Raw genomic sequence first — 72,089 nt, 5'->3', positions numbered from 1 at the left:
CACGCAAAAGACTTTCCACTGAACTCCTAATCAAAGGGTAACGTGAATAAAAAATAAATTATGTATTTGTTAAGCCACTGAGATTTTTGAGTCGCTATGATATCAGCAATGGTAATTACTGTGAGTGTACAGCAAGTATAGTGTCGTATGGTCTATCTGTACCATGGTCATGGAGTCTAGCATAGGGCATGGTCAAAAGCAGGCACTTGAAGGCAAGTAATTTGTCCTGTTGTAAGATTCTTCATCTGCAAAATGGATGCAATGATATCATTTTTATCCTCTCAGCATTGCTAGGAAGGAAGAACAAATAAACACACATAATGTCCACTGCAAAAAAAAAAAAAAAAAAGCACTCAATAAACCTTAATTCCTCTGTACAAGATCTAAATCAATGACAAGAGCTGAGCACCAAAAGGGCGATGCGTTTCAGGTACCTAATCAAACACACTGATTTGAAATTAGGGACATCAGATTGGATCAAGAAGATAAAATGAACACCTGTGCACGCCTTCCTCAAGTACCTTATCTTACTTAGCTGTACTCACGGTCCTATTGGTATTGGTACTGGTAGTACCTCCTATAACCTATGGGGGAACTGGGGTTTAGGGAATTTCAGCAAACTGTCCAGGTTAAACAACTGGCAGTGATCACACTTGGATTCAAATCCTGGTATTTTCATTCCAAAGCCTGTGTTTTGTCACCATGTTTTGTGTCACCGAGGATTCTAGCCTGGTTTGATGTCTCACGATATTTTAATCTCTGGAGGCCATTTTCTCATTTCCCAAGTGACTAGTCCTGTGCCTGGTAGAGATTCAAAATATGTTGACTTAAAGATTGCTGTGTGTGAACTCTCGCAGATGTGAATCCAAGAAACCCTAGATAGAAACGTCTTTTCCCCACAAATAGGCAAATCACAAAAGGGCAAACAAACAGATGAGGTCTATATGAGGCTGTCTCCGAGTGAATAGGCAGCCATGCTTGTCCCCAGATGTAAGAAGACCATCACTCTTAGGTGACCAGCATGGCAAGGGCGTCTCAACCCTGAGAGCTGAACATCACTTGTGAAATGGCCTCTGGTCCTGGAGGACTGGTTCGCTTCCTCTGGAGCCTGCTAAAGCCATGGTTCTGTACTTCAGGTTTCTGGTTCTATATTTTATGATTGAAGCCAAGTTTACACAGTCATTCCTGTTTTGGTATTAAAAAACAATTTTTATAATAATTATTATTATTAGCATTATTATTATTATTGGTTTTGAAAGTAAGGTATTTCAGCATGGAAAAGAGTAAGGAAAAAACACTCATAGTTTCTTCACACAGAAATAATAATTATTAGCATTTTGGTTTCTTTCCTTGTAGCCTTCCCCATGTATGCATATATAATGCAGTTATTTTTATACTGAATACACAGCATTCTCCTTTCTCACACTATATCCTTTGTGTTTTCCCATGTCATTACATATTCTTATGAATAGTCTTGAAAAACATTGTAATGGAATAATAAACCATCTCAAACATATAACATAATTTATTTAAACAGTTCCTTCTTTGGGGAATTTAAGTAGCTAAATTAATGTAGTTAATGCTATGTGAAAATAAATAATGGTGTGATGAACATCATTGCATGCATGCCATTATGTCTTATTTCCTTAAGAGAGTTTCTTAAGAATATTTATACAAGGAATAAAGTATAAATATCTATGAGGTCTTTAATACACATTATCAAATGCTTTTAAAAAATGTACGAACATATGCTTCCACCAGCAATAACTATCTACCCATCTCACTATTCACTCTTTAGCATGAAGTTGTAGGATTTCTGAAGCGAGGGTCCCATGGATTTTTACATGATCCAGAGGTCTGAAGAGAGCCCAACAAGTTTATGCCAAATTTTGTGTGAATGTACATTTTTCTGAGGAGAAGAGTCTTGATGACAGAATGTTTAAGAATTAAATGATTCTTGTGCGTCTATTTTTTTCATGTCTTAGAGAATAAATGAGGTTGAACATGCCTTCATATATGTGTGGGCCGTTTGTCTTTCTCTTCCTGAGAATTGTCTCCTCCTATTCTGTTTATGTTCCATTGAAGTATTTGTCTCTGTCTTTTTGATTTCTAAGAGACTTTTATATATGAGGGATGCTAATCCTTTGTATGACATATTTGTGTACTAATTATTTCCCTAGTTTGGTGGCTTTTTTCATAAAGAGAGATTTAAAATCACTAAGGAGTCAGTGCTATTGAATATTCCCTTTGTTACCTCATCCATCATTTCTACGTTTAGAAAGGCCTTTTCCAATTAGAGATCAGCACAATATATGTCCATAATCTCTTGTAGTGTTTTATGGTTTGCCATGTATTTAATCCATCTTGAATTTAACATATTATTCATTCATTTATCCATTTCTTCTTGTAACAAATATTTACTGTGCCCTAATTATGTTTCAGGCACTTAATGTGGACTGGGAATTTAATTTGATATTTTCCTTGACTGACTTGATCATTTTTCTCCATTACCATTTGTTGTATTCTCTAGTGCTTCCTTTATTACCTTTTATTAAATTTATTAAATGCTAAATTTTACTATTAGTATTTTATATTATTAACATGTCTACTTACATATTATACATTTTTATTAAATATTAAATAAATGTGTTAATTGCTACACTAAATGGAAATATTTATTACTTTTAATAGTAAATAAATTTAATAATTATCAAGAATATATGGTATTTTTGGTGCCATTTCTTTTATTTCATTCATCTTTCTTTGACTCTTCCACTAATTCCACACTCTATAGGCAACTGTAGCTCTAGGATTTATTTTAATATTTGATAGACCTTGCTTCTCCTCAGTGCTCTTCTACAAAATTCTTTGCTATTTTAAACTATTTTTTCAGACGAGTATCAGAATCATTTTTCCAAGAAAATTGGTGTGATATTTAGCAATTTCACTATGAACACACTTTTGGTCCTTATTTATATTTTATCCTCTTTATCTCTCATAAGATGATGATATAATGTGCTCACATCTTGACAGCTCACATAAGCTTTGGATTTCTAATCATTTCTACTGGTATTCCTGACAGATTTTCATTGTTGCTGCTTTCATATGCATAGTTGGATGCTTTTGCATTTGAGATACGCCATTTCCTGTCTATTAATTCATTCTGTATTGTAAATTGTGTCTTTCGATCTCAGATTTCTGTCTCGGATGATACACAGCTACTGGGATCTGGACTAACTGTGCTGCAGCCCAGGCAACTTCCAATCCCACCCTCATGCTCCTGTGTATCCTTGAAACAGACTCTCTATAATGGAAGGCAATGCTCTGCTGCAAGAATCTTCTTTGTGATCTCAAAGAAGTCATTGAGTGACGCACAATTAAGTAGATTTTGTCACTCACATCAATTTCAGGGTCTTTTCCCTTGAACCAGATAACTCTTCTTTTCATTTTTATAGTTGTAGCTTTTTCTCATTGTTTCATCCAGTTTTATGCTCTAGGGGTTGGTACTGCTTTTCTTTTCATTTTTATATGATAGTTTTTCCTTTCTCTATTATCTAGTTTTGTGTCTTTGGGTTTGTGCTTTGCTAATTCCTTTGTTCTTTTTTGCTATATACGTTGTGTTTTATTTATTTATTTATTTTAATTGAAGTATAATTGATTTACAATGTTGTGTTAATTTCTGCTGTATAGCAAAGTGATTCAGATATATATATGTGTGTGTATATATATATATATATATATATATATATATATATAGTCTTTTTTATTAATATATTCTTTTCCATTATGGTTTATTACAGGATATTCAGATTCAGATTAATGGAGACTCAGATGCCATTTATGGTTCTTCTTTCTTCTTTAGTGAAGCTCCTAAAACAAACGTGTGCAGTACCCTTCGTACCAGAACTCTTTCATTTCTGCTCCTTTTAGACTCCCACTTAAGCAAGCAAAGCACCTTTAAGCTTCCTGTTGTGTTATGAACTGGAAACTGTGGTCTGTGAAGGATGAGAGAAAGAAGAGTCCATGGGAAGAAACAGGGTGTGGGGCTGCAGATAGAGTCTGTGCGGTTGGTGGGGGGCCCTGCTAGCATCACTGGTTCAGGGCCTACATTCTGACATCTGGCAGAAGGAGATCCAGGCTACTTAAGCCCTTTTCTACCCTCTTAGAGAATGTGTTTCTAACTCTGGTTTAGAGTGTAGGACATAAAATTATGTGACCAACAGTCCATGTCTCCATCATTCCATGTTTACAATGCAGCTAGTGGCAATTTTTCATGGCCTTTGACAGAGGGTCTTCTGTTACATTGAATTCACTGTACTGATTTCAATGTTTATGTGTGTGTATCTTTAGTTGGGAAAAGATGTTGTAGGGATATATTTCTTTCATTTATTCATTACACATTTATTTATTATACTCGCCATGGTGTTAGTCCTAAAACTCCTCTTATAACAACATGTGATGTGGCATCTTCATGCTCACCCTTTATACCAGACTAAATCCATGCTGTGGGAAAGAAAGGCAGAGCTGTCAAGTACTATTTTAAAAATATCAGCCTAAATTTGTGTCGGTACTCCCCAAACGGGGTACACCTTCATCTGGGACAACTTGTACACTCTCCTCTGCCTTTAGGGCATCTTAGTGCGAAAGTTTGGGAATCACTGTTTTCACAATTGATATGATGCTACTAAAGGCCCTGGAAGCAGAGACATATGGGAAGGAAAGAGGAACACACCTGGAACCCGGGGGATCAGTAGACCATCACCCGCAATACCTCGGATTGGGAGTTGATTAACACCGGAAATAGGCAGGTGGTGCTGGGAAGAAGAGAAAGGCTGGCATTTAAGATAGATTTAGGAACAAGAACTGATGGTTTGGTGGAAGAAATGAAGGAAACAGAGAGACATAAAGTGACTCCGAGTCTTATGGCATGAGTGGCTGGGAGAATGCTGGTACCATTATTTGCAATAGAGGGTTTGGGACAAAGATGCTGTGTGTTACAGAAGAGGAGCTACAAGGACCCAGGTCTCTAACGAGGGGGCTGATTCGGATGACTTATTCAGTGTTCCTTATATTAGTGTTTAATAAAGAAGATATAGGGAAACATATTGCTCTCATTACAGTGATTACCATGAGGGTTACTGATTACACGAAAAACTTGTCTCTGAGTAAGCCGCTTCCAGCAACATCTATTTGTTCTGAAAGCACAGAGTCCTTGTCACATTCAAAAAAAACTGTCTCTTCTGTCATCAAGTTACCTTCCCCTCCCTACACAGGAACGAACTCTTTTAGATATGATACCTTGTCATGTTTATCTGTCCCCATGACCTTTACATAACCCATGGAGACAGCAATGGGACAAAACGGGAACAACACAGCAGAAGCATTTTTGAGATGAGGGAGTCAGGCCCCTGGGCAGTGCGGGAGAGTCGGAAGCGGAGGACCCCTCGCTCCACAGGGGGGAGGTGCCCTTCACTGTCTACAGCCTCTGGGCAGGGAAGTGAGAGGAAACAGGGTTCAGGATATTCCTACTTCATGGACTTGTTTCTAGTGAGACTGTTCAGTCCAGTTCCCTAATGGACAAGGAATCAAAGACATGGGCTCCATGCCACCCACAGGGTCTCCAGTCACTCCTCTGTCTTGGGTTTCAGTTTCCTTATCTGTCGTGTAAGTGGGTTCTCACTGTTCTAAAGCGCAGGGGGTCTCCAATTCTTCCGCATGTCCTATGGCGAGCCAAAAGCAAATAACAGAGAAAAGTACTGGTGACAGATAAAGCGTCACTGTGATTCAGATGAGCCACAGAGAAATGATTTCTTTGGAGCCAGAACCAGCAAGAGAAGTTACTAGACCTTGCCTCAGCATAAAGGCGTTCTGGTGTTCGTTTGTCCAGAATCTGATCAGCTCCCCCGAACCAGCGTCACCTGAGAACAATGAGGTCCCCGTGTATATTGTCACTAAGAGGCTTCCCCTGCCTGCTCCCCCAGATAGAGACTTGGGCAGGCAGTGTCACTCCTTGTGGGCATGGTACTACCTCGATTCAAAGCATCACCTCCAGGATGAAATGAGTTGAGCATTCTCAGTCCAGTCTCCAGAGAAGGGCATCACCCACATCAGCAAAAGATGGGTCCTGGAGAAATAACTGAGATGGGATTTTCCCTCCCAGGGTTTCAGCTGCAGGCCAACAGGACAGTGGTGAACGTAGCCCAGGAAACCACATTCTTCAGCCTGGTAATGGCGTGACTGCTTCCGTTACTAAAACCGGACACAGGACTGTGCTGGGATCCTCACGCAGAGGACACTGTGATAGAACATCCTCAGCAACAACCCTACAATGGATGTGGTGATGACAGTCACAGAGAGTTTCCCTCTAATACCCGTCAAAGTTAAGCTGATGGTGTCATCCCAACGGACAATTCAGTACAAGAGTTTTATAGACACCATCATGAAATGGTCCAGAAAGGACTAGCTCTGCTGATTTGTTCTGATCCAAGGGTAGTGAGTGGTCTGCTTCAATTTTAGCCACCCACTGGCACCAGATTCATCACAAAAAGAGCCAATCCCGAGAGAGTTTTTCTCACTGAGGTTAACTCTCACTGGTAACAGTACCAATCCTGTGGTCTAGTGTATTAGTTAGGAGTGCTTTTGGCTTCAAGTAACCCGAATCCCATTTAACAGTGGCTTTATGACACAAACACATTTATTATTTACTCAATGGGGAGTTCCAAAGTTAATTTATCGTTAATTTAACGTTAATAAATTGTTAATTCAGCAGTTTAAGTTTGTCATCAAAAACATCCAGGCTCTTTCTTTCTACTCGGCTACCCTGAGAATGTGGCTTTTTGTTGTTGTGTTTGGTGCCTCGTGATTGCAATATAGCTGCTGTGGTGCCAAGCATCCCAACCATATTCAAAAGCACTTAGTATGAATCAGGCAATAAGCTTTCTTCTCACAGGTTCTATTTATTAAGAAAGTTCTGCCTTTCCTAGAGCAGACAGCCCCCAGCAGACAGCCCCTTCTATCACACTGGGCAGAACTGGGGCACTGGGCCACCCCACCCTGCAAGGGATTCTGGGAGAGGGCAAAGGAGCAGATTGTTGAGAATAACTTCTGAGCAGCCAAACAATAATATCTTCCACACCCAGTGAAGTGTCTGAGACAGAAGAAGCCTTCACCTTCCTTTCAGGAGTCTTCTTTTGTTTTCCTGGGCTACAAAGACCTTTAGAGGAGGAACAACAAACTATAGCTGCCTTGGACAAAAATCTATTCGAGCTTAAAATGCAAGAGCATTAGCTGCTCAGAGCCGTCACCAAGGAGAGATAAAATACGTCTGCTCTCTCAAGACCTGGGAGATGCTTGCAGTGTGATTATTTTTTTGGCTGGGAAAGCTGCTTAGCCAACAGAAAAAGGAACGTACCTGAACATTTATGAGTTGGCTTTTCAAAGACAGCATCTTCCTTTTCACCCCTCCCTCCTTCCCCTTCCCTGGAAGGGAACACTTAGCAAAACGAAATAAATTATCCGTGGGACCATGAAGAAATGCTCTCACTGGGTAATGCAGGCGAGCCTTGAAGCCATAAAGGCCAGCTTCAGAGCTTAGGTCATCCACAGAGGAGCCAGCTGAATGAGGAGTGGGCATGGAACTGCCCTTGTCACCTTGCTGCTCTGGGGACTGGAACAGAAGAGACCTGGGGCTGCTTTGCACTGACCCAAAGGACAGGGTGGGAAAGTTGTTATCATCTGAGGGCGCTCAGGATCATGAAATTGTGGAGCTAGAACAAAGCACTGCGGTGTCGTGAGCTGAGCCGGGGTGTGAAGGCAGGGGCCCTGGTTGCCAGGCCCTGCTTTTCCACCTTCTTGCTGGCTGGTGTCCTGTGAGTCAGTTAACCCCTCTGCACTTTGCCTTATCTGGAAAATTGGGCTAATAAGAGCAACGTTGATCTCTGCATTAGACTGAATTGTGCCCTCCTCCTCAAGTTCAGACATAGAAGCTCTAACCCCCAGTGTTTTGGGGGATAAAGCTTTCAGGAGGTACGTAAGGTTAAGTGAGGTCATAAGGGTGGGGTCCTAATCCAACAGAGCTGGTGGTCTTATAAGAAGAAGAGAGAGATCTTTTGTTCTTTCTCTGTGAGCTCAGAGGCAAGGCTATGTGAGGACATGGAGAGAAGGTGGTCGTCTGCAAGCCAGGAAGAGAGGTCTCACCAGGAACCAAATCAGCCAGCACCTTGGTCTTGGGCTTCTAGCCTCCAGAACTGGGAGAAAATACATTTCTGTTAAGTCACCTCGTCTATGGTATTTTGTTATGGCAGCTGAGCTGAGCTAATACAATCTTCTGGTGCTTGAAAGAAGCAGAGGAAGCAGATGAGAGCGCTTTGCAGAGCTCTTGTGCTCTGTACAGACCTTAAACGTCCTTATGCCTCGTGACCCAAACTTCTCATGCAGCAGATGAGGAATCTGAGGCCAGAAGGTGTTAAGGGGCTCTCCCAAGGTCGGCGAACTCTGGCTTCTGTTTTGGACGATGCACTCTTTCCCCAGAGAGGTGGCCTGTGGCCCCCCCGAGAAACGCAGACAGGCCTCTCCTGCCTCGACACCCTGCTGTTCTAGAAGCGAAGCTCAGCCCCTTCCTTCTCTGCAAAAAGCACCAGGATGGGACTCTTTCTGTTCTACTTAGCCACTCTCTCCTCCTGAGATGTGCACGTCCGTGAGTTTTAGGGGATAAACAATCAAACCAGGACTTCTACTCATCCCAAACCTGCTGACCTCTGAGACTGTCTATCGATGTGCTGAAGATAAAAACATTTCTGTAAGGCTGGAATCTTTCAGAAATGTCACTTCTATCGAGTTAATACAATGATGTTTATACTCTAGAATAGGCATATTCCGTCCCCTTTTTTTTTTCTTTTTTTTTTTTTTTTGCGGTACGTGGGCCTCTCACTGTCGTGGCCTCTCCCGTTGCGGAGCACAGGCTCCGGACGCGCAGGCTCGGCGGCCATGGCTCACGGGCCCAGCCGCTCCGCGGCATGTGGGATCTTCCCGGACCGGGGCACGAACCCGTGTCCCCTGCATCGGCAGGCGGACTCCCAACCACTGCGCCACCAGGGAAGCCCATTCTGTCCCCTTTTTGATTGGGGAAAAGATAATTTGGAATATTTTCTAACTCTACAGGGCCTACTCCCCCAAAGAACAGGACCAGGTGCTGACCCGTCAAGTTGCTCTTGGCCTTGGGGGCTGAGGTGTGACGGGGTGGCGCCCCACGGGGCCCTCGGGCTTCCTGCAGGAGCTTGGGTGACTTCACTCGGATCAGTGGGAAACTGAGGCCTCTGGAAGTGGTACTTTCTAATTGATTCGAGGTTAAGCAAGGTTGCCTGCTTGCTGGCAATAGTTGCCTGGAGGGCAAGGCTCCTCAGCTTGGAGCCCGCACTGGGCAAGGGCCTGGTTTAGGACGGGGTTAGGGGAAGATGTCTGTGCATATCTCACACCCGGTCCTCCTTGTTGCTTTGTAGGTGGTTTTTATTTTATTTTATTTTATTTACTTATTTATTTTATGTTATTTTAAATTTTTATTGGAGTACAGTTGATTTACAATGTTGTGTTAGTTTCAGGTGTACAGCAAAGTGAGTCAGTTATACATATATCCACTCTGTTTTTTTAGATTCTTTTGCCATATAGGTCATTACAGAGCATTGAAAAGAGTTCCCTGTGTTATACAGCAGGTCCTTACCAGTTATCAATTTTATATACAGTGGTGTGTATATGTCAATCCCAATCTCCCGGTTTATCCCTCCCACCCCCCTCCTTACCCCCTGGTAACCATAAGTTTGTTTTCTACATCCATGACTCTACTTCTGTTTTGTAAATAAGTTCATTTGTACCCTTTTTTTTTCATGGTGTTTATTTTAACATCAGATTTTCATTCGTCTTTGACTGTCCGGGAAACACACACACACACACACACACATACACACCCCCCAAATCTCCCTCTAAGGAAGAAACTAGGTAGCTTATAGTTTCCTTCTGGGAAAAAAAAAGCGAAAAGCCCCACAAACCCCCTCTCAGTATGATGTCATAGGCTGTGCTAATTATTTTTTAGGGCGAGCATAATAAAACCCAGGTGATTTGCCCTTAACATTTTCTCCTTCTCTTCACACAGCTCTGGATCATTTCCCCGCATGGCAAGCGATTACCACGAGTCCTGCAGTTTTTACCAGAAATTCTTTGTGGGAACCCGGCTAGAGCACGCAGAGGTTAATATGCTTTCTCACTACAAAATCTGGGCATTGTCTCGTGGATTGGAAGACATTCCTGTGACACGTTGAATTCAGACCATTTACAAGATCAGCAAAACAGAAGGGGTTCTTGTGGGGAGCTCTTTCCGCTAACGATCTCCTCCTCAGAACGGGGCTTATCCGAGTGTGATGTTCTACCTGGCCTCCCTGCCTCCGGGACAGGGCTGGGCTCTCCAGCCCCGCTTCTCCGTGGGAGCTGAGGAATCTGGGGGTGCTCACGGTGGCCAGCAAGTACAGATGCTCAGAGATGTGCCTCCCCAGGGAACAGTGGGTTTTGTCTCATAATTATTGAATAATTTAAGATGCAATAATTGCAAGTGTTATACGTGTCAGCCACCTACCAGACGACAGCACTGACCACTGGAACAGAAACACGTGTTTGGAAGGACTCTCTAGGAAGGGAGACGTGGGCCGTATACTGACTGGGATTGTTAGGTATTCTATCTGCTTCCCATCGGGATCTCAGCCCAGGTGTGACCTCCTCCAAGTACTGCTCCCTGACTGCCCATCCTATCTTGTCCTGCCACCCTGTCACCTCCCTCCCCTCTGCCACTGGGCTTTGTCCTCCTCACGCCAAGCATCATTTTCTGAAATCCTTGCATTTGTGTGTTAAACTGATTCAGTGGCCATCACTCCCGCTAGAATGTAACCCCATCTTGTTACATTCACCCTTCTGTCCTCAGAGCCAACTCAGTTCCTGGCCCAGAGTAATTCCCAATATCTGTGGAATTTTCACATATTTTGTCTCCTTTCCTATGTTGTAAGCACAGATGCTGGGTGTGAGACAGTGTCGGGTATCTTAGCATCCCCTCTGTTTAAGGATCTATCATTGATTTGCCCTTATTCATTCATTTATTTATTTGTTCATTGAAATGTTGACGCATACATCCACGCTCTCTGCTAAAGTCTCTGTTTGACGGTTACCTTGTAGCTCACAATTATGCTATTTTGAAAGTACTGTCTGGGTTAGTCAGAGAGACTTGGGATTCGGCTTTCTGGCTCCTGAGATTAAGTTACAGGCTAACTGCCATCTGTGAGCCTAACTCCTCGCTGCCCTTGGAGATGAATAAACAGACGTACTGAATAGGGGCGCTTCCCCTGCACATCCCTGCCCCTTATGGTTTCTGGTATTCTGTTCATTATCTGCTTCACCATTTTACAGATGTGGAAATCGAGGCTCCGGGAGATTTAAGCAGCTTAAATGCTCAGCTGGTCAGCATTGGAGAGACCTCAATCAAGAAACATTTCAGGCTTCCCGGGTGGTGCAGCGGTTAAGAATCCGCCTGTAAATGCAGGGAACACGGGTTCGAGCCCTGGACCGGTAAGATCCCACATGCCGCGGAGCAACTAAGCCCGTGCGCCACGACTACTGAGCCTGCGCTCTAGAGCCCTCAAGCCACAACTACTGAGCCCGTGTGTCACAACTATGGAAGCCCGTGCACCTAGAGCCCGTGCTCTGCAACAAGAGAAGCCACCGCAATGAGAAGCCCGCACCGCAACGAAGACCCAGCGCAGCCCTAAATAAAATAAATAAATTTTTTTTAAAAAGCATTTTCTCTGATTCTACATGGATGGGTTTTGTACGTAGATCTCCTTCTGGCCTTTGTTAGCACAGCCAAAGAGGGCTCTGCCCACCTCTCTCTGGTCTATTATTGAGGGACCAAGCAAGGCAGGGTGACCACAGCCGTCAGGGAGGATTGAGAGTTGGAAATGCTTTCCAGATTGTCCGGCCCCTGGGTAAGGGCCCAAGGTCAGGAGACATGAAGTAATTTGCTCAATGTCATAGAATCAATCAGCGTCAAGGTCAAGCTTCAGACCCAGGTCTTGGGGTTCCCAGGCCAGTGCGTCCAGGCTCGTGCATCTCCGTGACCTAACCGGATGGCACTACCCGGCCTCCTGGGGGAAGGGCTACAGGGCTTGCTCTGCAGGGAGCAGGGCACTGGTGGTCCCCCTTCTGCTCCTCTCCGTTGCTCCGCTGCCCTCAGCACGGCTGCCCTCTCACAGCTTTCCTCCTACACGGCCTTTCCATTCACCTTTAACCTCTACTTGGTCCAGAGGCAACTCTCGGCTGAAGCTGGTATAACCGACGCCATGGCCAGTGGCAGGACTGTCCTCGGTTGTTTATGTGGCAGGAAACCCTATTCCCTTGGCCCTGTAGGATCTGCTCAAGGTGCCCCCTTCCCCACTCCACTGACCCCATTATTTCCCCTCAGACCCTCCCTCCTCTGCATCTGACAGCATCTGTGGTTAGCCCCTGCCCACTGCTCTCCTTTCCCCCAGGAGACTTCCCCATAAGCTGCAGGACAGTCCATCCTTTAAGCACAGACTTGGGTGTCACCTATTCCACAAACACTTTTCAGCTCCCCCTGATGTCCTTTTCCAAATTCCTACAGCAATTATGATTTATGCCTCCTAACCCTCACTAAGGGATACAGCTTCTCCGGCTGTTTTCTGTCATTTAACATGGGGCTGTCTTGTTTCCCCAGCCAGATTATGAGCCCAGATCACGTGAATAACATTCTGGTCCCCAATCAGTACATATCCATGGACCGACTGAAACGCAGCTTTTCACCTATTAACTTTTCAAATAGCAGAGGACGAGATACGAACATGATCTTTAGTAGGTCATGTGAGAGAGACGGGTTGTAGGTTAGTTTCACGTTCTGCTGTCCTTTGACTTCGAATGCCTCTCACCGTTGGATTTGGGGATATCATTGCAGCCCCATCTCCATGCCCTCCCTGCCCCAACCTTTCCATGAATTTCTAGGAATTATTCATCAGCCGTACCCATTTCCAGCCTGGAGGTAGATGTCTTCCTTTAGCCTCTGCTCTCCCTGAAAGGAAGTCTCTCCCTTCCTGGCATCACGTGGATTACTCCGGTCATAGTGTTTGATGTCACAAGCCCCGATCATAATTTTTGTGGCTGGAACTGGTCATTGAGAGAAGTCACTCGGGCCCGTTGGAGAGCAGCCTTAACATTTTTTTCCAAGCGAAACCAAACCTGCTTTGACATCCAAGGCGGGTGCTGGGGAATATCAGTCTGAGAGGTTTCCGTTTTGATCAACAAGTTTTCCAAACTTCCTCCACTTTCTGCGATCTGACAGGTCCCTGCAGAACACAGCTCTGACCCTGTAGAGGCCTCAGGAAGACGATTGAACAAGAATGCCATAAAAGCTGGGTTTTAACTTCATAAGAATAACAGCTGGTGAGACTTGGATGGAAAACATCCTGGGAGTCCAGAGAAAGAACTCGTTCACGAACACGCACACACACCCTGCAAGGCTCTGGACCACGTGCATCTCCATCTAATTAGAAGTGTACAAACCTCAAACATTTTTTTAAAAAGAGAGAAAAGTTGAAGCCGCTAGTGACTAAGGCTGAAAGGGAGAGGAGACCCAGGGCTCTCCCTGCGTTGCTCGTGGCCAGGCATCTTCTGCCATCTACCCTCACCCCAACTTTTCCCCCTCCTCTTCCAGACCCCTGAAGAAGGCATGACTGTCATGGAGCATAGAGAAATAATTTCAAAAATCTTCAAAAGGCTGGCAGCATAAAAACCCCTGGCTCTGTCGTTGCTCTGTTTCTGCAAGCAGCAAAAGCTCCATAATTCTCACACTTAATGTAATTCCAAGGCATCTAAAGTGATTTACAGTCGGTTTACTGAATACGTTCAGCTTTATTTAATGTAACAGTTATGGCACATAAAAAGTTTATTGAAAATCCTTTGGGAGTGTGATTGAGTAAAAAAGAGTCGTTGCTAATACCATTACAGGAACAGGAGCAAAGGATTTCAGCCTGTTTTCTCTCTGACCTTTATGGTCCCAGGAACAAGGGTTATGGAGGGAAGGACATCTCTCTGCCATCACGCAGACTTGCACCGGGCCAGCTCCCGAGCTGTCATCTTGGCTGTTTCTGGATGGCTCTTTCTCAAGCTTGGCTGGCAAGGCGACTTGGATGGTAGCCCTCGGTTTAGATTACCCTGGAGCCTCTATTTTTATGCAAAATCCAGGTTCAGAAAGACCCGCTAAAGGAAAAAAGACAACATAATCATTTTTTCCCCTCGAATGCTGCCCTGTTCTCTATTTTTTAATCAGCTCCACTCTCCGGTTGCCCCGCCTTCCCTGGAATTAGGTTCAGCCTCCCTGAGTACCCCGCAGCCGTGGAGGGGAGGTGGAGGGACTTGAGCATATAGTCTAAGACCCTTTGCAACAGTCAGGTTTGGTTACCACTCTGGAGATGAAAACACTGCTGTTTCCTGTGGTCCCCACGCTGTCTCCATCAGAAAGGAAATAATCTATTAAAAGAGTTCCTTTCACTCTTAAAATACTTGACATGTGCCCATATAACTTCCCATTGGCTGTAAAAGAAAATTAAGATTCAGAAGATGGCTAGGAAGGCAAACCCCCAAAACCTGACTGCACAATGTCTGTGAATACAGGGAATATTGCTCCTTGTCTCTGGTTGAATCGTGTCATTTCCTGTGTCTGCTCCTGCCTGTGACTGCTTATATTTGGGAATTTGAAAAACCTCAGTGGCAATAGAGCAGATCTTAGTGTAGGTGAAGGTCAGCATTGAGTCCTTCATTCATCTCTCTACTAAATGTGCACCTAGCTTCTAGCCATAAGGCATTTCTTCATCTCTTTGGTAAAAGTAGTATTCTTGGGTCTCTCTCTCTCTCTCTCTCTCTCTCTCTCTCTCTCTCTCTCCTTTCTCTCTCACATACACACACACTTTGTAGCTTTTTGTATTTTATCTCATTGTAGATTTCATGACAACTGAAGTTTTTCTCTTTCATACACACATTTACATAACAAAACAAAACTTTTTCAATGAGTACCATTTCAAATTGAATTACCCACTTCCCTTTCTGCTTCAACCAAGTACTCTGCACTAAGAATATTTAAAGTTTTCCATGTTGTCTCAAAATCATTCAAGGGCAGTGGTGTTACCGAGTGATGATGCAATGATGCTTTCAGGATCTCTAGAAGCATCTTGTCCTGACTCCAAATGGCTTCTTTTGCCTTTGAGCTTCCATCGTGGTTTCACACACACACACGCACACACACACAGTATTTTTCAGTTTCTTACTTTTCTTGTTGCTTTTAGTTTTATTTTCCCTCTCACTTTCTAACCTCTATACTGAGTCAGATACCATGTAATCACATTTAAAGCTTGGTTTTATGGTATGTAGTTTAGTTTTTCGGAAGCATTTTTCTACTAGCCCCCTGATTCTCACCTGCGCTTCTAGTATTTATTGCCGCCAGTTAAATATTCAGCCTATATGTGATATATATGAGGTATATATTGTGTACGTGTGGGCATCTGTTTACACATACGTGCGTATACCTGAGAGTTAGTTTAAAAGTGAATTTACACAATTCCTTACAAAGATTGCATATGGTGTGTGGAGGAATACAACATTGCCCTCTTCTCTCATCTCTGTTGGACAGGAATAACGCCAGAGTGACTTTTGTTCATTCTGTGAACTCTGAATATGGACTCTATCCAGACACCCAGGCCCTAGAATCTAACTTCCCAACTGCCCCCACCTGTTAGGAATCCATTAGCGATTGAAAACATTCTCTCAATACGTTGCGACAGTCTAGCGATGCAGTGCTGTCGTGGAGCTCTCTCCTTCATGAATCACACGATCACAGTTTGCCTTCCTTTTAGAAAGCACGTGCCCAGGAGAACGGTGAGACCCACGGTCCCAGTCCCATGGACACACTTCTGGGCCTTGCTGTGAGCCTGGTAGGACACCCACCCTTCCTCAGATCGCCTCCTTCTGCCTCCGCCTTAGGAGATAACTTTGTGAATACACAAGGGTAGAGTCAAGTTCGTGGTAAGGTTTGTATCTTTCTACTGTATTATCTTCATACCAGTCTGTTCTTCAGGTACTGTAGTCACTGCTGTAAAAAAAATCCCAAACAAAAAACAACTCATTTTCCTCGCTGGAGGACCTTCCAGGATTTGAGGACACTTGGAGTGACAGGCTGGGATGTGGGGTTCTCAGCGGGTGCAGAACCCTGTGGGGTTCATCAGAAAACGCTTTACAACTGGTCTCTGATTGTAACCAGCTCCTGAAGGCCACAGCGTTTTGCAAAGAGCTTTGACGTGTGTACCTAATTGAATCTCTAGCAAACAGCATGTAGGGTGGGTATGATCACATGTCACAGCTGCAGAAACGGATCCTTAGATAAGTGATTCAATCAATACTGCATAAGAAGTGGTGGGATTGGAGAGCCAGTGACTCCAAACTTTGTGCTGTTTCATTCCCTCTGGTTTGCAAAGCAAGGAAAGCCATCCAGTCGACTTTGGGCAGCTCCTGGTGATACTGAAGTGGTGAATGTCTATAACTGATCCCTCTCTGCTGTCATGTCTCACATTCTACTCCCCGAGAGACCTTGCTCTCAATGAATACTACTAAAGAGTTATTTAATAATGGGTGTTGCCAACGGTCCCCAGTGTATTCTATTTTAATCAGAAACCTCTTAAAAACCCCGAAGACTTCAAGATTGAAGCAAGTAAAGTCCTGGTGGCAGACAGGGTAGAAGAAAAAAAAGGGGAGAGAAGGCGTTGGTCAGTGCCAGTGACACTTCAGCGTCTTGCTAGTGGCAACATCCTTGTAAGCGTAGCTTGATGTCACCAACGGGCCTGACACGTTTGTCTAAGGCCTTTCCGGTCAGGGTAGTTGGATCAGTAGCCACGAGAGGGCAGCAGAGGGCTGGAACCACTGGCTAGCATACAAAGTACATAAATTTCTCAGGAGAAGGCGAAAGCGCAGTCCAGAGAGACCCAGCAGGATTGCCTATGTAGTGAATACTGTGAAGCTTCTTCAGGCCCAAAGCATCCATGCCGCAAGGGCTGGGAACACTGGCTGCTGACAGCCTCACAGCTGCGTAGTCGCTGAGAATTGCCCTGGGCAGCAGGGAATTGCTTCGCTCAGGTTATGCCTTCTCCACGGGGACGGGTAGTGATTGTCTAGTGCAGGGATGGAAAGGTCTGGCCACCTTGCCTCCGCGTGGGACACCTGTCCAAGATCCTGGCTCCAGGACTGGGTGAGGCCTCCACTACAGGTCAGTGTTCCCCTCTGTCCTGGCTTCCTTACAGGGGCGTCTCCAGAGACCATCTCTTCATAAATACATAGTCCTCAGAGGTGGTTTCCAGGGAGCCCCATCTATGGTATTCAACATCCTAGTATCAAGAAGACCAACGGTTGGGCTTCCCTGGTGGCACAGTGGTTAAGAATCCGCCTGCCAATGCAGGGGACACGGGTTCGAGCCCTGGTCTGGGAAGATCCCACATGCCACGGAGCAACTAAGCCCGTGCGCCACAACAACGGAGCCTGCGCTCTAGAGCCCGCGAGCCACACGACTGAGCCCGCATGCCTAGAGCCCATGCTCCGCAACAAGAGAAGCCACCGCAACAAGAAGCCCGCGCACCGCAAGGAAGGGTAGCCCCGCTCACCACAACTAGAGAAAGTCCATGCGCAGCAACGAGGACCCAACGCAGCCAAAAATAAATAAATTAAATAAATAAATTTTTAAAACCCCAAAACAACAGAAGGCCAACGGTTAACCCAGCAGAGAAGGGAGTGGATTAGCATTCAGTCTGGAGCACTCATGAAACACAGCAGGGAGTCCAAGGTCAGGGCAGATGCATGAAGGAAGAGATAGGGCTCGGATCAAGCAGGAGGAACTGGGATGCAACTAGAACCCAGTCCAACATCCAGTGGAACTGGGACCACAAACGCCAGAGCCCAGAGGAGCAGAGTGGACCAAGGATGGACGTCACACTCCTTCGATAACACCTAAGCGGACCTTGTTATTTTCCACCGGAGCAGATGCAAGCCTGGTCGGCTGGCAAGGTCTTCTCGTGTGCACTCCTGCCCACGCTCAGCTCCCAGCACCGAACAGCCAGCAGCACCCACGCCTCCAGGCCCCACCCAAGCACTGTGTGTGCTTGCACTGACCGTGGTTGCACTGATTACTCTGGGGCGATCCCGGGACCCCTAAGCTAGGATCACACAGCACATTCAGACGTGCCCAGAAACACCGTTTCCTATGAAGATGTGGTCAAGGAGACTGGCGAAAAATAGAGTTTCTTAGCTTTTAAGATCCCTCTTCAATTTCCCTGAAATTCTTTTAAACCCTGGGGCATGGAGGCCATTGCCTGTTTTCAAGTTCGTGGTAGGATTACTCCACCTAAATAATAGAGGGGCCAGGCCTTTCTAGCTTCGGCAAAGCCCCCTTCATGAAGCCTCCTATTGTTAGAGAAACAGACTCCGGGGATTGAATGCAGCGAATTCAGCTTGGAGGAGCGTGTACCAGAGTCCGGGGCTTCCGCAGGGAGGTGACTGAACGGCCCAAGGATTAATGTACTATTATTATATTACTCTTTAAGCTTCAAAGGTCTGCCAGGAGTGCTAAGCTCACTATCTAGTCCATGACATTTTAAGAACAAATAATACATTAATATATTTAATTTGAGAATAAACACATCCATTACAGGCAGGGGATTTGGTCTATGCTGATAAGACTCCCAATGACCTTTCCAGAGCGATCCCGGCGCGCAGAGCCGAAAAGGGACGTGTTCCAAAAACCCCTTCATATCTAGTCGGCTGCAACATGTGGGCTTCAGTGCAGGTCTGGCCCGTGTGGTGCCGCAGCTACCACGGTCTTCAGAGATGGGAGCTTTTGCTATAATTACCCCCTTTGACACTAATCTGCAGGAACACTCAGTCTTGTTGCCTCAAATTAATCAATTAAGTGTCAAACCACAAAACGTTGGAGATTTCGGTTTGGATCTATTATCTTGGCAGACACTTCCTCCTTCAGCCCCTTGGCTTCTTTTCTCCTTCTCCCTTGCAGGGGAGCTGGCTTTGCAAAATGACCAGTCACGCATTGCTTATTTCTGGACTATTAGCAAAGCAGTTGAAGTTGCATAAGCCTGGTGCCCAGGACTGGAGCAGCCCTGTCTGAGGTTGACGGCTTGGAGAGCGTTCGGGCGAAGTTGTGTATCTGTGGGGTTTTTTAATTTATTTTGATTACTTTTTTTTATTGGGGTATAGTTGCTTTACAATGTTGTGTTTGTTAGTTTCTGCCGTACAACAAAGTGAATCAGCTATACGTATACATATATCCCCTCCCTCTTGGACCTCCCTCTCACCCTCCCCCATCCCACCCCTCTAGGTCACCACAGAGCACCGAGCTGAGCTCCCTGCGCTATACAGCAGGTTTCATGCCTTTCCTGGGCTTCACTTAGCACAGCACAGAGCTGATGAGCTAGCGTCTTCCTCTGTGCTTGCTAAGCTCAGCCATTTTAGAGCCCACGTTAATTGATGGAAAGCCTTGTTTACCGTGACGTCACTCTCCCAAGGTGAGCCAGGGACAGGCAGGTGTTTCCAGAGCGCCTTGCTCAGAACGTCTGTTTTCTCCAGGGTCCTTGGCTCCCCTCTAGCTGCGTCTGGACTTGCTGCCACTGTGGGCTCCAGGGGGACCTGGCGATGGCTGAGCAAACTGCCGAGGCGCCTGGATCAGGGCCCTGGGTCTGGCTGCCTGTGTATCCAGTGGGTTCCACTGACATCACCCCAAGAACAGATCACTTCCACTCCAGCCCACTCTCACCATCTGTCTCAGCTCAACCACATAAATGAGCTCACCCTCCAATCTCAGATAGGCACCACCGAAATCATGAGAATAATTCTACTTGGTGATGAAAAATCCAAGGTAAGTAAGACACGGTCCCAGCATTTCAGGAATGTATCGTCTCATTGAAGAAGCAGAGATTTATGTATGTAACAATCAAAAAAAGCAACACAGGGCAAGGCACATATATTCAATGGCTGAGCTGTGTGCTCTGCCTGTGTAGGGCTCATGGATCAGTGATCAGCGTGGTCAGAGCTACCTTGCTGCTTTCCTGGAGATTATAGGTCCTTTTTAGATTGATAGGTGGGGGTCCATTCCCGTGGTTCCAAAATCTGGGGATTAGAGCCTATCCACAGTGAGTTACATCCTTTTTAAACTTTGGGGAGTTAAAATGTCCTTTCTTTGTGATATAGTGGTGACAGTCGATGGTCATCTTTTTGAAGTCTAAATTTTGCGAAATAGAAAAGCTGACTGTACTATGTTAGGTGCAAAAGATTTTATTGGTTCCGTGTTTTATGTTAACGTTTTACTTCTCCATGAAATCCCGAACTCTGAATCCCCAAATCTACAGCCCCCAAATCTGTCTTAATCTCATTTTACTGCTTCCGTGTTATAGTGGAGTAGACGACACAGAGAAGGCAGAACACTTGCCCGGTGCCCACCACAAACTCTTTCATCCTAGGCCCCTGGGGTCCTCACAAAGTTGAGGACAGTTGGCGCCTCATTTCTAATGGTGCCACACTTCGGTCAGTCTGTGTATTCCAGGCTACCAGGCTGCACTGATATTCCAGTGAAAACACTAGAAGGATTGTAGAAATTTTCCACCTGGAAGAGACCTTAGGTAATGAGTCTAACGCCTTCATTTCAGAGCAGAGGAAATTGAGGCTCAGAAAGGGGAAAGGCTTCCCCAAGAGCAATGGTCACCCTCCTCTACTTGGGGTTCAATGTCCATCATCCAGTGCATTGCTCTTGCCAGCAGCCCTCCTGAGTCCTAGATGCCAGGCCCTTGGGACTGCTTTCCTTCCCCTTGGACCGTGAGCGTCCTCTCTCACTAACTAATCCTGTGATCAGATGTGGGTGATTCCCAAAAAGCCCCTTTGGGGTCCCGCCGGTCCAAGTCAGAAGACTCGGATTACGGTTGGGTATTGCAAAGGCCTGGGTTTGGAGTCAGAGAGATCTGTATGCAAATTTCACAGCTTGGGCAAGTAGCTGAATCTCCGTAGAGCCATTGACCCATCCTTGAAATACGGACGCGAAACTTACCTGGCAAGCAGTTTTCAGCATCCACGTGATCATGTATGAGAAACAAGTGGAGCAGGTACGAGAAGTCGAAATTCTCCTCCCCAGCTTCCCTGAGCCTGTGTTGTTCTTCCTTAGGCTGACAAACTGGTGGCAGAGGGAGGGCACAAGTCACACCTTACAGGTCTCAGTGTTGACCTTGCAAGTTTCCCCGCAAGATTAACCAGCCACGGTACCTGGAAGCCCTCAAATATCCTCCTCGTTTAAAGAGGAATGGAAAAACCAAAGCAAGGTGGACCGTATCCTTTAATCTTCACCCAGTGTTGGGTTGCCTAAATCTCATTATCTTACCTGTGTTTTAATGAAGCCTTGAGGAAGTCTTTATTTATTTATTTATTATTTAATTGAAGTATAATTGATTTACAAGGTTGTGTTAGTTTCAGGTGTACAGCACAGTGATTCAATTATACATATATATGTATATATATATATTCTTTTTCAGATGCTTTTCCATTATAGGTTATTATAAAATATTGAATATAGTCCCCTGTGCTATACAGTAGGTCCTTGTTGTTTGTCTATTTTATCTACAGTAGTGTGTATATGTTAATTCCAAGCTCCTAATTTATCCCTCCCCCCACAACCCTTTCCCCTTTGGTAACCATAAATTTGTTTTCTATGTGGGTCTATTTCTGTATAAGTATATAGAAGTGCATTTGTAGCATGGTGTTTTAGATTCCACATATAAGCAATATCATATGATGCACGCCTTTCTCTGTCTGGCTTACTTCACTTAGTAGGAAGTCTCTTCTTAGAGCGGGATAAGAAATTCCCTCTGACTTCCTAAGTAGCTCGCTGGCCTCCCGTGGCTTTGCAATCCAACCTTGCAGGAGCCCTGTGCCCTTGGAGTATCCACAAGCCTAGAGGAGAAGGAATGGGCCAATGGAGTCAAGGTCCTTTGGCCAGTCTGGTCTTATATGTCTGCCCATTGAAAACTCAACCTTCTGTTCTTTTCTCAGCCCTTTAGATTCCTTCATTTCAAATTTCCCTTAACACATATAAAACATGCCAAAAAAAAAAAAAATCCCTGGACACCAGTGTGCCTCTCCTCCAAGGAGGCTTGGGTGGGTGAGTCACTCTGCCTATTACCTTGCCCAACTGCCTGCCTGCAAGTCTCATCGTCAGGGCTTTTGTTTCCTCAAGCGATGATTTATGCCGGTGGACCCCGGGCAGGGAAAAGTCGAGTATCAATTCCGCTGGGTTACCGTGTTAAATGACCAAATGCACGGATGGTTATTGCTGCCTCGGGAGCAGTGAAAGCCCTTCGACTCCTGACACCGCTGTCCCCCCACTCTGTTGACGCTCAGTTAAAAATGTAAATAACAAGACTGCACTTTGGAGAGAGTCAGCTCAGGAGGGCGGGGGGAAAATTGCAAAAGCGAAGTTTATTGATCCCCTGGTCAAGATGGATGGCACAATAAGAGCGGCGGGCGAAGAGTGATTTTGCTTTTGAAAACGTTGATGAATAAGCACTCAGGGGCAGCCAACAGCCGGTCCCACGGAGTGATGGACGGTGGTGGGGGAGCAAGATGCATTTTTATAAATGGGTGAAAGGAGAGGAAGACTTATTAAAAAAATGAATGACCACATGTGGCAGGGATATGCCAGTAGGGAGAAGAAAGCCATTGATTTATGTGTACTACTGGCATTTGAAAATTCAATAAAAACATTGACAAATGAGACACAAACCTGGCCATAGGACAGCGCTGGGCCTGGGGTGGAGAAACAAAATGCCAAGGTCAGGGAGAAGGAGCAGAAAAATATGCTTATGTTGGAAAGCCTTTATGCTAACTCGTCCACCTAAAGACATTAAGAAAAATCCTTCTGTGATCAGTGCCCGGCCCTCTGAGTCTGCAGGGCAGGGCGGGCAAGGGGAGGGGGAGGGGAGGCGGATGGTGGGGCTAGGGTGCCCCCGCTCCTCCTGCGGCCTGAACAGACACTCTTTCTCACTGGCCACTGGGTGGCTGGCTTCCTTGGGCCTCCTTGCCCTGCTGCCAGAGTCCGGAATAAAAGCACCCTCACAGCTAGGGAAATTTTCCTATTCTGTCAGGGGCTATTCCTTCCTGGGGTCCCGTTGCCAGCACTTTACCTGCACTGCCTTTGTTTTTTATTCACCACCATTTGTGTAATGTTGTCAATCCCCATGTGGTGGATCCTCTGGTCCCTAAGGACAGGCCTGTTTTAGGGCTCAGTAGTGCTCCCGGGATCTTGCAAATGAGTAAATGAGTGTGACGGGCCACCTCTTTGACTTAGGCACTCAGTGGTCTTTCTCTTCCTTTCTCCACTCCCTACTCAGTCCTAAGGTTTTTTCCTGAAATATCTTCCCTTTGATCCCATCCATTCACCCACCCATCCATCCATCCATCCATCCATCCATCCATCCACTCCCCCGCCTATCCATCCACCCACCCATCCATCCATCCATCCACCCACCCACCCATCCATCCATCCATCCACCCATCCATCCATCCATCCACCCACCCACCCATCCATCCATCCATCCATCCACGCCCCTGTCTATCCATCCACCCACCCATCCATCCATCCACCCACCCACCCATCCATTCATCCATCCGTCATCCACCCATCTATCTATCCATCCACCCATCCATTCACCCAACTATCCATCCATCCATCCACCCATCCATCCATCCATCCACCCACCCACCCACCCACCCATCCATCCATCCAGTCTGTGTGAAGGAGGGGCTCTGCATTGGGCAGTGTGCCAGGTGGAAAGTATAGACATAATCTTTGGTTTAACAGTTCGGGCAGAATCTTCTGTTGAGCATCGCTTCTCTCGGGAAACAATGGATACAGAGCTCTTAGCACCCATTACTCTTCCCAATCCCAGAGGTTCTCAGATGTCACACTGATGGCTGCCTTTCCAGGAAGTCTCCCTGTGGGCCAGGCTGAGCTGCCCTGGGGCTTCTGGGTTTGCTTTGCTTCAAGCCACCCTCGGCCATATTGTATCCACGCCTTTTCTTGCCTCTCTCAACTTACCGCCCACAGTTACTCAGCTAAAGAAGACACTGGAAACAGAGCAAACCTGAAACCATGCTCCCTGACTGCCTGGATATGTGGGAGCACACACACATATACACACAGACACACACAGACACACAGACACACAAACACGTACACACAAACACAGACACATATACAAATAGACAGACACACACACACGTGCACACAGGCCCTCCCCCTTGACTGCCGTGCCCTGAAAGAGCTGGCCTTTGACCTGGGGCCTGCGTGGCCTCGTGGTTCCCATGGACACTGCTCCCACCCCTCTGCCTTCCACCTCAGCGTCCTGAGGAGCCACACGCTGACAGTGTGACTCTGTGATGTTAACCTTTCAGCCACTTAACACGTTCCCTTCTCGAGGGCTGGTGGCCTGTCAGTGAGGCTCTTTGCTCCGTTGCCACTTCTGCCACGGTCCCCCACGGGCCTCCGGTGACATCTTCTCCAAATGCTACAAGGAGGGGGGGCTCAAGCATAAACCCTTTCTAACATCCTCTTGGAAACATCTGGAGCAGCAGCTGCTTCCAGGGGCTTGTCCAGGGGCCTAAGCCAAGTGGACGGAAGGACCATGGGCCCCGCTGTGGGTCCCTGATGTCTTCTTTGGGTTTCCACAGGTCTCCACAGGCCTCCAGGAGTTCACTGAAGTTTCAAGTTTGAACATTTTATTAACTTATACAATGCAACTATGTCTTCTTTTCTCTGCTCTGCTTTTCCCATTGGCCTTAGTTCCTAGTGGCACATACAGGTAATAAAGAGCTGCGGGCTGGGGTGATGCCGTGGACAGATCGTGAGAGCCAGCCCCAGGTTTCACCAGCCTCCTTGTGGATTCCCAGCCCACGGTTTGAAGAAGGCTTTCGTAAATCTGTTCTTGTCCATTTAATGACCACAGGCATAGCTATCAGAATCATCTCTTACCAATTCTTTGAGAAAACTCACATTAATCACCTTGGGGGGGCCACTTAGCTAGGCCAGTGAATGCCACAGGGATCCTGCCTTCCCAGATTCACGGGGTGGGGCTGGGGGATTAGAGAATCTTACACATACAAGCAAATGACTGCACTTCACTGATACATCTCACGGGGCATAGAACAGGGTCGGCATCTGGCAGTCACTCAACAAACATGTGTTGAATCAGTGAATGAATACAATGCATTAAGTGCAACGATAGAGAAATGTAAGTGTGCCCTGGAGATATGGAAGCTTCATTTTGTGTCTGAGAATTAAGAAAGGCTTAACAGGGGAGATGGCATTTGAATTTCGCCTGGAAGCATGAATAAGAATTCAGAGAATGGGGCTTCCTTGGTGGCGCAGTGGTTGAGAGTCCGCCTGCCGATGCAGAGGACACGGGTTTGTGCCCCGGTCCGGGAAGATCCCACATGCCGCGGAGCGGCTGGACCCGTGAGCCATGGCCACTGAGCCTGCGCGCCCGGAGCCTGTGCTCTGCAACGGGAGAGGCCACAACAGTGAGAGGCCCGCGTACCGCAAAAAAAAAAAAAAAAGAATTCAGAGAATGAAGCAAAATCCCTCGGGTTAAAGTGAAGGATGGAGTGAACGGGTCACATTGGAGTCAGTCAGACCAGTTCATGGGGAGCCGAGCTAGTTCAGGTGAGTGACAGGGAGTGATTTAACCTAAAAGTAATCATCACTGACGTTTCTTCGAGCACTTACCCTGTGTTAAGTGTTTTCACACTGGCCCTGCGGTGTACTTTCAGCGATGTTCTCATTTGATCTTTATGACCTTATTTTTACAGGCGAGGACACTGAGATTCAGAAAGACTCGTGAGAGAGGCATGGACATATATACACTACCAAACGTAAAATAGATAGCTAGTAGGAAGCTGCCGCATAGCACAGGGAGATCAGCTCGGTGCTCTGTGACCACCTGGAGGGGTGGGATAGGGAGGGTGGGAGGGAGGGAGACGCAAGAGGGAAGAGATATGGGAACATATGTATATGTATAACTGATTCACTTTGTTATAAAGCAGAAATTAACACATCATTGTAAAGGAATTATACTCCAATAAAGATGTTAAAAAAAAAAAAAGACTTGGCCACCTCCTGTGGGTCCTCAGATGGTGAGCTAGTGCTGAAACCCAGGTCAGTCTGACCCAAAGTCTGTGATGTTAAGCGCCAGGCCGTAGGGAGTTTCCAGAAATCCTGATTCTTGAGAAGACGCTGACTCAAAGCTGGCAGGCTGCCTGGTCCCTAGCAGTTAGTCAACATTGCGTGGACGAGTCAGTAGTGACCTGGGCCTGGGAGACCAAGGGGCTTGGCTCTTTTCCTGAACTATACCCCCAGGAAGGAGGTAAGGGAAGTGTGCCAGGAATCTGGCTGGGCATTAAAGTGAGTGTAAACCCTTCACGAATTGACTTTTAGTCACAGAAAATAATCCTTTTTCACAAAACATCGGAGCTCGCGACTGACTCAGATAACCTCCTCAGAGGTTCTCAAAAGTGGTTTCTGTTTCCCCAGGGAAATTCCTTTCTCCAGACACCATCCACAGCTCTCCCGGGAGGACGGACGGAGAAAAAATGAGGCTGCTCTGTCTGGATGGAGTTGGGAGTGGGGATGCTGGAAGGTTCAAGCCCCAACATTCAGCGTCCTCACGTCCCCGCGGTAGGGGCTGATGTGCCCTGACGGACTCTTAGGGCAACTGGAACATCATCTGAAACCCCTGAAGGAGGTCAAGAGGTGAGGAGAAACCGCTGGGGAGGGAAGGGGGCAGTGGCCAGCACACAGCTGGGGCCACGCACCGCGCCGAGTCACCTACAGCTCTCGAGCCTCGTGGCCCACGATCATTTTAGGCAAATTAAATAAGGACATAGGAGAAGGTACTCTTGAGCAGTTTCCAGGGATTCGCTGCCGGCTGGCTTGGGGGACATAAGTGATAAGGGTCTCCTAGTAACTGAATCCATTATTTTCCTGCATCCTCTCCAATTCCAGCCACCGCCCAGTTAGGCACCGGGCCGGGGGGGGGTGGGGGGGGGGTGGGGGGGGGGTGGAGGCTGCTGGGGCTGCGGTGCAGGAATTCTCTCCTGGCAGGTGTCCAGGGACCCTGGGGAGCCTCTTTAAGAGCAATAGAAGCAGCTTTGTGTCTTTATGTTTCCTCCAGTCTAGATACAATGCTAAGAGTGAAAGCTTGCATTTGCTGACTGAATAATAAAAGTTTGTCCTTCTTGAACGTACTGCTTGCCATGAGGCTCCCATCTGTTTTGCTAAGACAGTTACTCCAATTTTAGGTATTTTCTTCCCTAAACCTCTTTTTTTCTTTTTCAGTGAGGCCACACCCTTTGTTCACATAGACACAGATGGGACCAGGGCAGGGAACGGGAAGGGGACGAGGCCGGGACACGCCACGCCCCACCACTTTGAGCATCTCTGCTCCAGGAGCCTTGAGGCAGTGACCCAATCCCCATCTGCTTCCTGCAGGGCCAATGAAGGGTAAGGGTCAATAACACGTCTTTCGTGAGGATGTTAATAATGACCGTTTCTTACCAATCTTACTTCTCCTAAGAGGCAATGCAGGCAACTGGCCCACAGCTGTCCTGGCCATGAGCTTGACTAGCCCGGGGCTGCCTTGGCATCCGGCCCCAAGTGGGCATTTCCAGCCTGGACAGAGGGAAGAAAGGCCAGGTCCCAGTGTCCTGAGAACATTAAAGGAGGGCGTGGGGCAGGGGTGGGAGGTGGAGGCCCCTGCTTACTACCTTGGCCATTTCCGGGGAGACAGTTCCTGGTGGCCCGAGCAGCTGGTGTGCCAGGAGGTGCTATGCAAACTGCTTTTAGGCAAACTTGCCTCTTCTCCCAGGCAGGGGTGGAAATTCTCTTCCTGTGGAAGCAGATCGTCCATCTGTCCAGGCCAACTCTGTGGCCTAAGTGCTGTGTGGCCTCCAGAGCATCTCTGAGCCTGGGTTTCCTCGTCTGGAAAGAGGGGATAGTAACACTCACCTCACAAAACGTTGTAGGGATTGTAGGTCATTCGTGACTGTGAAGTTCTGTGAGGGCGATAATGCACCGTATAAATGAAAACTTATTTCCCGGAGCCCTTGAGGCAAAGAAGAGGTTTCCCTCTCATGAACTCGTGTGTGGGAAAACCACCATCAGGCCATTTGTAGGAGAGCTCAGGGCCGGGGTTCCGGAGGGGCAGGCAAGGGCAAAGAGGAGTAATACGACAGGCGCGTGCTCGCTCTGGGTTTGTCTTTTCTCTGCTGTTTCTGGATAGGCGGCCGGGGCATCCCCTTCCACACTCCATGACTCACCAAGTGGAAAATGGGCAGAGTCTCTGTCTTCATCTTACTCAGAGCTTTTGACTCCCAGGATGTGGGCTCACGGTTAGATGTGGTAGGTGGAGCCAGTCTGGTTTAACTTAGTCCCTTTCTGGTCTGATCACTTTGTTGGCAGAGGGTCGGCTGCTGTCGTGTACAACCTTCTCACTCAGGGCAGCTGCAGTCCTTGGATTCCCTCAGAGCCGGGAAAGTGGTGGGACAAAGACAGAGGGACAGACAGACAGACAGACAGATTGAGGTTGCAAAATTCTGGTGAGTGAGTCTGGAAAAAAGAGATCTCCCTTCACTGCTTGGGGAGGTGGCTATGACAGTGAGGCCATATGTATATTAGTGAATATGAAAATGAGGTCATGTTGATATCTGTGTTTCACGGCTGTGATTTCTGAAGACAACGGCCAGAGAATCAGATTCACGTTGTCTGCTCCCCACTGTTAGGCTGAAAATACAGAGGAAGAGCCAGTAACACCAGGGAGATCACAGCCACGGCCAAAGCTGTTTCCCGATGCCCTGTTTGCCTGTGTTTTTTTTCACGACTACTTGCCATCATCTTGGCCAATAGTAGGTCAGGATATAAAGTTTGAGGGATGGATAGATAAGCATTGCCCATTTTCTTATATATACCATGAAGTACCAACTTCAGACATCAAGTGAAATAAAGAGAAAATATAGGATCTTACGTCCTGTGATATAAAATGTTTATTAACTGGGATATAAATGGTATTTATTTGTTGGCAAACCTAACCTACAGGAAAACGAAGACCTAGCATTGAATTCCATTTGCTAAAAACATACTCTTTCTTCTTGGAGGTGGGATAAGATGTATCAGCAGCTTGATGGGGGTGAGGAGAAGATAGAGAGAGCACGGAGACTATTAATGAAACATTTTCCTTCGGGTTTAGCTCCTGGCTTCAGCTCACGGCAGCTGAAATCCCGGTTCCACTACTTATTTCCCACGTGTCTCAGGACAAGGTACTTAGCCTCCATTTCCCCTTCTTTCCTCCTTTATAAACTGGAGATAATAGTAAAAATCATTCTCTCTTGGTATGAATATTAAATGAGTTAATACAAGTAAATTACTAGAACAATGCTTGGTTTGTGGTAAACATTCAACCCACGGGAGCTACTGATATGATTTCAGTGGAAAGTTGCACTTGACTGGAAGCCCCGTGAAGGCAGGGGCATGACTGCCTTCGATGTTTAGCAGAGTGCTTGGGGCCCAACAGACCCCTAATAACTATTTGTTGACGGAACAATGGGAAGAGTCTGGCTCCATGGAAGTTGTCTAAACTGTAGAGTTCAGAAAGTGTTGAAAGGCGTAATTTGGGATTGTGAGGATACAGTGAGCAGCTTCCACACCTCAGCAACGACTGAGATGACACAGAGAGACCCTGGCCTTGTGAGTCTGAGGCTCGGACCAAGCAGGCCAACACCTGATTTTCAGCATGGCGGCGTCTAAAAGCTCGTGAAGGGTAGAATCGTCTATAACCAGTTGGAGAGTCGAGTCGTTCACAAAAATGCTAACGGTGGCATCGAGGGTCCACAGTGCATATCCATGGGAACCAATACTCCCCCTCCAATTCCAGCTTGCAGTATTTCTAGTCGTGTTGTTTGGGTGAGGACCAGGGGTCAGGGGTACAGGGACTGCCATGGGGTCGTGGGGAGATGAAGGGTCTCTTTCTCCAAGGCAGCTGGGCTTCTTTTAATGGGCAAGGTCAGCAATGAAATGACCAGGAAGAGAAATTGCTGTCATTATGCATCAGTGGCAATCTTCTATCAATGATTCCCCCTGTACCGTTCCCTTTGCCACGGGCTGAAGCAAACATGGCCCTAATCAGTTTTACATCTCCGTTTAATTTTATTGGAAAGAAGAGCTGGCAATGCATCACAGAGCCCGGGTGTGACACGAAAGGTGACCCCCCGCCAACTTAATGGCACAATACATAACCCTTAATGAAGTTGCTATCTTGTCCCTCTTTGGCTGTCTCAGCCCCGTGATTTACGATGGCATCATTTTGCTTTGCCCTCTTTTCATTTCAGCTTTGACAAAGTGGATGGAACAATTATCTTCGTTATCGGCCAGAGCAGTAGAAATGTGATAGTTGGGAGATTTCTGCGGGTGGAAGGCCTTGGCTGGGGGTCAAAACCAATGGTGCAATGTGCTTAGGAACTTTTTTTTCTCCTCTTCCCTTCTTCCTGTGACTGTGGGCTCTTGAAGATGGATGGTGTATCCCAGAGAGCGGTGTGAGTCCTGTATCACCGTGGCAAGAAGTAAGTTCAGGAGACAGGGAGGCTGCAGAGAGAACAGAGCTTGGAATTTTGCAGTTTGAGCTCCTTATATATTTTTTTAATTTTTTAATTTTTTTGTTTTTCGATATGCGGGCCTCTCACTGTTGTGGCCTCTCCCGTTGCGGAGCACAGGCTCCGGACGCACAGGCTCAGCGGCCATGGCTCACGGACCCAGCCGCTCCGCGGCATGTGGGATCCTCCCAGACCGGGGCACGAACCCGTGTCCCCTGCATCGGCAGGCGGACTCTCAACCACTGCGCCACCAGGGAAGCCTGAGCTTTTTGTTTTTCCGTGCACACCCAGGCCAAGGTCTCGCTATCACAGCTTTATCTCCCACCCATTTGCAGGAATGGAACATAGATTGTTCTATTTTATAAATGACACCCTGCATTTATTTTGTCTAATTAAATGTTGTTTATTCATTCACTACTCAATCAACATTTATTGGGTGCCTCGTAGATATTAAACAAAATTAGGTGCTGTGGAAAGACAGAGAAGGAATAGTGATGGATTTAATCCTCGAGAAATGGTATATTCGACCAATAGAAATAAGACGTGAATATAAGTGAAGGTAACATAAGATGGGAAGGGATTTGCATATCAAGAGCTGAAGGCGGAGGGTCCTCGGGTTGTTCACAGGAAGGAGAATTTATTTCCAAAATGAGAGCTGGACCTTAAAAGGGGAACAGGATGTGGACAGATAAAAATGAGAGGCATTTGTATCTATCATCTTTTTTTTTTTTAAATCTTTACTGGAGAATAATTGCTTGCCAATGGTGTGTTAGTTTCTGCTGTATAACAAAGTGAATCAGCTTTATGCATACATACATCCTCATATTCCCTCCCTCTTGAGCCTCCCTCCCACCCTCTCCATTTCACTCCTCTAGGTGGTCACAAAGCACCGAGCTGATGTCCCTGTGCCATGGAGCTGCTTCCCACTAGCTAGCTATTCTACATTTGGTAGCGTATATATGTCCATGCCACTCTCTCACTTTGTCACAGATTACCCTTCCCCCTCCCTGTGTCCTCAAGTCCATTCTCTACGTCTGCGTCATTATTCCTGTCCTGCCCCTAGGTTTGTCAGAACCATTTGTTTTTTAGATTCCATATATATGTGTTAGCATATGGTATTTGTTTTTCTCTTTCTGACTTACTTCACTCTGTATGACAGACTCTAGGTCCCTCCACCTAACTACAAATAACTCAATCTCGTTTCTTTTTATGGCTGAGTAATATTCCATTGTATATATGTGCCACATCTTCTTTATCCATTCATCTGTTGATGGACACTTAAGTTGCTTCCATGTCCTGGCTATTGTAAATAGTGCTGCAATGAACATTGTGGAATATTCTTTTTGAATTATGGTTTTCTCAGGGTATATGCCCAGTAGGGACATTGCTGGGTCATATGGTAGTTCTATTGTTAGCTTTTTAAGGAACCTCCATACTGTTCTCCATAGTGGCTGTATCAATTTATATTCCACCAACAGTGCAAGAGGGTTCCCTTTTCTCCACACCCTCTCCAGCACTTATTGTTTGTAGATTTTTTGATGATGGCCATTCTGACTGGTGTGAGTTGATACCTCATTGTAGTATCGATTTGCATTTCTCTAATGATTAATGATGTTGAGCATTCTTTCATGTGTCTGTTGGCAATCTGTATGTCTTCTTTGGAGAAATGTCTATTTAGGTCTTCTGCCCATTTTTGGATTGGGTTGTTTGTTATTTTGATATTGAGCTGCATGAGCTGCTTGTATATTTTGGAGATTAACCCTTTGTCAGTTGCTTCATTTGCAAATATTTTCTCCCATTCTGAGGGTTGTCTTTTCGTCTTGTTTATGGTTTCCTTTGCTGTGCAAAAGCCTGTAAGTTTCATTAGGTCCCATTTGTTTATTTTTGTTTTTATTTCCCTTTCTCTAGGAGGTGGGTCAAAAGGATCTTGCTGTGATTTATGTCATAGAGTGTTCTGCCTATGTTTTCCTCTAAGAGTTTTATAGTGTCTGGCCTTACATTTGGGTCTTTAATCCATTTTGAGTTTTATTTTTGTGTTTGGTATTAGGAAGTGTTCTAATTTCATTCTTTTACATGTAGCTGTCCAGTTTCCCCAGCACCACTTATTGAAGAGGCTGTCTTTTCTCCATTGTATATCCTTGCCTCCTTTATCAAAGATAAGGTGACCATACATGTGTGAGTTTATCTCTGGGCTTTCTATCCTGTTCCATTGATCTATATTTCTGTTTTTGTGCCAGTACCATACTGCCTTGATTACTGTAGCTTTGTAGTATAGTCTGAAATCAGGGAGCCTGATTCCTCCTCTGTCATCTTATAGACAATGCAGATATAAAAATAGGGAGCAGGGTAGATAAACAGACCAGATTTTGGTAGCAGTTTCATGTTATTCTGCCAAAAAAGATAGGAAATGCTTTGGGTCAGGGCAGTAATCAGTCAGTGTTTCAGTTTGTGCCTCCAGATATCCAAGGAGATGAGAATATAGTGTTTTGTTGAAGGACGAAGAAATTTATTTATAATACTAACTTCTGATGGTCTGTGAGAAGGAAGTTAGTCAAGGCTGGGGTGAAAATAGAGGCTGTGTCTCAGTTGTCTTGATGTCCTCCTTGTCCTCCATCCCAGTTCATGGGCTGAACGTCCATGTTGGGAACTTAGGCCCTGGTGTCCTTTGCTGGTGAAGGCTTATGGACTGTACACTCTTACATTGACTAGATAACTTTGTCTCTGGGCACCATATTTTTCAGATAGATAAGCTTGCAAAATCCACTACGAAAGCCTTTCTTTCCATTGTATCTGACTCAGAGAGAATTGCAATTAGTTTTCACTCATTTATGGGTTCTATGAAGTCCAAAGATAATTGGTTGGAGGTTCTTTAATCAATGAGACTCTCTTGGAAAATACCACCTAAATGAGGCCTGTGCTATTAATGGGATTGTTGAAATAGTGACAGTTTTTCCCCAGCCTTCTTCTCAGGTAGATGGAGAGCTGTAATGCTGACATGGTTAACTGGGGTCTGAAGTAGATCCTTCATATCAATCTGCATGTAAGTAAATTTAAAAATAAATATGTCATAGAAATTGACATATGTGTATACAGGGAGCCCATCTCCGGAAAATTCAATATACAATCCATTTCGTCTCTGCCCCTCATTCTGTTCAGTGTTTAGAGAGTGAGGAGAGCAGGGGGAGAGGCGGTTCCACATCCTGAGTCTATTTTCTAAAAGTAGCACATATTCGATACTTAACTTTCAGCTAGTTCGTTGACATGATGGTTGGTTAAGTCTGTAGTTAAAAATACGCGAGGTTGCAGCATGAAAACATGGCTAACACCATTCCAAATGCAATGCAAATCTCAACGGTCAGACTGCAAAGCACACAGAAGGGAGTACAAGAGTGGCATTTTGTTCTTCTCTTATTCCCACGTCCAACCACGGAGGCAGGCTTCTTTCCCACCCACCTGCCCTGCCCAACGAGGTGTATCCATTGCATCATGACGTCATTTGCCTGTGATGTCAAAACCGGCCTCACTTTTGTCCCTCATGGGTGCTGTGCAGGACGGAGAGATTTGAAAAACAGGAGGAATATCAACCCAACAACCAGGGCTGTTTGTTTTTGTATTCCCTTGGTGCAGTCTCCACGGGGAGGCGGAGGTCCCTTTCCCCCTGCCCTTCTCTTTACTGCTGTCAGGTGGGGGAGGGGAAGGGCCCTGGTGACCCAGAATACAAGCTTGTCTGTCATGGGCAGCGCCACATGCCCGAAGACCACCCAGGGGCTCCCCCTGAGCGCGCGGTAGAGGGTGATGGGATAATCTTTGGGAAAGAAAACCAGACATTTTTTGGCTGGAGTTGGGGAAAAAGGGAGGTGGGGCTGGGACCCCGCTGTTACTTCCTTTGATCTCAGTACATTGGAAACGTCTTTCCCCTGATTCCTGCTGATATTTCCTGATGGAAATTTCTTCCATTGACAGAGATACAGATGGAGTTTAGCGACGTGGGACTGCAGACAGACTCTGGGATAATGAAAAACTGCCCAAGGTAGCCATATGCTCCGTGGCCATTTGTTAGAAGGCGCTCCAGTTGGGTGAATACATAAGAGCATTTTTGACAGCATTGACTAAGGGATCTCCTCGGTATTTCTATGTCTTTTTGCATTTGTTGGCCTAACATGTGTAAATTTTGAAATGTTAGTCCTGTTTGTTAACATTCTTTATGCAACGTTCTTTCCTCCAATCCCCAGATTTCTTTCCAAGCTATCAGAACACCCTGGGGCAAGTCCAAACTCAGAGATCAGCTTCTATCTTCAGTGCCATTTCCTTAAGATCTCAATTGTGACCTTCCTTTTCTCTTATTTGAAAGGATGTCTTCCAATTAACAATGATGCGTGAATGAAGGTAGTGATAATTAATATTATCAACATAACAGCGATCATTTAGTTAGCATGTACAGCTTAATTGTAGACAGTATGATTCTGGTTTCATAATTGTGGAAACTGAAGATCTTCAAGGATTTAGCCCAAGACAACACAATTAGTAAATACCAGATTCAGGATTAGGATCCAGGTCAGCTTCGTCCAAAGCTTCCAGAATTCTGTGCTTTCCAGAATACCACGTATCTGTCTATCTTGGGGACTGGACGGATGACAAGAGTGTTTGGTTGTAAAACATACCCCTCGGAGGCAACTGTCCTTCAAGATTCGATCCCTGGCTCGTTGTAGAACCTCAGGCTGCCAGGTTGCCGAGATATTTTTCTTGAAATACCTGTCTTTTCTATCCTGTTCCTTTGTGGAACAGGTTTTTTTATTTATTTGTTTGCTTGAGTATTCTAGGCTTAGGATTTATCCAAATATTACTTAATGCTATGTATTTCTCTAGTCCTAGGTTGTTGAGGGTAACTTTGCAAAACCAGACACCAAGTTTTGGGGAGATTAAAAACCCAAGCCATCATTTATCCATGTGGTGACCTGACTCCTTTCCTTTGGCAGAAAGGGCAGAAATACCAACATGGAAACATCTTCCGGTGCGGCAATTTGTAGGAGAGAAAGGTATTCAGTTAAAGGGAGAAGGTTCTGACCCAGAACGAAGCCAGGACCATTTGCAACCCGGGTTCTGAACAGGCACGCACAGTGACGAGTTCCCCTCAGTCTTTCTGATGTCGATGGAAACTGAAACTGTGCGCGGGCCCAATAAACGTGCTCTGCGTGGAGATCAGAGGAGCAGACCTGGGACATTTTTCTCCCCTTTCCAGCACTGCAGTCCGTATCTCTTATGTATCATTCGGGCCACACTCTGAGCCAAGGTGAGTCGGGTGGACCCCATGGTCAAGGTAGGAAGCGCAACCTGCCAGGTTGAAAGTAAAAGGCTCATTTGGGAGATGCGTTTGCTTCCTTTCTTTGGACACATGAAAAAAAACACACATACCTTCTGGTAGGGCTTTATCTTCTCATTTCCCTCTCCCGGTGTTCCAGCTCATTTCTCTCCAGGTCTAGCTCTTTTCTGGTGCAACGTGGCATGCTCCTAATTCAGCCAGCCTAGCTCATTCCTGAGTAGTATAAGACATACTTCTAAACTCACCCTCTCTGGTCAGGCCCTTGGTTTCCTAAAGCTTCGTGTGTCTTTTTCCGAGGTCAGTTTGGTTCTTTCCCCTGGTCACTGATGCACCTGAGCAGTGGTGCTGGGGGATGGGCGGTAAAGAGGGAAGACACAGGTTCTTGGTGGGACATTAAGGACCATTAAACTGTGTCTTGCAAAGAGCCTGCCATCTGCTCAGGGGCATCTGAGGTGGGCCGAGGCTGTGTCTTGGAGGAGGGGGCACAGCTCACAGCTGATCACCTGGCTCCTGGCCGGCACAGGCTGGCTGGCTAGCTGCTGGAGACCTCAGAGGCTGTGGACTCCCCAGGCTGCCTTATGAGACCTCTGGCAGCCAGAGACCTTTTCTCCTTGTCATCGTCCCCACGTTCTGAGAGGGTAAATGACAGCTCTGGACGCCTAAATAGTGGGATGAGTGTGTGAAAGGGAGCCCCTCTCTCTTTTGCCCTGGCTCTCCCCAAACCTTTATCAGCAAACCTTTTCCATGTCCAGATGCCTACACCCAGCGACACTTTATCACCGATTCCTCCTCGGCTTCTACTTTTACTAGAACATGATTTCATTCATTTGTGTCCTTCAGGGACAGAGATTAAGGAGATTATTGAGTTCATCTCTCCCAAACCCGGGACCTGTTTGTTTCTGTTTCCATTGTCCCCACTCTCTTTCTCAGGCTCTGATTTTGAGCCACCTCCATGCACCCTGCCCCACTTTTTAAAAAAATCTGAGAACCCATGCCAGGGCTTACCTCTGGCAAAGGATTTGTCCTCAGAGCAGGCAGCAAATCTGTTCCCTTGGCAGAAGGTGGAAGCCATACCTTATGACATTCCCCTGATCACCCAGCCAGGCCACAGGGCAGCCAGCATGTCCGCAGGGGGTGGGCATCACATATGTAAACAGAAATTGCTCCCCTGTAGGAAGCGGTTTCCACTGACATTGCTTGTCACCTCTGAGAAGGGCAAGCAGAATGATGCATTTGGTTCTGGAGGGAGGGTGGGAGGAGGTTTAGGTGGGGCTGCTTTCTTGTCTTTTAGAGGAAGGGAAACTGAGGCACAGAAGGGCCAGCGGGCCATGATCAGACTTCTGGAAGGTGTGAGTGGAGCTGCTGGAATGCGGGGCCTCAGAGCCTTCCCCATACACTGAGCCACTTTCACAAGGGGGCGTACCTGTGATTCATCAGGAAACCCTAACTCCCAGCTACAAGTTGGGGAACTCTGGCATCTCCTAATTAGGTAAACACATTACTGTCATGTTCAAACAAACAACAGGTTAGTGCCAGGCTCGGAGAGGCAGCAGGAGCTGGCAGAGAAAACTCTTCCATGGGGAGTTGGCATCCTGACCAGTCCAGCAGGTTGGCTTCTCCTCCAGAAGCCCTCCAGGGGTATTTCCAGACTCTTCCTTCCCCACCTGAAGAGGATGCCCGAATGATGGGAAGAAATGCTCACCGCTGATTCTTCTTCGGGCAATGGGATATTTTTACATCTGTGACTTTAGAGCTGATGGGGGGTAGGCCTGTGTCCTGTGCCTCAACGGCTGGGCCATATGGACAGGCATGGACTCCCACCCGAGCACTGGCTTTTCTTGGGAGGAGAAGCTCGGGGCAAAGCCATGCTCTTTCCTGGTTTACCCTTTCGTGCCAACACAGAGACTTTCAGACCAGGCACTAGAGGCCAGTCGCTCAGAGAAGACAGCAATTACTCTGGCAGATTGCTTGTAGCTTGCACAGGTCTGGCTGCAAGACTGTTTGCCTCCCCTCATTAATCCATCATAGGAATGTGTTCGGTCCTGCGTGCCCCACCCTCCAGGCTCTGTACCAGACATCTGCCGCCTTCTCATTGGTACCTCTGGTTCACTGAGGAAGACGTGAGGAAGGTAGCAAGGCTAGGGGTGGTGTTCCTTGATTGGTCTCCTGCTACCAGAGAAGCACATGTTACGGTGGGAGTTTGATGGACCAAGACCGAGGCAAATGTGAGTCTGCAGCCTAACTTCAGTGCTTACACACTCCATAATTACCTAAGCTACTTAATGTGCACTTCAGATTCTTTATTAATAACATGGGGGTTGCAGTGTTTACCTAGCAGGATGGTTGTGACTCTAAAATAGGAAATTGTAAGCAAAAGGCATAAAATGTGTCTTGCGCATTTTAGGCATGCCATGCATTTTACGTGCCCTCTGTCTCCCCCATCCCTATCCCCACTCACGCCAACATTCTCTCTTAGGAAGGATGGACACCTTTGCCCAGGCAGCTTCATTTGCTAGCTTTCTGGGGACATTGGGAGACTTGGAGCGTGGTTAGAAGAGGCAGTAACACAGACAGTGACAATAAAAAGACAAACAACAATGGCAAATAAGCATATGAAAAGATGCTCAACGTCATATATCTCTAGGGAACTGCAAATTGAAATGACAATGTGGTCTCACTATACACATTTTAGCGTGGCTAAAATCGGAAACACTGACAACATCAAATGCTGACGAAAAAGTAGGGCAAGAAGAACTCTCATTCACTGCTGGTGTAAATGCAAAATGTACAGCCACTTTGGAAGAGAGTTTGGAAGTTTCTTACAAAATTAAACATACTCTTACCGTATGATCCAGCAATCACACTCCTTGGTGTTTATCCAAAGAGATAAAATTTTACATTCAGATAAAAACCTGCACATGGATGTTTATAGCAACTTTATTCATAAGTGCGAAAACTTGGAACAACCAAGATGACCTTCCATAAGATTGTGAATGGATCAGTAAACTGCGGTCCATCCATGCAATGGAATACTATTCAATGAGGAGAAGAAATAAGTTATTGAGCTATGGGAAGACACGGAGGAACCATAAATGCATATGGCTAAGTGAAAAAAGCCAGTCTGGAAAGGCTACACACTGCATGATTCCATCTCTAAGACTTTCTGGAAAAGGCAAAACTCTAGAGACAATAAAAAGATCAGTGGTTGCCAGGGGTTTGGGGAAAAGGAGGGAGGGGTGAATAGGTGAAGCACACAGGATTTTTAGGGCAGGGAAGCTATCATGTACGATACTGTCATGGTAGATATATTTGTCAAATCCCATAGAGTGTACAACACAGAGTGAACCTTAACATGAACTGCTCACTTTACTTAATAATAATGTATCACTATTTGCTCATCAGTTGTAACAAATGTGTCAAAGTAATGTAAGGTGTTAAAAATAGGAGAGGGCTTCCCTGGTGGCACAGTGGTTGAGAGTCCGCCTGCCGATGCAGGCGACACGGGTTCGTGCCCCGGTACGGGAAGATCCCACATGCCGCAGAGCGGCTGGGCCCGTGAGCCGTGGCCCCTGAGCCTGCGCGTCCGGAGCCTGTGCTCCGCAACGGGAGAGGCCACAGCAGTGAGAGGCCCGCGTACCGCAAAAAAAAAAAAAAAAAAAGGAGATACTGTGTTAAGGGGGGGGAAAAGGATATATGGGGATTCTCTGTAATTTCTGCTAAAATTTTCTGTAAATCTAAAAGTGCTTAACAAAAGAAGCCTATTAATTAAAAAAGAAAAAAGATCAACATATAAATAAGACTCGTCCAGACTCTCAGGCCCTGAAGTGGTGCAGGGCTCTAGCTGGCCCCCCGGGCAGGGCTCCTCAGACTGCTGCGCCTGAGAACTGAGGGGACTGGAAAAAGTGTGAGGTCAGTAAAAGAATTTTGCAAGTAGATTTAGGCTTTGGGCGAGTTTGGGAAATGGCTAGGTGGTTCGGGTTTTGAGGATTAGTTGAAGATCTTTTCTCAGCAACAGGCTCCTTCTGCTTCTTCTCTTTCCAGAGCCACACAAGTCCTAACTCTGCCCTGGTGTTCGTGTTCATAAGCACAAATAAGCAAAACAATAAAAAAGAATGAGCACCAGAACAAGTATTTACCACATGGGCTCTGCTGGAGCCCAGATATGAAGTAACACGTGGAAAAAAGGCATTCACAGCCTCCGTGGTCAACCTCATCTCCCCCCCCAAATTATTATTACTTAAAACTATTTCTTTTTTTAAATGTCTCAAAATAGTGCTATTTGCCATCTATATCATAAGATCACAGAACCTGAAGAGTGGACGAGATGTGAAATGTCACTTTGGCTATAACATTTCCTCAGACGTTTGAGTGTCCTGCTTATGCTACGCTTTCCAGATGGTCGCCTTCGCCTGAATTCTGGTGAACAAGAGGTTCTTTCTTTTCCAGGGAAGCCTAGCCTATTTTTGGACACCTCTCAAATACAAACCTTACTTCTCTGTAAAATATTACCATTTTTAGGATAAAGCCTTGGGTAGTTGGAAACCATCTCTTTTCCCAGAGTTAATGTGGCTCAACATGGAAACTTACACCTTCAGAGTTCTTCGCTATCATTGATTTTTTCCTCCTTTTGTGTCCACTTGGGGTCCACCTCTCTCACCCATTTTCCAGAGAGGAAAACTAAGAGTCAGTGTTACCTTAGTAATTATCAGCAGCTGGCAGCATTGAAGTAATCAGAGGGGTAGAAGGACCCGTGCAGACGGGGACTCTGTAACACTGAGCCTCATGGGACACTAGGATTTCCGGGTGCCCAGGTCGAAGTTGGTTCTCTAACACTGCCCTTCAGCTAAAAAAAGCACCTTAACAGAAACCTCAGGAAACAGAAGCCAAAAGGAATGCCACTGGACTAGGTGCATTAGGTAATAGGCGACCGCAGAGAATTCTTTCTGATTGGGCTTCTTTGAGAGCGTCGTCCTTTTTAGGGGTTTGATTCAGGAGTATGTTGACAGAAGTCTAAAGCAGCCATCACTCAACCCGGAGCTAAATCAAATAAAAATAGAGAGGAATAAATAAATAAAAATGAGATTTAGCCAAAAATGGGGGAAAAAAGAAAGGGAGCTCACATTATCAACCAATAATCCATTAGCGCCCAAGGTTGCTGAATAATATAGTACTTTCTCAGGGCCATAATTTATACTGCAGACTAGAGAATAGACACGGTTATTAGAGTGAGGGCTACTGGATGACACATGATGCATGACCGAGCGGCATTGATCTTCACACAACAGGAAGGTGTCTAGACCGGGAGATGTATGGCTATGCGATTCAGAGCAGGGCATATTTCATGGGAGGCTTAATGGACTAGTGGAGCCATTGATGGATGGGTTTGCCCAGTTTCAGTAGCAGTGCAGTTATAGCAGTGCTAATGTCTGACCTCTTCTGGGCCTCCTGTCCTTCATTCAGTCAGGGTGACCTCATTTAAAGGGACAGAAAATGAGATAGGGAGGCGGGAGAGGGAGGGGGGAGGGATCGGGGCGAAGGGGACTAGCCAGCACTAGGTGGCCAGGGTGGCCCTGTGGGAGGGATTTAAATAGAGGAGACGAAAGGGAAGAGGCAGGGCAAGCATTACGTGGAAGCCAACCCAAACCTCCAGGTCCCACATAATGAGTTGGTCCAATAAATGAATGAAAAAGCTCTTCAGTGCCTCTCTGCTTCTCTTCCCTCCGCAGTTCAGGAGTCCGATGTGGTTGCCCTGGAAAGCCCGAGGCTCCCTCCGCTGCAAGAATAGGTCTCCATCCCCAGAGGAGAGAATCAAGGAATGAAGTGAAAGTCTGAAAGTGAGAGACAGGGCTGGTGGGGTGAGGATATTCTGAGCAGAGCAAGTTTGAGTCATCTACATCAATTATGCAATAGCGAGAGAGCCTTCGTGCACTCCCCCAGCCCTGTTAGATGATGCTTAATGCATCCTAATGACACTCCTGATCATTCCTCGGGAAAACTAATGATTCACGCAACGGCCAATCCAAGCCTAAGGAGCTTTGTCGCCGGTGGGTTTCCCCCCTCTCTCTCTCTTTCTCTCTTTTTGTAAATTCCTTTCTCCATATAATTATCGCAGAGATGGGCAGGATTGCAAGCTAGTGTCTTAGCTGCTATTTAACCAAGAAAGAAACATTTATCATTCTTTGGTCTTTTTTTCCCGTGTTCTCCATCATTTCCAAGTTACACCTTATTGGGGATTGACTGGTTTAGATGTGGTAGTGAGGGCCCAGACAGCCCCATAACACTGTCCACTGTGGGATGAAGGGAAATGGTTGAGCCACTCACATTTCTTTCATACTTTCCCACTGCCACACCCTCCCCAGCCACAATGAACACACAGCTCTCTCCTAAAAAGTCGTGTTTTTACTCTCAATCCACAGCAAGACATTAGCCAAGGTAATCTGACTGCTTCTTCTTCTTCTTCTTCTTTTTTTTTTCACAACAGACATTTATTTCTCACTTTTCTGGAGGCTGGGAAGTCCCAGATCAAGGTGCCAGGAGATTTGGTTCCTGGTGAGGGCTCTTTTCCTGAGTTGTAGAAAGACACCTTCTCTCTGTGTCCTCGTATGGCTGGGAGAGAGGGAGCTGTGGTCTCTTCCTTTCCTTTCCTTTTTTTTTTTGAAGTATAGTTGATTTACAATATCATGTAAATTTCACTGTGTATAGCACAGCAATTCAGTTATATATATATATATTCAGTTATATATATATGTTCTTTTTCAGTTATATATATATATATATATATATATATATATACATGTATTCTTTTTCAGATTCCTTTCTCTTATAGTTTCTGAGTTACTATTCTTTCTTTAGCATTCTTTATTTCTTATTTTATATTGGAGTATAGTTGATATATAATGTGTTAATTTCAGGTGTACAGCAAAGTGATTCAGCTATATATATACATATATCCACTCTTTTTCAGATTCTTTTCCAATATAGGTTATTACAGACTATTGAGTAGAGTTGCCTATGCTACATAGTACGTTCTTGTTGGTTATCTATTTATATATACTAGTGCATATTGACTTACTACTCTATTGAGTACTAGAATATGAAAGGGATCCTGTGGGTAGGATGGGTATTTGGTGAGTTCCAATACCACAGATAGTGAACATGAGAAAGTAGTTCTAGGGCTTGGGGCATTTCCAGTGTCAGGGACTTTGAAAGTTTCTTTATAACTTTGGCCTTTGTTTATTCCTCCAAAAATTATGTAGAAAATTATATCAATCTCTAAGACTGTTCTTAGTAATCATTAATTAACAAGGCATACGTTAGCTGGCAGAGGTGAGTGCCAGGGCATGGGAAGAGGAGGTACTCGTCCAGGAACTCAAACAATATTTATAGAGAGCCTGCAGTGGGCTGGGCTCTTTCTTTGTCCTGGAGATAGATCAGAAAACAAAAGAAGTGGATCTCACAGTGCATTAAGAAGACAAACATTAAACAGATTATCACGTAAGACATAAATAAGTCACAGAAAATAACTCATGCTGTTATGAAAAGAGTAAAAAGGAACCAGCATTTTTGAGCACCTACCTGATAGCAGGCACTGTGCCCAGGGAGTGCTAGATATCATTTTACTTAAATGAGAATATCCTGAGGTGAGGGTGACTGTGCCCTTTCGACAAATGAGAAAACTGAGGCTCAAGGAAAAGAAACACGTTTCCTAGGGTGACATGGCAAAACCAGAATGTCATCCAGTTCTATTTGACCCCCAAACTGCTCACGACATTAGAAATCTACTTTGCTTCCTACATACAATTAAGTTCCTGGTGGATTAAGTATGAAAAATGGAATCTCTTAGATGAAAATATATTTTTAGTGCAAAGGCACGCATTGAAAGCAAACCATGAGTACGTTCGCTTACATCAAAAGTCGATTTTGGGTGACATTGTTTCTGCCCAACATGGAGTAACAAGGTTTAATCTTTCACCCGAAACAACTAAGAAACCAGACAAAATACACGCAGAAACAGGTCTCAAGACACTGAGCATCAGGCGAGGAAAGACAGGGATCCCCGCGAGATGGGAAATGAATGAAGTGAGGACTATCATGTCCCAGGTTGCTGCCTGGGAGCAAGCAGGGGGGACCCAGGCAGAGACGGTAGTCTCCCCGATTGAAAACAGAGAGCTCGGGGTCCTGAGATACCAAGCCTGCACAGAGAGCTCAGAACTGCAGAGACCTTTGCAGAGACCTCCTTAAATCAGCGCAGTGTCATGAAAGAACCCAAAAAAGACCAGAGCCAGAAACAGAACCACCTGAAAATATTAGGAGGGAGCCAGGGAACTCCCTGATTTAATGTATTTTTTAAATGGCTATTTTTTTAAGAACATTAAAATAATCGAAAAACATCAGTTATAACTGTTACTTACAAAGTGTTCAACCTGAAAGCTCAGTTCTGCAAAGCGCCTGGTCATCAGCACAGACCGACAAACAGTGAGACCGGAAGTACTCTAGCAGCCCTCACCCTGGCCACATTCTGTGGAGTATTGATTTTGTGAGGGGCACTGACCTAAGCACAGAACAGGTCACCCGATCTCTGGGCACAGGAGCTCACCCCTAATTAGAACAGAAGGCAATTATGGCACAAGGAGGTAAATACTAAATACAGCAGCAAGGGGTGGGTTGGAATTCAAAGGGAGTTATAGAAGCCTGAGCTCACAGCCCTAGGGTGGGAAATGATATCTAAGCTGAGTCCTAAAGGATAAGCAGAATCTAAGTGAAAGCAGAGGGTGCGGAATAAGTTCTGGGCTTTACGCATAGCGGGTGCAAACCCCCTGCAACAAGGAAGAGAGAAAAGTGGAACAGCAACCGTTTCTCAATGACTGATGGATTGAGTCACATGTGAGGAGTGGCAAGAAAGGAGAAGAGGCAAGTAGGCTCGATCCCCTGAAGGGCTCTACTAGCCATTTTTAGGGGTCTGTGCTCTAACCCAAGGACAAAAAAGGAAGGGATAGCGAGTGGGGAGTTGAAACGGAGTATTTTAAAAGTGTTAGACAAAAAGTGTTCCTATGAGATTTGCATTTTAGAAAGACTTCTCTGGGGACTTCTGGGTAAAATGAAGTTGTGGTTATGAAGGTTTAATTTCTGCCTTAGAGAATCCTATGAAAATGACCTATAAGATTAAAAGTAAGATAGGAAAAACATATAGCAGTGCCAGGGACCAGGAAGGGTGTTGCCTATAATCCAGCATGGAAGTTCAACGAAGTTTAAGTAAATAATGACATCGGATCTAATGAAACATACATCAGATCTCTTACTATATACAGAATCATGTACTCTCTAAATAGCAATACATCTTCTTTTGAAACAGTCATGCTATGTTTATGAAAATTAATCTACTCTTGGCTACAAAGAAATCTTCAATAAATTTCAAAGACTAGAAATTTCACAGGCCCCAATGTTTGATCAAGAGGCAAAAATAAGAAATTCTAATAAAAGTGCATACATAAACAATCAATCGCTTGGACATTAGAAAGAAAAAAAACAACTTTTGCATAGAACGAAATAAAAAGAAAATAGAATCTGTAATTACAGACTATTTAGAAAGTAACCGATAAGTATAGATGCGTTTGAAAAATGAATAAAATAATTATCTTCCCCAAATATTTTATGGGAAAATATTCAAGAAGCAAATACTTCTTATCCTATTTAAGCCATTTCAGAGCATAGGAAAAGGTGGAAACCTTCCCAGTTAACTTCCCAGCTGTCACAATATTAAACCCAAAACATGACAATACTTTAAATATAAAAACTATAGGTCAATCCCATTTTTGAGTATAAGTGCAAAAATCCTTGAAATATTAGCAAATTGTATCCAATCGAATTCTGAAGGATGACTATGGGTGGCCAGAAAAGGATTATTCCAGAGATGCAAAGATGCTTTAGCATTAATCTATTTTAAATAATATTCACCACACCAATAGCCAAGCAAAATCATGACAGTATCTTGATAGATGCCCCAAAAGATTTTATAAAATTTAATTTCCATTCATAATTAATTATAACACAATTCTTATGAAACTTGAAGTATAAAAATACTTTAACATGATGAAGGACAGGTATACGAAATAAAAAGCCATAAATATGTTTAAATAATAGAACACTAGACAGTCCCATTTAAGTCTATGAAACATACTGGTTACCAGCACCATCACTTAGAATTCTGAGAGTCCCAGAAATAAGACAGGAAAATATGAAGCTTAAATACTGCAAAGGAGAAGAAAAATTTTGATGTGATTTACAGATTATACTCTTGATAACCTGGAAAATCTATAAGATGGATTTGGAAAACTATTAGCATTAAAGAGTATTTAATAAGATGGCTAGTTACAAAATAAATACACAAGCCTTCATAGGTTTACTCTACACTGTAAACAGACTATTGGATAATATATGAATAAAATTCCCACTCATACAGCATCAAAAGATCATTCAATTTCTGGAAAATAAGCAACACTAAAAGTTGCACTAACTACATGAAGAAACTTTCATGCTTGTACTGAAACACGTAAAAGGTGGCTTTAATTAATAAGCATGCATGTGTTTCTCAGTTGATAGAAAGAACAGTAATTTATAACTTTAATGTAATTACAATCAAAATTTGAATAGAAATTGGAAAACATTAACGAATGATACTAAAGTTTGTACAGACAATACAGAAACCAAAGAAATTTCGAAAGAGAAGACATGAGGGGTTTCTTATTCTTGCACATGAAAAATTGTGGTATAAAAGCTAAAATAGTAAAAACTGAGAGAGACAGACAGACAGACATAGATCAGTGGAACTAAATTGAAAGTCCAAAACTGACTGAAGTGTTTTTCTGGGATTTTGTATATGTGGAAAATGTGGCCTTTCAAATCAATGGAGAATTTATTAACCAAATATATTGGTTAATAGATTGTATTCAGATAACTAATTAAATAATTGGAAATATATACATACAGTCCAACTTACACCTTAGTCCAAAATTGATTCCAGATGTATTAAACCATTTAATGCCAAAATTTAAAAACATATAAGTAAGAGTAGAAAAATACAGTTGACTTCCTACCTGCTGTGAGGGAGAAGGCCTTTTTAAGCATTAAAGCAAGGGGAAAACTATAAGGGAAAAAGTTGACAGATATCATTACATTAAATTTAGTTCCTAAACCATAATATGTAAAAATAAAAACAAGATTATAATTTTTGGAAAGTAACTGGGACATATATAATATCTATAGCAACTTTCATACAAAAAGAAATTAATAAAAATTATCAAAAGCAAAATGTGTGAGTGCCATGAGTCAATCATTAGGGAAAACATAGTCAAATAACTCAGAAACATATAAAATTATGTTTAAATGACCTCATCAAAGAAATGTAAATTAACATAATGATACTTTATTTTGCCTATGAAATTGGCACAATTAAAAAATAGTTAACATGGAAAAGTTCTGTGGTATATTATTTAGTGGTAAAGAGTGGTATCAAAACAATATGTATAGGATACGATCTCGGTTGTATTTTAAAAGTATGCAGCATACAATATACGCACATATACAAAATGGACCATTTTAGTTTTTATCTTGGTTTTCTTCTGTGGTTTTAACGTTTAATAGATATATGCATGACTTTTGTAATCAGAAAACATTCCAAAATGTAGAGAATGAGTTTTAAAAGTATAAGCCAAAAGCAGAAAGTAGACAAGGGCCGCTGTAGTCATGTAAAGTAGAAAGTCAAAACAGAGGCAAACACGTTGGAGACTGAAAGGAAACAGTCTATTTCAGAATCACTAAGGTCACTAGTGGTAGATGGCAGGGGAAAGGGAAGAAAGAGAAACAGAGCCAAACAGGGCTCCCAGCCTTTCTTTGGGCCACTGGGTGGAATGGTGGTGGTGGTCTCGCTCACTGAGATAGGATCAGTGGACCAGACGTGGATGGTCGATGGAACGCAGGTGCTGATATATTGAGTTTAAAGTACCTATTGGCTCTCTACCAGGAAAGGTTGCAATTCAGAAGGAAAGTCTGAATGAGATATATGTCTATCTCCAACTATCTATCTATCTATCTACCTATCATCTATCAATCTCTCATCTATCTATCATCTATCAATCTATCCACCTACCTATCTATCATCTATCTATCTATCTGGAAGACGTTAACATATAGATGACTACTGGAGCTGGGATGGGATCACATGGGAGATTTTGCAGAGAAGAGGGCTGAGCCCAGAACTTTGAAGAGCACCTACATTTAAGGGACATCATTGAAGATATGGGCTGAGGAAGAAGAAATTATGAACAAGTCTGAGAGTTAAGAAAAAAGCCGAGAGAATGGACTCATGGAGTCCGAAGGTGGAGAAGCAATCCAAGATCTAACAGGCGTGAGGGCCGTAAAAACACTGAAAGATGCACCCTTGACTGCTGAAGATGCGGGCCAGGTTAGGGTGGTGCATTTCAGGCAAGAGAGAGGAATCAATAGCACCCAGTGTTGCCAGAGGGTCGGGAAAGTGAAGGCGTAAGAAGTACAGACTAAGGAGGCCGTGGGATTTGGGCAAGAGCTGGTTAGATGGAGCAGTAGTGTGGGGCCTGACCAGGTACACTGAGGAGAGAGACGGAGGAGAGGAAGTGGAGACGGGGAGTGAGAGAGCTTTCTTGGACCATCTTGGCTGTGAATGGGGTAGAGGCAGAGGGTGGAAGCTAGGGGGGCCATGGAGGCATTTTTACTTCTAAGCTGCCTTCAACTTGACCTTGTTTTCATGCTGATGAAGAGGACGGGTCTGTGGGGCGGGGAGTTGGGGTGACAGCAGGGAGCACAGAGGAGATAACTGGTTAGATGCGCTCTCCTAGGGAAAGAGCAGAAGTGGAGCTCTGTGCCCAGGTGGGTCATGCTTCATCTCGGCCGTGATGGAAGGATGATGGGTGCGTGTGTATGTGTGTGTGTACATATGTGTGTATGTGTGTGTGTAGGGGGTGGCTGGCTAGTGGACCTAGCTGGGGAAGGAACGGGTCAGGGAGAGGAGTTGCTTCCAAGAGCACATTCTCCATACGTGATTGGTGCCCTTTAAAAGGTTAAAGTGATCTTGCAATTGAGAGAAGCATCGTGAAAGCCAGGGTCAGCTACTGACACGGCTGTTGGACCATGAGACTCTTACAGAAGACAGAGAAGGGCGACGTTGTTTTGTGTCCTCACCGTCCTACCCACCACGGTGCCCGTCCCGAGTAGGTTTCTGCATCTCCCCACAACCTGGCCACCTGTCTTTAGCAACCAAGCTTGGCCCCTTTTAGGGTTTCTCCCCTTCGACTCCATGTTAGATCTTGGATATCTTTTGGCTTCTATATTCATCGTGAAGTAGGAGCTGAATTAGTTTACTGAGGGAGATGGAAGAGGGAGTGCGATGTGGAACTTAAGATTTAAAATACCAGTTTTACTCTGTGGGGGAAGAGCATTTCAGGTAGACAGAGCAGCAGTGGGGAAGGCCCTGAGAGGGACATTCTCTGGCTCACTGGAGGAAGAGCAAGGAGATCAGCGTGGACAGGGAGTGATGAGAGAAGTGCAAGGTGAGGTCACAGAGGGAGCTAGGGGTCAGATCCTGCAGAAGGGCATTACGATGGTCCAGGGGAGGGATACCTAGGCTGTTAAAGCGGGGTGGGGTGGTGAGAGAAGTGAGATGCAGACTATATCTTGTCCCAAAGCGTTTGCAGATGGATCACACTTGAGGCCAGGATGGTGTTGAGGATTTTACCCCGAGTAGCTGATTGAACGGTGTTGCCATCACTGAGAAAGGAAGATGTTAATGAAGATGAATACCCGGCAAGGCTGATTAAGTAAAATAGAGAAGATGCAGACACGTATGATATTAAGCAAATGAGAGATGTCACAGGAGAAATAGATTTTGAAAATGGTGGAAGAAAACTTCTAACAACGATAAATCCACGTTAGTATACTAAGGTAAAATGGGGAATGCTTGCAAAAAAAATAATCACAATTGGCAAAAAGTCAATTAAAATATGACGAAATCAATAGCTATTTTAAAAATGGAAATAATTTTCATGATTGCTTCACCCTCTAAGTATATGTGTATGTGTATACATATATATGTATATATGTGTGTGTATATATATATATATATACACACTAGATATATAAGTAAATATATTCCTAAGTCAAGATTATTATATATGTGAATTATACGACTTTTGTTAGTTATTTTAATGTACACATACATACGTATGTCTGTGTGTGTGTATATACAAGGAAATATATTTCTAAGCCTAGATTATTATATATATATGAATTTTACTACTTTTATTTATTTACTTTTTAAAATTATAGTTGATTTACTTTATTAGTTTCAGGTGTACAACCTAGTGTACAATCTACAACCTAGATTATACCCCATTAAAGTTATTATAAAGTGTTGGCTATATCCCAACAATACAACCTTACATCTTATTTATTTTATACATAGTAGTTTATACCTCTTAATCCCCTATCCCTACCTTGCCCTTCCCCCATCCCTCTTCCCGCTTTCAAGAGACAAATAATTGTATTTAATTTTTCAAATAGAAAATGAGAGAAAACGGCCCAATTTATTTTTAAGGGAGGGGGGGCGTGTATTTGATATTCTCTTCTCTCCTCGCCACCTTACGTACCAAATCATTTCACCAGTAAAACGCCTACGTGCCTTCTCACAGGCTGGCCACATATACGGCGGTGTTACAGATTTCAGGGTGATGGACTTCCTCCAGTGATGAGCTGGATTTTGTGAGAATTAAAGAAAGAAGGAAGACGGGTGGGGGACTCAGGGCAGGTATTGGGAGGTGTGTGGACAGAGGGTGGGATGGGCATCCCCTAAGCACATTCTTGGCGCTAAGGACAACAAAACAGTTTTGTTCTATATCCAGGAAGTCTGTATATGGCATCTTTTCACTGCGGCCTTCTTGTTGAAGATTCCTGGTGAAAAGACCTCTCACAGTTCTTTCTTCTTTCACCTTTCTTCCCTTTCTTTGGCCAGAAATCTTGTTCCTGTTTTGTGGAAGGACATGGCCTGGAGCCTGTCCATCTGGTGACCGCAGGACCTTCCCTAGCCTTTCTGCCTGGATTAACTGCTTCCCCTACATCCGCCCCATGACTGTTGTTGAGTGCCTTTACCTTGGGGCCCTCCTGTCACCTCTGGGCTCCATCCCTGAGACACCAGCTCCTCTGATTCTGAAAAAAACAGCGGACATGGGCTTTGGACCCCTTCCTACCATCTGGGTTTATTAAATAGAGCTGAGTGGCAAACGATTCATTTGGAAGGTCTGGGGAGTGACCTGAGGGGCAAAGAAAAGTCTCCCTGCACTTTTAAAAGGTGGCTGGCCATCTGGCCTGGCAAAGACGCTCATTTTACATTTCATAGTACATGACTGAAATCATTTACCATTAAGTTCTATTTGAATAAAATAGTAGTAGACATTTAGGTAATATTACAGGGCAATAAACGTTTAAGAGTCTTAGGAGTATGAGCTTTCCAAACGCAGTTCAGACCCAGATGCTAAAAGTGCTTCGTACGTATATATTATACATACATATAACCTTTTCAGACTTTTGGCTTTTGCTCACATAATGAAAGAATTTTTCCCCTTTCCCTTTTCTTTCACATTTTGAATTGTTTAAGACTTTCCTGGCTACAGTCCCCTCCCCTATCTTTCCCCTTTTTTTTTTTTTTTAAATACACTGGGTAGAAGAAGCATGAGGGAAATGTACTTAAAATTCAAAATGCTTCCCCTTTATCATTACCATGAATCAACACAATAAATGAGCCCCTTCAGAGCACGGTAATAAGAATTTGATAAATCATCAGCCAAAAATTAACTAGATGTCAAAACAATCTTTGGGAAGTGTGATGGATTAGGGGTGATAGCAGCAATTAATCTCCCAGCATGAGTTCACCAGAGAGACACAATGTAGGGAGATGGATGGGGGCAGTGGTTCAGGATCTACAAGGTCAGGACTCTACTGAAAGGAGTGGGCGGAGGCTGCAGAGAGAGAGAGAGAGAAGAGAGTCATCTCTGAGTCTGCAATACCCCGGCCTCCAGCCGCTGAGCTGGAGGTCAGTTCTCTGCCTTTGAAAAGCTTTCTGTCTCCAGCTGCTCTCTCCCTAATGAGGAGAGCACTTCTCCTCTCGTGCTAATAACTGCCACAAGTCAGCTCATGGGGCTCAACACACGGCCTCCGAGAGCGGGAGGCTTGGAGGGCTTAATCTACCGAGAGGGGTAGCTCCTTGTAAACAGTGATGGGAAGGGGAGGGGTCTGGGAGCGGTGACAGGAGCGCCTTACCTCTGGGGTGCAGAGTTCGGCTGTGGCTGTCCCAGGGCCCAGCCCAGGGAAGAGTGATACCTCCACAGAAAGAGGAGAGGCCCCTCCGCAAGCGCCAATCTCATAAATCTCCCTGTTTTGGAAGAGCTGCCTCTTTTATTTGCCTTTTTTTTTTTTCCAGTAGAGTTCACCATATCTGAGGAAATGGCAGTTTGAGAAGAGGATGCAAAAGAGGCCCCTGTTTTTAACTTCCTGGCGAAGGCTGGTGAGGCCGGAATCCTCAAGTAGAGACACATCTCCACGTGGTGTGATCACAGGCTCCTGAGTCTAAACTGGCAGATGTAGGGCTGTGCTGATAAGGATGGTGGTGGTGAGTGGCAGTGAGCTGGGCAGGAAGGAGGAGAAAGAGAGACACACAGTTCCATTTAGCCAGTGGGAGGATCACATCTTCCACTGTCCTGGGAAACACTGCACACTCTTGGGGGTGGTGGAGAAGAGAGCTCCTAGCCATATTCGGGATGTACTGGGCCAGGCCATGGGAGCTGGGATTCTCGAGTTGCTCCTTTACTCCCCAAGGGAAATAGAATTCTTTACTATCAAAGATTCCTAGGAGGTTTACGTGGCCAGGGCTTTGATGCTGCTCCTGCTAAATTTGTAAGTGCTTCCTGGCTAGCTTTATAATAATCATAAAAACATTATAATGCCTGGCAACTTTCTAATGTTTTTTGGTTTACAAAGCTCTGTGACAACCCTGGGTCTTTCCCAAGGGACTCTCGATATTTTTCATGACACACCTTACTAGTATACCCCAGAATCCTAGCATTTAGCCACTATATCATCTATTGGATACTCTTCAGTCTTCACACAAGGAAAGTGAGGTGAGAAAGGTTAAAAGATATGTCATGTATCACTAAACTGATGAGAAGGAAAAGAATACTTGATCCTCTCGGCTTTGCCTTCCAGGGCATTTCTCATCTTTAAAATCTCTAGCTCTGATATTGGAGAGGATTTGGCGGTGGGGTGACGCTCTGTAGTTTCCAACTCAACCCAACCCGAATGCACAGAAAATAGGCAGAGCTGAACATCTTTTAAAGCAAAGACTTAGCGCTCTCTAGCTGCCAGGAATGAAGGATGGTAACCTGGTCTCGTCTTCAAGAGAAGGAAGAAAACTTGCAATAAAACCACGTCAGCAGAATGGAAGGTTTCCTACTGCCTCACTGTTGACCTTGAGCCAGTGACTCTGTCTCTCTGTGTGGCGATTTCCTCATCTGTAAAGGGGAACGCTAATCCTTCTGCCTTGTACGTGGTGAGAGTCAAATGAGTTTTGGGAACAATCGTTCTCCATAACTGTTGGTTAATGTTCTCCCGGAGTTGACGGCATTGCCCTCTCTCCATCATGCCCATGAACTCTCTACTGGTTCCACAGGTCTTAAAGCAAGATCTGACTCTTGTTCTATGACTTCAAGCTCCACAATACCAAGGAAGAGGCTAAGGGTGCTGGTCCAGGCCACCCAGGCCATCCGGCCTCTGGCACTCTGGCCAATGTCAGAATAAAAGGCTTGGGAATGTCAGGGCCCCACCCTGTTTTCTCCCGTTCATAGGCTACTTCACCAAGGATTTAATGTCCAGCATTCAACCAATATCCTGCTCTTGGATGGTACTTTACCTTTTCTCAAGTACCTTCTCATAAATTATCTTTCTTTTTCATGAGAGCTTGGATTAACCTAGGCCAGTCCATCTTCCTTTTTCCTCTTCTGTAAGCAGCCTCGTTGGGGAAGTTCCCAGATTCTTTGATAAGCTGCAAACACCTGCTCAGGCTATTTAATTTTTCTGCAACCATATTGTTTTGAAAGATCAATAGGACTGTGAGTTTAGAGCTGGCCTTTCACAGAGGTCCTGCTGCTCCCTCTCCAGATTCCGGGCAGGGGGCAAGGGAAATAGGTTGTTCTCTCCTCGATGAGAAAGGGATGTGAACATCAATGGGTTCTGGAAAGTTGAAGTGTCTCCTTAGGGCTGACGGGCCCAGACAGTTCATAACTGGCCTTGTTTCACTTTGCTCAATACAGAGTCAAGGATTTCCACAGAGATTTCGTGCCTTTACTGTAAATACACTTATAAAGACTGACAGACATACACACGCAGGCACAAACCTCCACCCACAGTCATATGTTCTGTACCTATATGTGGTCGAGTACACTCACCGATGTAAATACAAACTGATATCACACAGGCACATGGTAGCACCCATGGAGCCACACACAGAGACACCCATATATCCTCACACAGCCGCATATGCAGACATAAATGTACACTGAGACACACACACACCGACAAGGCAACAACCCAGAAAAGAAACACAACAAGGACTTCTGCAGCATTACTCCTGCCTTGGTCTTGAGAATGAGAGGGAAGCTTCTGAGGTCAGGGGCTGTGTACCATCCCTTATCCTTCACTGCGATTCCTAATGCTAGTTCTACACTCTGGATGATAACTAACTACGCTTCACTGACCAGATCAGGGACCGATCCTCAGTAAGCAGGTGTGCAGCCTGGAGGTCAGCCTCCAAATTACTGGGAGACATAGTGTTATGGGTTGAATCATGTCTCCCCCCAAAAAGGCAAGCTGAAGTCCTAACCCCCAGTACCTCAAAATGTGACCTTATGTTGCAGCCACTACGGAAAACAATATGGAGGTTGCTTTAAAAATTAAAAAAGAGTTGCCATGTGATCCAGCAATCCCACTCCTGGGCATATATCTGGAGAAAAGTCTAATTTGAAAAGATACCTGCACCCCCATATTCATAGCAGCACTATTTACAATAGTCAAGACATGGAAACAACCTAAATGTCCACCGACAGATGACTGGATAAAGAAGATGCGGAACATACATACAATGGAATACTACTCAGCCATAAAAAAGAATGAAATAATGCCATTTGCAGCAACATGGATGGACCTAGAGATGACCATGCTAAGTGAAGTAAGTCAGACAGAGAAAGACAAAATACCATATGATATCTCTTATATGTGGAACCTAAAATATGACTTAAATGAACTTATTTATGAAACAGAAATAGACTCACAGACATAGAGAACAAACTTATGGTTACCAAAGGGGAGAGGGGGTGGGGGAGGGATAAATTAGGAGTTTGAGATTAGCAGATACAAACTACTATATATAAAATAGGTAAACAACAAGGTCCTATCATATAGCACAGGGAACTATATTCAATATCCTGTAGTAAACCATAATGGAAAAGAATATGAAAAAGAATATATAAATATACACGTATATATGCGTATATATATATATATGTGTGTGTGTGTGTGTATATATATATATATATATATATATATATATAACCTTATGTGGAAAGAGGGCCATTGCAGATGTAATTAGTTACATTAAGAAGAGATCACAGGAGTGGGGTGGGCCCTACATCCAGTAGGACCAGTGTCCTTATAAGAAGAGGAGAGAAATACACAGAACGAGAGTGCCGTGTGATGACAGAGGCAGAGCCTGGAATGATACAGCTGCCAGTCAAGGAGCACCCAAGATGACGAGCAAACCACCAGAAGCTAGCGAGAGGCAAAGAAGCATGGTTTGGAAGGACCACGGGCCTGCTGACACCTTGCTTTTGGACTTCTAGCCTCCGGACTCGTGAGACAATACTTTCCATTGTTGTAAGCCCTGCAGTGTGTGCCGCTTTGTTAAGTCCCTGGGGAACTAGTCCACACACAGAATTTGAAACGAAAAAGATGTATTCAATATTTTATGTAACTTTTATATTTCGAACATCAAAACAAAACCGTCTGTTTTAAAAGAACAAGCATCAAAAATAAAGCACCACACGTTCTTCTAGCTGGCGTGTGTAAGTAGGAGACGATAAGCCTTCTGGTCAAATCCTCCTATGCGTCCCCATTTTCCTGGCTCAGAAACTAAGTCCTCATGGTGTCCTCTGAGGTCTGCTTGACCTCCCCCTGGTGCCTCTCTGACCTCGCGCCCCATCCCCCTCTACTTATCTCCTCCAACTGCCTCTGCAGGAGTCCTCTGCCCGCCTGGAATGTTCTGTCCCGCAAAGCCTCCTAGCTCACTCCCTTAAATCTATGCTCAGATGTCACCCTCTCAGTGGGGCCCGCAACCCCTAAAAACCACCCTCCTCTCAATTCTCCTTACTTTGTTCTATTTTTTCCCCCTGGCTTATCACCTCCTGGCATATGATACAATTAACTCACTTTCTATGTATATTGTCTATCTCCCCTGCAACACATTAGCTCCAAAAGAGCAGGGATTTTTTGTTTGTTTGTTTCTGTTTTGTTCCCTGCCCAGTGCCTAGAATCCTGTCTGGCATTTACCAAGTGCTCAATATATCTTTCTGAATGAGTGGAAACTTACTCTTCTGTGTCTCTGGTGTGCATGGCTGTCCCTCTCTGGGAAGTGTCAGAATCCCTGGGGATTTAATACATATAGATTTATCTGGGGGAATCTTAGGTTTGAAAACGAAGAAGTACAAAGCTGGGCCCACTTTGTACTTGGCTGTGGAGGCCAGTGGATGGAGCCCTGAGCTGGGGCCTCGGGTGGATCATCTGTAAAAGACAGATGAGCTCACCTACAGCCTGCTACCCACTTTATGGTGGGTGTAGAGAGGATGGAGGAGATGATGCCTTTAAAAGTGCTCGAAGGTCCTTAAACAAAATGCCTGCTATGCAAATGGAGTGTTATTACATAAACTAAAACCCGAAGTGTATCAGGAAGTAGCTGAACTGAATCACAGCCCATCTCTGAGCAATTTTTTTCCCCTGAGAAATTTAATAGAACTGCCTACAAAACTATGATGCAATTTTCTTTCACATTTTCTCTCTTATCAAGTGTTCCTACCTTCTAAATTTCAGAACAGGTGTTGTCTTCTTTTTTTTCCTGGATGGTAAAACAGACCCACGAGAGAATTTCTGGATTGGACTGGATGGGGGTAGGTTGTGCAAATCACTGGGCCGTGAAAATGCTTTTAGAATTTCTCTTCTTTTACAGTGGTTCTTACTACAGGGAATACAATGTATGACTCAGAACAAATGGCTGCATATTTAATTATGTCAAATTCTAAAGCATTTTCTGTTTCATTTCAAGTGTGTCTTGTTGTGCAGGGGATGTTGAGAATTAAACTATGTGATGTTGCTTCTTTTTAAGAGCAGAACTACAGAGTACAGACCCTGAATACTATTTCCTTCTTCCTTTGGCTCGGGGTTGTGTTATTTAGCGCCCTCTGCTGTTTGGAGGAAGGATGACAAAGCTTTGGTTAACTGCCTAGCCTACTTCAATCACACAAAGACAGTTTTTTTCTTCTTCAGCAGATTTTAGTGCAAATATTAACCGACATCCATTATGATTCTGAATCCTATTAAGTTGCTGTTGAATGGCTCTCCTTGGTCACCCCACTTGTTTAGACAGAGCTGTTCAGGATGTTATGCAATGACTTTCCTAATCTAGCCTATGTTCACCTCCCCAGAACTGTCTCTCATCATGATACCACCACTTCTACCCTGTGTTCCCACCATACGGGTCTACCTACTGCTTTGTAACTATGTCAGACCTTGTGGTCCCTACAATTGCTCGTGTCATCTTCAGTTTGCTTGATTCCTTCCTACCTTCCTTCCCACACCACCTTGCTAACTTCTACTGGTCCTTCAAGGATACAGTCCAAACATCATCCTCCAGGAAAACTTCCCCGACCACCCCTGCCTCCAATTTGAGCTCAGTGGCCTTTAGCCCGTACAGCTTCTTCTGTATTTTTCTGCTTGTTCTGTGCTTCCTATGAAAACACATGGTTAGTTATACATTTTATTTATTTATGTACCACCAAACACACACACACATACACACACACACACACACACACACACACACTCCTACCACAGGACATAACACAGAGCAAATATTTAGTAAGTGCTGGATGAATATATGATGTTCATAGTCAGACTGTAAGCTGTGAACCAGTAGTTCAAACCCAAATAATTCCAAACCTACAATTTTTTTATTACAATAGGTGGCTACCTGGCAGACAGTGCCGAACCATCTCTAGTCCCACTCCTGCTTTCACTCACAGTGTGTGGGTTTGGTATTAGCCCACAAGAGATCCTTGGAAATTGTTGTTTTTCACCTCTGTTGCAGAAATTCGACCTCCTCTTCCTGAATCCACATATGTTGAAGGGGTTGTATTCAACCTTCCCATTATACGCAACGAGAGAGCATCCTTACCAAGAGGAAAAACATCTAGTTATTTATTTACTCAGTTCAAAAAAATAGAAGAAAGACACACTGTGATCACAATTTCTCTAAGCAACGCCATAAATACTCTTATCCTCTGTGATTATTTTGACTTGATTTGAAATGATTATTCAAATAGTTACATGAATGACTAATCGAAAGGATTGTTAAGACGGCCTTACATGTGTGAAATACTTTCGCAATAATAACAAGGTGTGTAGGGAACTTATATTATGTTTTTAATTGCTTTTGTCAGTCAAAAACCTCCACCGAGCACCCACTTGAAGCTGAGTGCTGCACTGTAGCAGGCGATGGCCACACAAAGAGAGCCCAGGAGACCCACGATTAGCTTGAACGCTTGGAGCATGTGTGTTCTGCTTAGTTAGGTTTTCAGGTGAGCTCCTGGGGAATCCCTTATGAACTGCCATGATTTTGTTTCAACTCTCTTAAAAATCTTGGTCAAACTTTCTGAAAAGATGACGCCCCTTGCACAGGTGTCTAGCTCCCTCTCCCTCTGATTCTCATTGAAACGACCAACACAGTCTAAAAACAGGAAAAATTCTGTTTCAGTGCAGGAAGCAGAGGAGGGAAGTCAGCCACATGGGAAACATGTGAAAAAGTTGCATCTAGATATGGCCCAGAAAGACTGGAGTTGAAGTCGAAAGGCACTAGCTTTGGAAGCAGATGACTGGGTTTCCATTTCCAGTTTTGCCAACAACTGAGACACTGAATCCCACCATTGCCACCTCGGTGACTCAGTGTTCTCATGAATAAACAATGAAGGTGCTGGCGCAAACCAGCTTTCTACGAGACCATGTTGGTTAAGGCACCGCAACCATAGAGTGAAGAATAGCATTATTTCTACAACCAGCGATAAGGATTCTGATCTCAGATCTTTCACATACTCCTTGTGTCATGTTGGACGAGTTATTTGAACTCTCTGAGCCTCAGTTTATTCATCTGTAGAAGGGGCATAGTGATTCTTGCCTGTCCAGATCGTTGCAAAGACTAAGCTATCTAATGCATGAAAAGTCTATAGCAAAGTGTCTGGCACATTTTCAGCACTGACTAAAGGTTATTCTTATCATCAGTACTATCCTTTATAAAACTAAAGGAACATACCACAAATTTGTCATTATACTTGCACCATCCTATATTCATAAATACAATCACCACAAATCCTATCTGGAATGAAGTTGAAGATACATACATATACATATATGTGTGTGTGTTTATCTATAAATATATATGCAATACATGTATATGTGCATGCATGGTAAATCATATACAGTACACACATATATGTGGGAAAATATTTACATATGTGATAAGGAGATGCTGAAATGACTAGAGACCAAGGTAGATAAGAGGAACTTGGGATTGTTTTCCACAGCATGTGAATTAAAAAAACAAATCTCATTTTGATAAGATGAAAAATTTCAGGATTGGTTAGGCAGAAGTGTGATCAGCTTGCATAAAAAGACAAACAAATTAATGGTTGGCTGGCTAATTAGTCTAATTGATATGGTTGGTGAAAGTAAACGAGCAAGCCCAGGAAGGGGCCCCAGGAGCCCCCTGGGCCAGTGGAGAACCTGCTCTTGACCCTTCACTTCAGACTCCAGAAACATTTTGGCCATGGGTCCGTCTTCAAAGGCTGTCAAAAGCAGGTATCACAACCCCTACTGCAGCGACTCTGCCACGCTCATCGACAGGTCTATTACTCTCCTTCTGGCTACATTCCCAAACTCCCAAGACACAATCTAATTGGGTCGATTAGTTACCCATCAGTAACCCTTATTAGGTGGAGTTGTTGAATCAGACCACCTGTTGGCTGTGCAGTTTCCTGGTTTGCCCTTGGCTACTGTAATCTTATGGACTGAGTTGTGTTTTCCCAAAAAAGACAGGTTAAAGTCCTAAGCCCTGGTACTTCAGTATGTGATCTTACTTGGAAATAGGGTCTTTACAGAGGTAATCAAGTGAAAGTGAGGTTGTTAGGTTGGCCCTTCTTTCAATCTCGATAAATTTGGATACAGAGACACGCATAGAGGGAGAACAGTGGGAAGAGACACAGGGAGAATGTAGAATGCCATTTGAGGACAGAGGCAGACATTAGCGTTCTGCTTCCACAGCCAAGGGGCTTCTGGGGCTACCAGCAGTTGGAAGAGCCAAGGGAAGATCCTTCTACAGTTTTCTGAGGGAACATGGCCCTGCCACACCTGGACTTTGGACTTCTAGCCTCCTTAACTGTGAGACAGTTTTTCTTGTTCTAAGCCACACAGCGAGTGGTACTTTGTTATGGCAGCCCTGGAAAACAAATACACGTGTCCTTTCTAGTCTTGTTGCTTGTGTCCATTCACATAATCCAACCTACAGCAACTCCTAAGCCGGGAACCTCCGGTGGCCGCTTTGGAGGCTGTGAGTGTGGCACAGAGACAAGATCTCATCGAGATGAGCCTTCACCAAGTGTCTGATGAGGTTTTATGCCTTAGTATTTTATAACACAATTCATTTATGTTTAGATGTCCATTCAACTATATAACTCGATAGCATCCAACCAACAGACTGTGGTTTCTTGAGGGCAGGGGCTGTGTCTTGCTGCAGGCGGGCAGGGTAGTGTTATGACCGAGAGCAGGGACTCTGGAGCCACACTGCCTGGGCATGAATCCTCCCCTCGCTTACTAGCTGTGTGACCTCCAGCAAGTCTCTTAACCTCTCTGTGCCTCAATTTCCTCCTCCATTAAATGGAGATGATCACAGTAGTACTTACCTCTTGATCTACAGATCAAGTGAATTACTTCATGTAAGGCACTTACAACAATGCTGGGGACAATGAAACACTCCATCAATGTTACTTGTCACACAAGTTTCGCATTCCCCAGAGTTTAACATGGGTCATGACGTGGATTAAGAGCTCAATGGATGTTTCTGAGTTAGACAACAAAAAAAATAGTGCTGTTTCGAGTGAAATTATTATGCTTTGGACAAGTGATGGAGGAAACAACAGAGAAGTATTGGGGAAAAAAAGCATAAAATCATAATCTTGGTCTGTAGCATTCATAGCAGAGAACCTAAATTGTGTGCCCTCGTGGTCGTGGGAGGCCTGTGTTTTCTTTAAAGGGAAAACTGGGAAGAGAGGGTCAGGATAGAGATCCTCTGAGTTCTCATATATCTCCGACTTCTTTCATTGGGATTATAGAGGCGCAGGAGGGAAGGCCATTTAGAGAAAGACTGTTACACACCTGCTGGGTTGATAAAAGAGCAGTTTAGTCACCAGGGCTTATGATTCATTGCCTCCAAATTGATTTGGGAAAGAGGTTTTCAGTCCAATTCAGTCCGAGACAGAGAGGAAAACAATTAGCATTAACACACTGAGAAAAGAAAAAAAAAATGACCCATTGCTTTTCAATGGAATGGAGGGGACTTTTTTCTGGCAAAAAAAAAATTAATATTCTAAAGACATGACTATTTTCATAGTAAGTAATGTACAATGACCCTTCACTGTTGTTTCCAAACCATTTCACTGAAGTTTCTTCATGACTTCAAAACTCGGATAACATCTGTTGAAATGTTAACCCTGTCAGACCACAGTGAGTCCACCGCGTATCACAAAAAATGCATGCTGGGAATTCCCTGGCAGTGCAGTGGTTAGGACCTTGCCGTCTCACTGATGAGGGCCCAGGGTTCAATCCCTGGTCCAGAAACTAAGATCCCGCAAGCCTCATGTTGCTGTCAAAAAAAAAAAAAAAAAAAAAGCATGTGGGCCATTGGCCAAAATGGCTAGGGGGACAGGCCCATTTCAGAGCTAGAGGTTCCCATCCATTGAAATCCCTGAAGATTCTTCCTTCTTGTGAGGCTTCCACTCACTGCCCTGTATAGACACGAGTCTTTACAGCAAACGTTGTAGTGCAGCAATGTAAGCCCTCACAATTCTTCCTCTTAAAAGGGAGGGAGAATAAAAGGTATCCATTTGTAAAGGCACTCTTGAGACTGTGTGTATTTTTAGATCTGAGCCCCACGTAGGACAGATAGTTAATTTGCCTGAAAGTGGGGTACCATGTCATCAGGGCCAGGTATGCCCCTTATTGCTATACCGCCTCTCTCCTGGGCAGAGAGAGCAAACAATCTCTTCCACGTAAAGTGACAGGCCAGTGGCAGTTCCTGATGTCAGTACTTGGGGTCTGGGCTGCAGATTCCCCTCTCCTCTCCACCCCCCTCCCCGGGAAGTGGCCCCTTTGGAACTGGGCAAGGAAGACCCATGTTCAGCCCAACCAGCTAATGTTCAATTTCCTAGCAGAAGTTCCTTTTCCTTCTCCTCATTTTTTCCCCCTGAGAAACTTTCCATCTTAAGTCAAATGTGCCTCTAACACTTTCAAAAGATTATCACTTTCCTCTGTGTCATCTTTAAAATTGTATTATTGCCTTCAACTCCCCCTCAGTTTTCAGGACCTGATCCCATTCTTTTCATTTTGAAAATAGCCTGGGGCCAAGATGGGAAAAGAAACAACCTGCAAACCAATTTTTAAGCGGTTTTTAACTTACCCAAAACTTCAAGTTATTGCACCTTTTAAATCTCGATAGATCTATTTGTAGAAATTATACCAAAATCAGCAATTTCCCTGTTCTCATCTTCCCTCAATCACTCCTCTGATGAAGCCTTTGCAGAAATCCTCCTGTGTCCAGGTGGCTGTAGCAGGCACTGTATTGGGTGTAATCAGATCCCAGAGGGGCTTTTTCAAGGAGGCTGAGATTCTTTTGACAGAAACTTTGGAGAAGTGGAGTGGGTATAATGAAGTCCAGAATTTTCCAGACTCCTCTTAATATATCCATCATTGTTCAGCCCCATCACTGCCATGTCAACTCTCTTGTTTCTGATTTAAGCTGTCAGACTCAGTAAAATTCCCCCGACTGTTTTAGCATATGTGGCAGGACACTGACAAGATGTTACTTACACCTAATGAAGGCTGAGAGCATAATAAACTATCCCAGCATCCTAGCAACCCAATTACCCCGGGTTTCCAGTTTTCCGGATCTTGACCTCAGCACTTTGAAATTCAGGAGAATTTGATACAGGGATGCTTAGAACTCTTGCAGTGGCCACCTTTTGGCTTTAACATCAACATGGAAGATAAATGGAGCAAAGAGAATTTAAGGAAAGAGGTAGGAATGTCACATCAAGGGCCAGAATGGATATCTCTGACCTGATAAGAATGTGTGTTTAGACTTGACGATCTTTAGTTCCGCTTTGTCACTTTCATTGTCCCCGTGGACAGGGATAAATCCAGTAGGTCGTAGATGGGCAATAAAAAAATCATTTGCAGGAAAGATAAAGAGGAGGAAATGAATACTGTGCTTAGCACAACGACTGAATATAGAATGTGCTCAGCTCAATAACAGTGAAATTGATCCCCAAAATCATTATTAAGAAGGCCATGGGATATGATCCCAGGGGGAGGAAAAAAGTCCCCGATGCTCTGGTGGTTTAAATCCAGTTTCATTGCAGCCCTCTGGTGCCGTGGATGGAGTCGTGCCATCTTGGCCTGGGCGTGGGACTGTGGTTGTCCCGTTGTGACTCATCCCTCTCTCCACCTTTGTCTCCTGCTCGCTCAAGGCCTCTTTGGAGTGCTGGCCATCCCCTCCCATGGCAGAGCGAGGTCACCGCCTGTTCCAGTTCACAGGGCATTCTGACATTTCCCACCACTCACCCTCCCCACAGTCCCCAGTAAGAATTCACAAATCCAGTTAAGGGTGAAACTTGGCCATTTCCTCTGTGGAACACAGAGGTTTCATGTGATGACAAGTGAGTGCGTTTCTCCTCTGCTCAAGTCTCTCCAAGTCTTATACAGTTGCCAGAGGTAGGGGGTAAAAACCAGCACTTTGGCAGCCATAAACAGCCTTTTACCTTCAAAAATGCTTCCATTGTTTTTTTTTGCCTCAAAAAACATTTCTTTTTTCCCTTTGTGTGTGCATAGGTAAGAGGGAGAGTGATATTTAATTTTCTTTTGCTTGGTAGGAGACGAGGAAACATTTGAGGTGAAATCACAACTTGTCCAGCTCCTTGTCTGATGGGTCTGTGAGGCTCCTCCCTACCTCCCTTGCCAGCTCTAGGGTCTTGTGAATTCCTTGGCAGGTCCCTGGTCTTCTCCTGTAGGGGATTAGTCACAAAGCACATTCATCCTTCAATATCTCAATGACCCAGCCAGGCGTCGAGAAGAACTCAATTTCCTGGCCTGACTCTTGTAGACTCTGATCTCTCCAGTGGTGGAGACCACTCAGGAAATAAGTGGCAGAACCCATGTGCGTGTTTTTAAACAGAGCGCAGAGCTCTTGCTGGTGGATGACCCAGACACTTCGCCAGGCTGTTAGCCTGCAGCGGAGGAGCCCTGGAAAAAAAGAAAAAAGAAAAAAAAACAAAGAAAAGGAAAGGTTAATAATCCTGGACAAAACACAGTGAAAAGCATCAGGGATTTGTGTGATTTGAATGGAGAGGATCTTGTTCAGCTTCATATAAAGCCAAGTGACATCTCTCCCTCGGGTGCATTTACAGGTTGTCTCGGCATCAAGAAGCAGGGGAGAAAGGAGGGGGGTGAATAAGAGAAGGTTTGTTGACTCCATCATGAAAAGCAATACGTTTCCAAAAACAAATTCATTTTAATAAATAGGAGACTTATTTAGTAAATGTAGTTCAGTGAGAGACTGTCTTTACCTCGGCAATGTCAGGGCTCTAAATAGTGCCTCTGAGGCCGTTGGCATTTTCATTTACTGGAGAATCCTGTGTTCTATGGTCTCCCTTCCCTCACTCAAGCTGGGACAGGGAGTATCAGGTACAAGCTCTCCTGCTGAAGGTGTCTGGCTTTTCTGATTGGCACTATCCCCCCACCTTGCTGAGAAGACTGACCAACTTCAGGTAATCATGGACTTTTGGAACTGGAAGGACTTGAGGATTTATCTTACCCAACATCACACTCCTTCCCGCCAGCATTTCAGGGATTAGGAAACCGACGCCCCGAGGGATCACGTGAGGTGGCCAAGGTTTACAAATGACGGGAAGTGTGATTAAAATCTGTGCCCCAGAATGACATCCACTTTATTTCTCTCTCTTCTTTACCAGCATGTTTCAAAGTATTATTCTGTGGAATAATGCAAGGGCTATAGTATGTTAATAAATTTAAAGCAAAAGGAAAGAAAGAACTAGAGAGAGCGAGAGAGAAAAAGGGAAGGAGCGCCTTGATTAAAGAAGTTTAGACAATATTGGCTTTAGCTAAATTAAGCAGATTTCTCTTTTGCAAAATGCCACCTCTTTTTCGTGCAGCATCTCAAAGTTGACTACTTCTCTAGGACACGTTTTGGGAAATATTTCCCAGCATTCAGCTCAGCCCTTCTGTGACTCGTTAAGTTAGCAAACTGCCTTTCACTCCTCTTGGTCAACAGCTCTTCAATGGTCAACAACCAGGACAAATGTTCTATTTTGCAAAGAACACCAGAAGAGGGCTGTGAGCCCTGGGTCCTTCGCTTCTGCCACATCTATTTGTACCTCCCTAAATCAACTGCTAATCTCTCTAGACCTCAGTTGCTTCACTTAGTTGCAAACTGTAAAATGATGATGTGGACTCAGCCATTCAAATGATCTCCTGGGCTCCTCCACTATTTCTGAGTTTGGATTGCGGCGATTTTCTGCCTGGGAAAACACTAGGAGAGAGATTTGCACAGTTTCCCATCAGGAGGTTAATTGCAAACTCTCAAGTCCTTAGAAATGTTAAAAAATTGTCTAAGCAGAAAATATTTCAGAGATGAGGCTGCTTCATCATTGATAACTCAGAATTCCCAAATTCAGAGTTTCAAGTGAAAAAAAAACCATAATTAGAATAAAAGTAATCCCCTAAGTGCTTACATTTCAGGGAAAACAAAGGCACTTTGAATTCTGGACCAAAATCCAAGTCAGAGTTTCATGTCATTGCTCTAGTTGACTCCATTCTGAATTTCTGATCTACATGCTTGGTCCTGATGTGGTACTTGGGCTGGAATTCTTGAGGGTGATTGACAAATAGAAAATAGAATGTCGGTGCATTCAGGAGACTGTATGATTGACATTGGCAAGTGGGGTTGAAAGGGGTGTTACAGATAACAAAACAACGGAATGCCCCTGGCTCTGGAAACTCCCCTTGAGACTCACGGGCATCGCTCTGAGCTGCTAAGTTTCCTTAGATCCTTGACCGACGTCTTGGGGCTTCTAGACCATCATGGAGCATGATTTCTCCTCACCAAGGGCCAATGGTGGTCGAGCAACCAAGCAGGGAGAATTTAGGGCAGTTTCTTTCCCAATCTGCAGGTTTGATACAGGTGCTCTTCTCCCACTTTGTCTAGAAACGTGTAGAAAGTTCTGGATGAAAACTTTTCCCCTTCTGCTTCCACATCTGCCTGCTTATTCTCTGAGAGGAAGAGGAGGAAAGCTGGCTGCTGCCCTTCCTGTCAGGGGTGAGTGTGGTTCTCAGGCTAGGCTGGCTTTGATCCTCCGTATTTGCCCTTGGCCCCTGTGTTCATCCAAGGCTCTCCGGTGTCCCTTTATCACTCCCGCCCCCCCCCCCCCCCCACCGATGTGCTGTGTGTGGACTTTTTGGAGTCAGCAGGAGGGGTGGTAGTTGCTGACCGCCAGCCACCAATCAAGTGCCGAAGCCACTTCACAGCCAGGGCTGCAAGCTCATTGGCTCTCGGGAAAGGCCTCATAAGATGGTCAGAGGGAGGAGTGCATCTCCTGTCCCTGACTTCCGACAGGGATGAGATGCTGGGGTGGAAGAAGGCTGGGGCAGACACAGAGAGTAGAAATAGGGGGAAAGAAAACAGCCTTTGGGGACGCTGAACTGGGGAGATGGGCGATCTTTTGAATGGTGTTTGCGGGTATCTAGAAGCCGTTCATGCTGATGGGTCAAACTGAAATCCATTGCCTTCCATTAAGAAATTAAGCGATGTGCTCAGTGAAAGGCATTTCTTTGTCCATAACAGTCTGAGGGCACAGGGAGCCGGCTCCCTCTTCCTTAACCCTGGGTTTGACTTGCCACTGGCTTTTTTTCTGAAGGGACCGTGAAATCCCAAGGGTGGGGAGTGTAGCCTTTGAGCTGTTGCTCTCCAGTTGCTGGAAAATACCTGTCCTGCTTCCAGGAGCAATCTGAATCCAGCAGTGTTGAGAAACCCCAAGACCAACAAGTAGGTATTTACCATCGGGGATCCCGACTTCTAGCCCATTATTCATCGGGTTGGATGAAGCCGGGTCCCTCCATTCCCCATGTTCCCATCCTTGGGGAACACTTTTTTTTTTTTTTTTCCCGGTACGCGGGCCTCTCACTGCTGTGGCCTCTCCCGTTGCGGAGCACAGGCTCCGGACGCGCAGGCCCAGCAGCCATGGCTCACGGGCCCAGCCGCTCCGCGGCATGCGGGATCCTCCCGGACTGGGGCACGAACTCGCGCCCCCAGCATGGGCAGGCGGACTCCCAACCACTGCGCCACCAGGGAAGCCTGGGGGGGAACACGTTTAACGTCCCGCAACTGGCAACAATTTTCTAAAGTTAGACTTTTTCTGTTTCTTTCTGTCTCCTTCCAAGTCCCCCGTTTTGCCTTCCTGCCCACCAGCCCTGGTTAGCGGGTCTTTTGTTCTGCCTGCTGCTTTGCTGCCTGGATTTTCTGGATATATCCTAGAGGAGCTCTCAAGAGAGCAACAGCCCACTTTAGGAAGGAGAGGGCAAGCAAAGTTTGAGGATGCTTTCGTGGCTCTGTGACAGAATGGCATCCAGGAGAGGGTGGACAGAGCCTGTGGAAGAGAGATCCTGAGAACGGAAACTTGTTAGCTCAAGGACTTGTGATGGTCAGATTCACCATAACTCCCCACCCCTCAAATGCAGAAAGGCTTGTGGGTTTCGCGAGATTCCCAGATCCCTTCCTGCTTTGAAGTGGGCCATATTTTTCTGTGTTGCTGTTGCCCGGGAAACTGTGGTCCAGCTTTGGCCTCAGAAGGCATCTCAGTGGGCTTAAAAGGCTTCCCAGTCGTTGCTAAAGAAGCCACCGCTAGCCAAACAGCCATCATTCTGCAGGAAATGTAGATGAAGCAGGAAGCTGCATGTATGTCCTTCAATATTTTTTATTGAACTATATTTGATTTACAGTGTTGTGTTAATTTCTGCTGTACAGCAGAGTGATTCAGTTATACATATGTATACATTCTGTTTTTAATATTCTTTTCCATTATGGTTTATCATAGGATATTGAATATAGTTCCCTGTGCTATAGAGTAGGACCTTGCTGCTTATCCATTCTATATATAAAAGGAGAAGCTGTGTTTATGGATTTGTGGGAAGGTAGCACCAAATATCTTTTTCTAAAAACACCTTCAAGATCAGTGCTAAGAAAGAAAAGGTACCCTTCATTCATTCATTCAATACATACTTATTCGCCTTGTTCTAGGTGCTGGGAACATACGCACAACAAGCATCAGACCCTCAAAGCTCCTTTTCACTTCAGTCGGCACCCTCCCGAGGAGAGTCAGACCGTAACGACACACAGATCGGTCAACGAGATGATGTTTGGGTGGTGAGAAGTGTTGTCTGAGTGCAGAAAGCAATACCGTGGTCTCCAAGTTTTCTGTTCTCCCAGCTAATCATAAAAATGAGACTTTAACATCATGTTGTACAACTAATAAAGCCTTGTCATGTGTATGTCACACCGTCCTCCCGACAAGCTCATTGTGGGCACACCAAGTGCTGTGATCATTTTACAGATGAAGCGACGAAGCTGGGAGAGTGGGGGACTTGGACGCAGTCACGTGTCAGATACGCTGCGTGCCAGATCGTCTCATTCCACATTTACTGACACTTCCTCCCAACCTCGTCACCTCCCTACGCCTCCAAGATCGTGGGGTCCTTGAGATCTACGCTCGCGATAGTCAGGGCCTGAGAGTTAAGGATAAAGGGGAACATATGTCGGTGGAGGAGTGTCTGCCGCCTTTCAGAGGAGAAGAGTTTTTCCCGAGAGCAGGAAAGTTCCTGAAGTGGCCTTTGGCTTAGCTGAGGCTCTGCCTCATCTCTTCCTGACATGGTTCCTGGGAAGAGAGGAGCTGGGCTGGCTGCAGTGGGAGATGTAGGGAAGGTTGTCATTTCAATGTTGTCTGTTATCCATCCACACGGCCCCTGGGGCCCTATTTTCAGACTTGTCTGCTTGCCCAGAAAGGGGCAGGCCTAAGTTTCACAGAAATTAGAAGCACATACACTTGGCCTAAACCACAGAAATGATGAAGAAATGCATGCTGGTTCAAACCAGGGCCTTCAACACTCAGGAGCAGAGGGGGGACTTTTTTCCTCCCTGCTTAAAAGTGAAGTCCTCTAATTAGAATCAGAGCTTCATAGAATATTAGAATTGCAATGAATTTCAGAGATGACAGTCCAAGCGCTTCAGTTCACAGATGAAGCACGGAGACAAAGGCACTTGGGGAGAGTCGAACGGTGATTTCGTTAGTACCAGGGCTGGGGCAGGGCTGCAGCCCTCCTGACTGAGTCCAGGGCTCTTTCCTCCCCTTCAGGATGGCTTCTGCATTAGCTCCAAAAATAACGAGCTTGGGGACCGCTCAGGCAGAAAAGGGGCTCCAGGGCTAGAGGCTGATCCCATCCTCACCTGACTTTTGTATTCAGCTTCGTGAAGGCCCCTTTTGAAGCCTCTGGCAGCCCGGTCCCGTGACTGCTGCTGGGAGAGGGTGATAAATGACGATCTGTGCAGGGAACAGCATCCTGCGTTCTGCATGTGCATCTAAGCAAGAAGAGCCTCTTAGGAAGGAAGGAACTCCCTGTTGCAACTATATCATACCTTTTACAAAAAGTCACTTCGAGGTCACTGTTTTTTGTCCAGTATTTCAATACATTAAATGCAATTACTTCATTGTTGATTTACCTGTCATTACAGGCATGTGTTTGAACATGATTTATTGAGTGAGTTTTGTGCCAGTTGACTTGCAGTGGATTGCACAATATTCAAAGGGGCTCATTTGCTTGGCATTACATTAGAGGCACGATGATTGCAACACAAAGCAACGTAAATGAATTCTGAGAGCCTCCATCATTCATGTTGTCATGTACTGAATCCTATTATTATTTATTACCATAATTGTACTGTGTTTCCTGGGGCGATAAATTAGGACTGATGGGCCCCACTGACAGTCAAGGGCTGGACTCGCTCTATATAATTTAATAGGGATACTGTAGGGTCTGTGTGTTTGGAGGAGATTTTGGTAATGGTAAAAAAAAAATGAAAGGGAATTTTTTTTTTTTTTTTTGCAAAAGGTACAAAAACCTTCCAAGGTTTTTTTTTTTTTCTTCTTTAATGCTTTGGCTGCATTTGAAGGCCTTGACACAAGCTGAACTATAAGAAAGAAAAGTTCTGCCTTTCAGCACAAGATGGTTAAAGCTCATTGCCTCATGCCAGTCTTTTCCATATCAGATGCTGACAGGTGGTGTTCACACCCTCTCACACCAGCAGGGCATCCTCCTGCGTAGGGAATGTAGACTTGGCTGAGAATCCAATGGTCAGTGTGATGGGGGCAGCATATTAACACATTCACCTACTTAAGGCTGATGGACCCTGGGTATCTGATCTAACACGGCAATGCTTCTGGAGAAACTGAAGGGTATGTTTTTCCTAGAACAACAGAGAAGGAGCAACACAGATGATAGATACAAATTTGCTTTACAAGATGTTAATGTGCTGGGCAAATGCCAGCAGAAGGTATTATTAAAATCAAACAAGGCAAATGCCGGAAGAGAGCTTAGAGGTGATCAGATTCAACCATCTCACCTACAGATGAGAAAACTGAGGCTCAGGAAGAAGAACAGTCGCTAGAAATACCCTGCTAACCCCAAGTCATATGAGAACACGATCAACTAGCCTTGTGTTGTAGTGAAGTCCAAGGAGTTCTGATGAGGTGTAGAATCAGACATTACCAAAGGGCGTGGTCAAGGGAAGAGCCCAAAGAATCTTAACCCTCCTGCTTTGTCTAAGTAGAAAGGAGTATGACTGCAGATAAGGCCAGGAAGTAGTTGTGAGTCAGTGTTAGCCAAGGATATCTTAGAATCCCCGTTTAGCATAAATCCTGTTGGCTCAATTTTACTTCAGAAAATAATCAGTCTGTCTTTGACCCCTGAACCAGAGGTCAGGGATTTCATCAGCTCCTGGAAAGAAACTTTTTGATAGTCTATGTTAGTCTTTGGTCCCCAGTCTTTATCTATTTCGATCATAAATATCCTGTTTGGGAGCTCAGTGTTATGTAAAAAAGGGGATCCTGAGGAATGAAACTAGGAAAGACGCTGAATTCCGCTCAGGGAGTTAGGATAG

The 72,089-nt window shown here is 44.9% G+C and overlaps 1 long non-coding RNA gene across 2 annotated transcripts; it reads left to right on the top strand.

Moving 5' to 3' along the window:
- Nucleotides 1-26,438: 26,438 nt before the first annotated feature.
- LOC141277528 (uncharacterized) lies at nt 26,439-69,458 on the top strand. 2 transcript variants are annotated; one of them, XR_012329040.1, is made up of 5 exons: nt 26,439-26,549; nt 26,717-26,935; nt 27,521-27,685; nt 34,789-34,855; nt 35,802-36,464. It is a non-coding gene; the product is annotated as an uncharacterized lncRNA (long non-coding RNA). The 2 variants fall into 2 exon arrangements; XR_012329039.1 differs by lacking the exons at nt 34,789-34,855; nt 35,802-36,464 and adding an exon at nt 69,177-69,458 and having other exon boundaries at nt 26,446-26,549.
- Nucleotides 69,459-72,089: the final 2,631 nt, after the last annotated feature.

Source organism: Tursiops truncatus, chromosome 21 (genome assembly GCF_011762595.2).
Source record: "Tursiops truncatus isolate mTurTru1 chromosome 21, mTurTru1.mat.Y, whole genome shotgun sequence".
NCBI classification, from domain to species: domain Eukaryota; kingdom Metazoa; phylum Chordata; class Mammalia; order Artiodactyla; family Delphinidae; genus Tursiops; species Tursiops truncatus.
This window is presented reverse-complemented; position numbering and strand designations above follow the sequence as displayed.